This window comes from Pseudorca crassidens, chromosome 5 (assembly GCF_039906515.1).
Source record: "Pseudorca crassidens isolate mPseCra1 chromosome 5, mPseCra1.hap1, whole genome shotgun sequence".
In the NCBI taxonomy this organism is placed as follows: domain Eukaryota; kingdom Metazoa; phylum Chordata; class Mammalia; order Artiodactyla; family Delphinidae; genus Pseudorca; species Pseudorca crassidens.
In genome coordinates this window covers 131,607,415-131,679,503 of record NC_090300.1, presented here as the reverse complement: position 1 = coordinate 131,679,503, position 72,089 = coordinate 131,607,415, and the positions used below count along the sequence as shown (strand labels likewise).

At 39.2% G+C, this 72,089-nt stretch overlaps 1 protein-coding gene across 1 annotated transcript; it reads left to right on the top strand.

Annotated features, from left to right (window-relative positions):
- The first annotated feature begins 12,683 nt into the window (after positions 1-12,683).
- ADAMTS5 (ADAM metallopeptidase with thrombospondin type 1 motif 5) lies at positions 12,684-63,607 on the top strand. The gene is made up of 9 exons (XM_067739272.1): positions 12,684-13,042; positions 13,362-15,222; positions 26,460-26,592; positions 38,276-38,443; positions 46,840-47,123; positions 48,597-48,780; positions 49,154-49,329; positions 51,273-51,448; positions 56,916-63,607. Exons 2-9 carry the CDS (start codon positions 14,116-14,118, stop codon positions 57,481-57,483), a joined length of 2,796 nt encoding a protein of 931 aa, XP_067595373.1. The 5' UTR covers positions 12,684-13,042; positions 13,362-14,115; the 3' UTR covers positions 57,484-63,607.
- The last annotated feature ends 8,482 nt before the right edge of the window (positions 63,608-72,089 follow it).

The window sequence follows — 72,089 nt, the reverse complement described above, 5'->3', positions numbered from 1 at the left end:
TGAACAAAAGTCTGCTAAATATTTAGCTGGGTTTCCCCTCACTCTGGTAACCTTTACTATATAATCCTTTATGTTAGGAAGATTAAGAGTAATAAGTCAAATAGAAATTATTTTTATTAATTCATTTTGATACTCAGAGTAAACTCTTGATCTAATGAATTCTGGAAACATCAAATATTTTCCCTTTATATACGTCTTCTCAACCATCCTCTCTGTTCACTTAGTCTGTTGGATCCTTCCTGATTGATACCCACATCTTTTGCCTGCTCTTTTGTCTCTATATGATGTTACTATGGTCTGAATGAATGTGTCCCCCCAAAATTCACATATTGAAGTCTAATGCCCAATGTGATGGCATTAGGAGGTGGGGCCTTTGGGAGTGGTTTAGGTCATTAAGGTGAAACCCTAATGAATGGGTTTAGTGCTCTTATAAAAGACCCCACAGAGCTCCCTTGCACCTTGTGTGAATACAATAAGAAGTCTGTGGCCCATCTGACCACAGACTGAGCAGCAAAAAGAAAAAAAAGTCAATGAATATTTTCCAATATATCATTAAAATTTAACATTTAGAAAGGTATTTATTTAACAAGCTTCTATCTAGAGCTTAGGAAGGAACAGGATTTTTTTTAACCTTTTTTTAAAATAAGCCACTTCATATGGTAGAGTATAGCAAAGTGGTTAGAACTACAAAATTGGAATAAAATAAACTCAGTTCAAAAACCTCTGCCACTTCATTAGCTATGTGTGACCTTCAGAATGTTATTTAATGTGACTGAGTCTTTCTTGGGCTCACTTGACCATGCCGGACCCTGATTTTAAACAGCCTCCAGAATTGTGAGAAATGAATGTTTGTTGTTTATAAGCCACTCAGTTTTTGGTATTCTATAAAGCCACCTGAACAAACTAAGACAGATGCACCTTGATGAATTCAATACCTTCTTCCAAATTACTATCTTCAACTGTATGCCGAGTTTATGGATGTATTTTGTGTGTGTGTATATATATATATATATATATATATATATATATATTTTTTTTTTTCTGTATATTATGATGTCTTGACATCTTAAGAAAAACCTTTCTGGCTGGGGAGAGACTACACCTCCCAGGGCTAGCAGATTCTTAGAGGTAGAAGGTGATTCAGGGATTCAGCTGGGGAGCATACCGTTGATATGCAAACCAACCAACACAAAGCCACACCTCCTCTATCATGTGGCCCTCATACAACAGAAGATCCTCTATCTGGTCTTTGTACTACAGCTGACAATTCCCTCTGCCTTAATCATCCCAGGGAACTAAAGCCAGGCAACTGAAGCCCACACCTATAGCTCAAAGCCCACTGAAATTACGCAAACTAGATATTCCTAAACTGTTGACCCTGCATTGCCTTGCCTCCTTCCTGTGAAAATCCCGAGAAAGGTCATAACCTAGGCCCTCCAGGCCCTCCAGAAGCTCCTGCTTCTGCTTCCTGACTAAAACCTGGTGTTCCTCCAGTGGTCCTGTGATGCAAGTTGTGCCTGTCATTTCTAAGGAACTATGAGTAAATTAAACTTTTTTTTTCCAATGGCATTGCCCTTCTGTGTTGTCATTCAGTCACATGTATAAATGAAGACCTAGGCCCAGAACAATGAAAGTAATTAAAATAGTTTTATACTTTAAAAATACTTTTTTTTATTTTTAAGATTTCTAATTTCTAAAAAATATATTACGTATGTTAGCATGTAATAGGTTTATTATTATTACAAATGAATCAACAAATATTTTTTTCAATTCTATTTTCTATTATGGTAACTATCAGTAGATATAATCATATACTGAGAACCCCACATAAACCAAAGTTTGGGGAGTCATCAATCATTTTTAAAGGGACAAAGGGATCTCAAAATTTTTGAGATTCACTGCTTTCTAGAGGATGGAAATTTTTTTCCCTTGTTTCAACAAAAACATGAAGAAAAAGAAAGTATAGACAAAGTATTCTACTCTATAGATATGCCAAGAAAAACATTGAGAAGCCACACATTTTAAAATGCCATCTTAGCACAAAGTACTTGTGGACATTTTTGAAAGAAAAAAATAAAAGAATTTGACCATGCTTTATACTGTTTTTAATGGAACGTCAATAAACATTAAGGCAGTTCTTATTCAAGTCCCTTAATGTTGGGAAATGACAGAACAGGAAAACAAGTGAGTCTTAATCCCAAAATATGCTACTCTGCCACAAAAGTAAATGAGTCAGTTTATCCTTGGCCTCCTTAAATCCTTGTGTTTTCCTATCCATCTCATGGATGAATGAATATTTAGGAAGAAATTTTCTTTATTGAACATGCTATTTCTCCACTATGGGTTTCTCCACTTCAAGAGAACACTTCTGGGGCAATGAGTCAAATAATGCATTTGTTGATTTCACAAGTGTCAAAAACTAAAATGCTTCGGGAAGTTTCAAACCAACATTTACTCTAGGCATGCTGAGTCCAATTGCCACTGTCTTGCCTTCACCATTTGTAGCTCTGTTTGCGCTTTTGACTTTTTCTTCAACCTTATTTTAATGGAGACCCACAGTTGTGTGCTTTTTGTACCTAATACATTTTGCCATCTTGCAGCTTTTTCCAAATATTTATCTCACTGGTGAGTAAACTGCATTGCATAAATCACTTGGAGTCACTGTCCCAACTATTTCCTTTTCTTATACCTCTGGGCAACATAAGTGAAATTGTCTTCATGGTAGATCTGAGCCTTGACTGAATTCCCTTCTCAAATATGTCCATTTTATTTTCTGTCTTAAAGTACAACTGCTTTACACTTTGTGTTCTCTTCACTTCTACCACCAATAATACTAGTGACCTCCTTTGAAGAAACGTCTGTTTTAAATAACAGACAATAAATGCCTGTTTTCAGTTTTTTAATTATTTTTTATTTTGGGGTCAAAACATTTGGCTCAGAAATTAATTTTCTCACATCCTGAAGGATAGAAGTGCAAAATTAGTGTCAGCTGGGTCACATGCTCTCTAAAAGCACTAGGGAAGAGTCCTTTCTTGTCTCTTCCTAGCTTCTGGTAGTTGCCCACAATCCTTGGCTTTCCTTGGTTTATAGCTGCTGAATCAGTCCAGTCTCTGCTCAATCTCCTCCATCTTCACATGACCATCTTCCCCCTGTGTGTTTGTTCTTTTTGTATCTGTGTCTCATAAGGACACCAGTCACTGAATTTAGGACCCACCCTAACCCTGTATGACCTCATCTTAACTAAATCTGCAACAGCCCAAATTCCAAATAAGGTCACATTCTGTGGATTTGGATGGCTTCTTTTAAAGAAAAAAAAAGTTGTGGTTTTCATTTTTTGTTTAATCTCTTGACCTTAGCTTTTTGTTGTGTGATAAGGACTTTTCAAAACAAAGCAAACAAACAAAACCCAGAACCAGAAATACCAGGCAACTACCTAGGCTGACCACATTCCAAATTATGAATTGCTGTGTACTATGTAACTAAGTTCTTCCAGGAACCACCAAGAAACTGGAAATGTGAATATTATGTCCACCAACCCTAAGGGTCCCATATATTATATCATGTGATGGGAAAGATAAGTGTCATTGAGTCTTCCCTCAAGTACCAAAAACCTGTACCATTTTGTCACCATTTATATTCTCTTCTGGACATGGGGTTCTAGAAGTTTCTACTAGACTGAGTTATAGATGGTCATGATTGCTTTCATAAGTTACAATTCTTTTTCTCTTTTCCTTGAACTGAGATCAAGATTATAGAAAAGAAACAGAAACTAAATATTTTGTGCTTTATTTCTCCTCACTTAAACCCTGTGGGATTAAAGGAGATTAATTTAATTGAAATAAATTGAAGCAAATGTTTGTCGAGAGACTATAAGGTCTGATGTGCTAGGATCTGGTGGTATGTGTAGATGGGGGTGATGGTCCCTATATTCTATGATGGCAGTCTAGCACGTGGCAGAGGGACAAAAAAACAAGCACACAAATGGCTTCAACACCATCAGGGAATATAAACACAAGAAGACATGAATGGAAAAAATAAAGTTCTTTTTTTTTAATTCCTCTTTACCGTTCACTCAGACACCAGAGGTAATAATGACCATTAGAAGATACTTCTCTCTAAACCCTTTTGGAATTTCCACTTTGCATCAGGCTTTTCTCCAAATTTAGCACCTGGAATGTTTTAAATATCTTTATTCTTCACAGCCTTGTGATGTTCTTTCAAAACCTCCTTTCAGGACAGTCAGAGACACATTCTGAGCCAAAGTATAAATGGACATGAAAGAGTTAAAACTAAATCCGCAACTGCCACAGTGGGATAATAATAATAATAATAATAGTAATATATTATTTATTTACTGTGCACCAGGCACTTCATACATATTTAAACTTTTAATCTTTATAAGAATCCAGGAAGGTAAGTGTTACAATCTTCACTGTTTGGCACATGAAAAACAGGTGCAACAAAGGGTCTAAGTGACTTCTAAATTACAAAGGATCACAGACAGTGCCTGGGCTGAGATAGAAACTTGGGCATTTTGGCTTCTTGCTGTTGTTTTGGAGGGATGTGCTCAACCATACAGCAAGTAGGCACAAAGTAAATCTTCTGCTACTCTCGTGCCTCCTGGTTTGGTAGAAGAATTTTCTTATGATGTTTGGCTCTGGTGGTTTCCTCTAATTACCAAAGCCCCGCGATGACTATCTTTCCACACTGTGGGGTCAGCACAGAGAGGGGGCAGGGAGCCAAGCATCTCTTCAGAGCACACATCAGAGGGATGTTAGGTGTCCTTACGTTCCAGAATTTCACAGACATTTGCAGTGTTTAATAGGATTAAACAGATTTAGAATCAAAGAAGTACAACTGAAGTCTCAGTTTTAACTAATCATAAATGTGCAAATTTCTGCAATAAGTGAATCAACCCAGATAAAAAGTGTTGAAAATTTTGATACAGATCATCATGAGACACATCAGCGACATGAAACAGAATAACAGGAAATACAATGATAGACTGCGTGATGCATTTATTAGTATAAGTTTGACAGCTAACATCAGACAAATATATTAATATTGAGAGTTCATTCCTATAATCTGTGATTCAAAAAATATTTAGACTGTCTACCATATGCAAAGCATTGTGTTTAGGCCTACATATAGCGTAGCAAGCAAAACAGGGGTGTGTTCATCAGATTATTTCTATTTTAGGTGACAGAATTTCTAATTAAACTAGCATAAACAAAAATAAAGATTTTATTGACATTGTGAATTCAAGGTTTCTAATGTTACTGTCTTCTTTCTTTTTTCTCCCCTTTCTTATTTCCTCCCTCTTGCTCTCTTTCTCACCCCTGCTTGGCTTCATTCTTAATCTTTTTCCATTGGTGGCATCTCTAAGATAAATGGCAATTATCAGAGACTGACTAAATGTTGTTTTCACCCCCTTTCTTCTTGGGTTCACACCTGCCTCCCTCTGCCTTACATCTGGGTCACTCCCTATGGCTAGTTATGCCAATGGACTGTTAACAGAAATGAAGTATGCCACTGTTGGAAGAGGCAGGTAAGAGAGAATGCCTTATCTACCGTCTCTTTCTTCCCTTTCTAAGTCAGCCTCAGAGGCAACAGGTGAAGAATGGGGTGGGATCACAGGATGAAACAAGGTTGAATTCTTGATTGATTGCACAGAGCGGCCTCCCACCTGCCATCAACCCACAAAGAACTGTGATATCGAAGGAGAAAATACGATTACGTAAAAACACTGAGAATTTGAGGGTGTTTATTATACACTTAGAATAAACTTCAATTGTGTGAGAACATTGAGAATTTGTGGGTGTTTTACAGCAGTTAGATTTCTGTTTTTAGTACTGTGTCCTTATAGCTTTTGATCATGGAAAGAAAAGTATATTTGCCTAATGACCTGGGCAAATGTCCCAAGTGAGAATACAATGGGCAGAGCTCTTTCTGGGACCAATTTCTATGGCCAGGTCTATGGGGAGCTCTGAGCTGCCAGGTTTGGTATCAAGTGCCCAGACCTGTGGGAAGGGGACAGAAATGGGATCAGCTTTACTCAAACACGTGGATTAGGGCTCCCTGAAAAGGTGTGGTTTTATTATTAGAGAAAGAATGGTTAAGAAAGGTGACAGACAAATATCAAAAAACACACGCACAAATACTTTAAAAAAATAGTTAACATAGATGTTTTGCATAGTTACCATGTATCTATTCATGCCTCCCATTTGCAAGTTACCAAGCTAGAAACTGGAGTTACAAGGTGATAAAGATAAGCATAGGTCCTGTTTTCATGGTGCATGCATTCTAGTGGAAAAAACAGACATAAAGAACGGGAGAGGGAGGGAGGGAAAAAGAGAAAGAAGGAAGAGAAAGAGGCCAAGAATAATTCTGATACATGGAGTTATCTTTGGCATGCAAAAAGTTTACTTATGTAGGAGGAACCCAACCATTAAACTTGTCAATGATCAAAGGCAAACACAAGGTTTATGATAGAGCAGAGGGAGAGAAACAAAAACAAAAACACCTCATAGTCTCAAGACATTGTTTTGCATTTTTTGGAGAATAAATTATTTGGCTGATAGCTAGCAGAGAGTCCAGTTGGCATAGTTTACCCTTTAATCCTCTGACTACTAATTTTTTAAAAATTATTTTTAGATTTTCTGAAAATTCTGTAGAATTTAGCTGTGGAACATATGTGAGAGGCTTTCTTTATGTCATACTTGATAGTTTCCTGCTGTGAATGCCTCTGCCTTATGTAGTTTCAACCTGCATCATTTTCCTCAACCCACTTTTCTAAAATAAGTCTCACGAGGAAGTAGGTGAATAAAATACTGACCGATTTGATTACTGCTGTGGCAGAAATAAATGAAGATCTGAGATGCAGAAAAACAGGCTAGAGATGATATAGTTCATTGTAAATATGTGTTTAGTAATTCACAACCAACTACTGGTAATTAATTCTAAAGTCATGAGTCAAAAGAGCTCTTTCAGGTATAATTCAACAGTCACTTAAAACATTTGGGCCCAAACTGACATGGACCATCAAGGTCTGATAATGACTGTGGACAGATCTGGTGAGGACTCCTTTGAGAAGATGATTTTGAATGTAGGTCTGAGTTTCATGAGTGACAGCACCGCAACCTCATTCTTTCCTACCTAGCTCTGTTCTCAATAGAATGTGATGCCCCAAATGCCTGAAGGACAAGGGGAATCTTTCTTCATCACGTATATAGACTGGAAAGGGTGTAGATGGCTTGAAAGAGGATACCGAAATGAGAAAAATGAAGGAGCAAAAGTAAGAGTCTGGCTTTGGGGACAAATACAGAAAAATTTGGGCAAAAATTAGTTCCCTCAACTATAACACGATCAAATTCTATTTCCTCTTCTCTTCCTGCTGCCTCAAGCCCATCTACTCTTATTCTTAAAGATGAGAGATAACGACCTCATTGGGACCCTGGGTCACGTCAGTAGAGGTGAAAGGGGAGTTTCCAACAGGTTCAGAATGGACTAACTGGAAGAAGAAAAGAGGGAGAGTTGATGGTGATTGTCATGAATGGGCTCCTTCCTGGAACTGAGAATAAAATTTTTATTCAGTAAGTCAATAAGTAAGAGCAGCATTGTTACTTCCTGTTTCCGCCATGATTCGGGGCTTGGGAAGAGGGGTATAGGAAGAGGGACACCTGTGAAGTAAAATAAGGAAACACTGCAAGCTCTTTATCTGCACTCCCATCCTCATGTAGGATCATAACCAGGATAACTGCTCCTTCCACCTGCTAGTACCTGTCTAAGAAAAGTATGTGTTGGACAGGAATGTATTAGTCTATGGATAATCATGAGAAATGATACTCTGTATTTCTTTCTTAAACCGTCTAAGCAACCAGCAGCATGGGTGGAAGGTAAGCTTATTGATTAGGCAGCCACTGTCTTCATTTCCTTACTAGCCAGGGGCGAGTGAGGCAGGAACCAATTGATGTTTATCAGCTTTGTTTGGACTAACTTCCGCTTCTTACTTTACTGATTAGAATAAGGCAAATAGTTTTAATAAGGAGAGATTCACTGGTTTCCAAGGAGACTGTGATATTGCAGAGGTTGAACAAAGTGTTGCTACCATGTAAACTTTACTTAAAAAAACAACAAAAAAAACTAGTTGTAGGGCTATGGAACAACAATTCTTACCTGCTACAATTACGATGGCAACAACTACTCATTACGCAATTTGAAATCTTTGCTTAAATTTGTCATCATGAAGGAAAAAATAAAAACCTCAAATGTTTTAAATTACTCTAGGCTGGAAATTCCTGATTTTCCATGTGTTTCCAGTAACGTTTGATTTTGAGATGATTTTTGGAAAACAAAGAAAAAAAAAAAAAGGACTTGAGTAACTCATAAAAGAAAGTAATATGTGCATATTTGTGTGAGAAAAGCTAAAACAACATTTCACAGCTGGTCAGCATAAAAACACTTGTTGGTTTTACTTTACAGATAGCACCTGTATGTCTTAAATAATACCATGTATATTACTCACTTTAAGACTTTTATACTGTATAAAATTTCTGCATATAAAAACATGAAAATCTAGCTTTGTCCAAAATTTATTCTTTATAAAATTAAATAACACTGATTCTGAAGCATATGTTATCTGTCACAAGAGATAGACCATTCTGTAATATGTCCTAAGCAGAGACCAGAGAAAATGGTTTTGAGTTTTATCAGAAGTGTGGTATATTTCCCTAAAAAAATAAAATCTCTACAATGAAGGTCTCAAGAAAGTTTTCTCTGCAAGGGGAAAGGAAGAGCTGGCATAATACCCTCTCCTATTTTCTCAAGACATTCTATCCCCTTGTCACATCAGTACAGCCTAGATGGGAAACCGAGTTAGGGCGAAGCATGTGCACAGGTGCACACATGCTGCTGTGTGTTGTGTGTCTAATATGTGTGAGATCGTGCATGTACATTGATGTGTACACCATTGTAGATTATAGGAGGAGATGGAGAGGAAGGTAAAGGGTTAGGAAAAAAGAGAAGGATAGGGCTTCCCTGGTGGTGCAGTGGTGGAGAGTCCCCCTGCCGAAGCTAGGGGACACGGGTTCGTGCCCCGGTCCTGGAAGATCCCACATGCAGCAGAGCGGCTGGGCCCTTGAGCCATGGCCGCTGAGCCTGCGCATCTGGAGCCTGTGCTCTGCCACAGGAGAGGCCACAACAGTGAGAGGCCCGCATACCGCAAGAGAATCATAGTTTAGGTAGTAGTTTTACCCTCTAAAAATTTAGGATTCATATCAAAGATAGCATACACTCCTTTCCCTATTCCCCAAGTGTAACCTTTGGTTTTCATTTTGTTTTTGTGTTAAGAATATTTAACATGAAATCCACCCTCACTAAATTTTTAAGCATACAGTACAGTATTGTTAACTATAGGCACGATGTTTTACAGCAGATCTCTAGATTTCATTCATCTCGCATAACTGAAACTTTATACTTTTGAAGAGCAATGCTCCATTTCCCCCTCCCCCTAGACCCTGGAAGCTAGCATTCTACACTCTGCTTTTATGAGTTTGACTATTTTATGTGGACAGCATGGATGAACCGGAAGGACATTATGCGAAGTGAAATCGACCAGTCACAGAAGAACAAATCCTGCATGATTACACATTTATATGAGGTATCTAAAATAACCTTTGGTTTTGAAGCAAGTCCTCTGAGAACTGGAATTTGCAAAGTTGAGTGGCACTTGAGGAAAAGGCTGACCTAGAATCTTTAGAGCATTCATGTAGGGCCTGAAGCAGCAGTGGAGCTGCTTCACTCCCAGCATGCAGCATCCTGCCACTCAGGGACCTGATACTCAGGGACTTCAAAATACAGCAAGACCTAGGGTAGGGACCCTGATGTGGGAAAGGAAAACTATTACAGAGTTGGCAGGCTGTCATTCTCCTACTTGGGAGGTAAAGAACAGGTGTTTGACTAGAGGGGAATATTTTATTGTCAGTTATTTCCTCATTTTTAGCATTAAAATCATAGATGGGGGAGGGGAGGAAATGACACTTTAGCAAATGGAAATTTGAGAAAATACTACTTACAAGAATATACACATCCTATGAAATGAAGCTGTACTGGAAATACACAGCTCAAAGCACCTGCAGAAGTTGTTCTCTTGCTTTTTTCCCCTCTCTATTTGCATTTTCCAGTTTGCATTCCAAGTATCTCTTGGTACAGTTGGCTCCACCTCTGAACTGTCAGCATCTTGGAACATTAATCATGACTTATTCATTTTCATATGTCTCCAGAGAACCTCCAGAGCACTTTGCAGTGGGACCTCGACAGATATTTGTTACATTGGGTGGATTTTAAGAGAGGTTGTGGATTGCCCATCAAATCAGGAGGAAGGAATTTAGGTTGCAGGAGAGCTGGCCACTAGTGGACTTTTGACTCCCAGGCAACTCACTTTGGTCTCAACTCTTAGATAATAATCTCTAAAATAATTTCCAATTTGTAACATTCTGGAGTAGAAAGTCTCTCTTCCTTTGGGGAAATGTAAAATTACACATCAGGTGTGGTCATATACTCTAGAAATGCAGTGGAAACTTCTCATTAAATATGCACAAGTAACACTGTCACTTGGAATAATGAAATAACGAAGTAGCAAATTGTCTCCCTAAACATGATTCCTCATACATGTTCTTTTTCTTCTTTAAAAAGAAAATAAAAACACGGGCTACTTTTAGCCAGTGCAAAGTATATTATTGGACAGACAGACATTAATTTTTCTGGAACATTTGTGGAATATTCATCCTAATCCACAAGGGTAATATTTTTAAAGTGTTACCAAATGAACTTCCTAAAGTGCCCAAGTTACTTTCACAGAAAAAGAAAAAGGTTATATCCAATTAGAAATGTTCTGAATATGTAAGAATTTACTCATTAAATTTATAAGCTGTATTAGTTCCTGTCCTTGTGAATATGTGGTTATGTTTATATTTAGTACTTGATATTCATGTTTGGAGCTTTATCTGTATCTATCTTGTTCTTCAACATACTTCTAAAATTTTGAATAATCTACCTGAGTACAAATATCATTATGTAATTAAAATTGAAGGCATAAAATTCAGAGGCATGATTCATGTGAGAAATGCAGTGTTTCTGAGAGAGGAGAAAGATGTTCATTCACTAAGAAGAAAATTCATTTGGAATTTCTTTAAATGCTAACTATATGAAATCTATGAATTCAAATAATTATAATTAATTAATTTACACCACTGCCATCTGCTTCTCTATCAAAAGGATCCTTTGAGATTAACAATGATGAAAGGGTTAAAATTAATGAATCCAAGTTGTTTTAGAGATGGTATTTAGTGACGAATATTGGGCTACTTTTTACTGAAATTGGTAATAATAACAAATCCTATCTAAAGGCACAGGCAATGACCCCTGAAGAGAGAATGGCCAGTACAAACTTGAAGGCTACTGGGGGAACAGGAAGACTTCAGGAACTAGGTTCTCCTTTATTTCCTGTTTCTGAATGTCTCTGGTTCCTCAAAATATTCAACTGGTAGTATTGGTCTTGGACAGCTGACCACTGAGAGACTGAGGGGTCGTGGAATTAAAAGGCAATGGCCTTCAGCAATAGAACTTCCTCCCAGATCTTGAGGTATTTCAGAATCCACTAGAAGTTATTGGGTGGTCCAGAAACCCCAATGATCAGTTCATTTATAAGTGAGAACTAACTCTCAAAACACGCTTCACCCCTCCTTCCAGGTGACTCCAGAGGGTGCTCCAGGCACAGGGCAATGGGCATCACTGCTGGGCAGCTCTGGGATTCCCGGGTTCATCGCTGCTACTCGGAGGACCTCAAGCCAGTTCAGGACCCTCCCGATTCCCTGAAATAGTCATCAGATCTCTTAACAAAGATACAAAAACCACCAGCAGCTTGGAGTGCACAGAGGTGCCCCTGCTATCCTTGGCATGCATCTCTGTGAATTAAACAAAGGTAGAAAGACAGAAATGTGCTAACTATATAGCAGATTCATTTTTCAATGATGTATTCATTAATTCGTCTTGGAATAATGGGGAAGGAAGGTACTCTTGTCCCTACGGTAGACCTTCTAACCATTATCAGTAGTGGTTAGAAAGTAGGATTTTCCTTCTTTTCTACTAGAGTTGATAATTTGAGGAAAGAAAGAGGAGAGAGAAACCAAGTAGCAGTAACAATACCACTCAGATACTAATAAACACCAGCCTGCGCCCTTCCTCCCCCCAAAAGTCTTCTTTTTCACCGAAAAGGAATTTCTGAGAATGATAGTAGGTCAGGGCCAAGGGTGGTGGTGGTTGTTTTAGGAGAAATAAATACATATATGGGTATTTATCATTTAAATATCATTTTAGACGAAGGAATAAAAGAAAAGTGTGGGCACTTTTTGTTTTTTTTTCCTAATCTTATGGGGAGAAAAAAAAAAATAAGCGCAATTCCCTTCAAGAGTTAACTCTCCCCCCCTCCCGCCCTTGCCTTCTTAAAGCAAAGCAAAGGAAGTTCCAGTCATCCGGGATTAAGTGAAAGATCGTGGGCGAGGATGAAAGGCGCGCTTGAGGAAGCGGGGAGCCCGCGGCTCGCACACAAAGGCGCGGAGTTCCCAGGCCTCCCGCGGCCCTGTCCCGGGGACACGCAGCCCTCGGGGCGCAGAGACGCGCCAGGAAGCGCCCGCGGCTCTCCGCCTGCGCGGCCACTCTGCTGGTGGCTCGGAAAAGTTAGTCACCCGAAGACCGAACCTAGCGTGCATCCAAGAACGAGAGCGAAGAGTCCGAGGGATGCGGAGGGAGGAAACCGGTACCGGGAGAGCGGGGCGAGGGGGCGCACGGGAAGCTGAAAGCCCTTGGCTGAGGGATGCGGTTGCAAGGTCTACGAGGCCAGAGCGCACCGGCGTGCACAGGGCAAAAACGTGCTGCAGGAACTTCCTACCGAGGGAAAGAAAAGCAGGAGAAAAGGGGGCAGAGAGAGACTTGAAACGTCTCAGTAACTTTAAAAACATACCAAAACACCCCGTCAGGAGATGAGGTAAGCCGAGGTTAGCCAACCCCGATTGGTTGTGAAATATCAGACAAACCCCAGCCGCTGTGGCTTTAAATGAGGCCAAAGAAATCTTCTGTTTTTCTTACTCAAATACTTTTCTCCCCCTCGCCCTTGCTCCCTCCCCCACCCTCCTTCCACCTCACCGGGTCCCTTCCTCCTCCGCTGTCGCCCTTTCCTCGATCACCCCCCAGGCCCGCCCTCCCCCATCTGATTAGGCGCGGACCAGGAAGGGTGGGAGTGGTGGGGGAAGCTCTCCCTTTAAGAGGCAGCTTGCAGTGACGAATTGTTGAAATTGCCATTGCAGGATGGCATGCCGCTATAAATTCATTGTTCCACCTCCTCGCATCTTCACAGCGCTCGCGCTGCTCTCCGCGCTCGCAGCGGCCGACTGGGGATGACGGCGGGCAGGAAGACACTGCATCAGAAGGGACACGGACGCGCAGCTTCGCTGGCTCGCCGCAGGCCGCCCCTTGCATTTCTGTTTTTCTGTTAATTTTCTGTTAATTTTTATGGCTTTTTTTCTTCTCTTTCTTCCCTTCCTCCCGGTTCCAGTAGAGTCAAGGAAACCCACAAAATAAGAAAGGAAGCGGGCTCCGGAGCTTGGAACCCCTGCTGCCGGCGGGTCCCGAGCAGCAAGGGGGCTGGAGGCAGCACGCACCAGTTGCCCGCCTGGTGCGCGGCACCTTCCTTACTTTTCTCGGTGCCCCAATCCTGGCTGGGGTTGGATTGGGTTTTTTCCCCTTTTCTCCACAACCCGGCTTCTTTTTCTTTTCTCTTCTTTTTTCTTTTCTTTTTTTTTTTCTTTTATTCTTTTTTTTAATCCTCTTTCGGGAGCACGAATCCAAACATTTTCCAAACCAACAAAGAAAAGTTCGCACGCTGGCATCGCGGCCGGGACAGGCTGGCGCTGCTGCCGGGTCCCCCTCCCTCCGACACTTGACTCAACCTTGCAAGCAAGTGTATGTGTGTCCCCACCTCCCGCCCCGGTAACTTCCAGAGCGAATAACAAACCCCCATAAAGTCCCCGTCGCGCAGCCCCTCCCCGCGGGCAGCGCACTATGCTGCTCGGGTGGGCGTCCCTGCTGCTGTGCGCGCTCCGCCTGCCCCCGGTCGCGGCCGGCCCCGCCGCGGCACCTGCCCAGGATAAAGCCGGGCAGCCTCGGGTTGCTGCTGCGGCCGCCCAGCCCAGCCGGCGGCAGGGGGAGGAGACGCAGGAGCCGGCCGAGCCTCCCGGGCACCCTCACCCCCTGGCGCCGCAGCGCAGGAGCCACGGGCTCGTGCAGAACATCGACCAGCTCTACTCGGGCGGCGGCAAGGTGGGCTACCTGATCTACGCGGGCGGCCGGAGGTTCCTCCTGGACCTAGAGCGGGATGGTTCGGTGGGCGCCGCTGGCTTTGTGCCCGCAGGAGGCGGGCCGAACGCGACCCGGCGCCACCGGGGCCACTGCTTCTACCGGGGTACGGTGGACGGCAGCCCCCGCTCTCTGGCTGTCTTTGACCTCTGCGGTGGTCTCGACGGCTTCTTCGCGGTCAAGCACGCGCGCTACACCCTGAAGCCGCTGCTGCGCGCGCCCTGGGCGGAGGCGGAGGCCGGGCGCGTGTACGGGGACGGGTCCGCGCGGATCCTGCACGTCTACACCCGCGAGGGCTTCAGCTTTGAGGCCCTGCCGCCTCGCACCAGCTGCGAGACCCCCACGTCCCCGCCAGGGCCCCGTGAGCGCCCCCCGGCGCACAGCAGCCCGGACCGACGCTGGGCGCTGGCCCTGCAGCTCCCGGACCAGTCAGCTCCCTCGTCCGATGGGAGTCAGAGACCACAGACGTGGTGGAGGCGGCGGCGGCGCCGCTCCGTCTCCCGGGCCCGCCAGGTGGAGCTGCTCCTGGTGGCCGACGCGTCCATGGCGCGGATGTACGGCCAGGGCCTGCAGCATTACCTCCTGACCCTGGCCTCCATCGCCAACAAGCTGTACAGTCACGCCAGCATCGAGAACCACATCCGCCTGGTCGTGGTGAAGGTGGTGGTGCTGGGCGACAAAGACAAGAGCCTGGAAGTGAGCAAGAACGCGGCCGCCACGCTCAAGAACTTTTGCAAATGGCAGCACCAGCACAACCAGCTGGGGGCTGACCACGAGGAACACTACGACGCGGCCATCCTGTTTACTCGGGAGGTAGGTCCCGCCTGGGGGAGTGGTTCAAGCCCCGGAGTACGGAGGTAGGTCAACGGGACAGCCTTGTTGACAGCCTTGTTTCTCCCACAAACCGCCTGCCCCCATGGGTTTTCTTCCCTGCTTCTTGCAGGAAACCCAGCCAGCCTCCAGATCTGCTCCCGTATTCGGGATAGAGCCGGAGCAATTCAAGCCTTAAATGACCAAGACCTGCTCACACAATCAATCCAACAGGCAGGATGTCTCCAGTCTGAGATACGCAGTCATAGATGCGTAAATGTGGTAAAATGGAGCTAGAATGCTTGGGGAAATGTGCGTCGTTAAATGAGAAAAGGGGGAAAGCAAGTTTGTCTTTGGAATCAGGGATCATCTACTTTCCAATGAACCCAAAGATATAACTTTGTCTAACCTAATGGCAAGGGCTGATGATTCATTCACTGTAGTCACTTTTACCCACCATCTTCCTTTGTAAACGTCCATACCTTCTTACTTGAACCCCTTTCAAGACATTAGTCAAGGGAAGGCTTTCCAAAGGAAGGACTTGTTTTCCAGTCTGGCTTCCTAATGGAGTTCTTACATACCCAGCTTGGTGGAATCTTGCTTCCTTGGATGGAAGGGATTGGGGATGGCCAGGAGGATATAGAAACCCAATCTTCTGAGGTTCCTTGGCAACTCCTTTGCCTAGTCCTCCAATGCATGGCAAGAACTGCTCCGTCCTCCACAGCTGCCAGTCAAGGGTCACATCCAGCTTGCATGTTTGGGTTTTGGATGAATGTTTCTGAAGCCCCAGTGCGGAAAGATCTGGGCAAAGAGTCAAGACATGAAGGAATGTTTTCCCAGGATTTCCCTCTTTTAAGGAAGGGGGTTACAGGAAGGGAAAAAATACTGATCTTTATAGGCCCAGAGGTTCTGGGAGGAACACAATATCTATGTAGACCGTCACAAAAGTGTGACATTCAGATACAGAGTCTGGACTGGTTTTGAGCTTGTTTTGCTCAGAGCTTTGAGCCTCAGTTTTCATAGCTGTACTCTGATTGGCGGGTTTGAGTCATGCTTTCACATGCCTGGTAAGAATGGACTTTGAAAGCTCATTCTTTAAGTGTTTGAGATCCATCCAGGATAGAGAGAAGGATTAGAAGCTTTGAAATATTATGCAAAATCATGGTGCAAAGGGAGCAACCAGAACTAGGACAGGAAATTCAATGATGGCTTGCAGGAGGTTTCAGAATCACATAGCTCCACCACCTAATTCTCCTATTTTTACTAAGGCACCTCTGGTATGAAGGAAAAGTGTTGATAAATTTGGAGTGGAGAAACACTTGTGGTTCACAGGGTGGACACAGATGTAAACCACATGTAAATAAAGATGCCGGAGGGCAGCAGTTTAGGGAGAAGTGGGCAACGCACAGTGCTTTGTACAATGGAAAACCTTTCTCTTCATGAAGTGATCTCCTGGAAACCATCCTTTAATTTTTCTGCACAACATTAATCTTTAAAACGGAAGAACATTCATTTTTGTAGCCTTCCATATGAAGTGAAGTTCTCCTGTAAAACTATCCCTTTTTTATTTGGTTTCCAAGTCTTTTTTTTTTCTTTCTTTCTTTTTTTGGTTCACAACTTTCCATGTCTGGATTTCTTGCTTTGCTACATCACTAGGGGCTGCCAAGAAGGAGGCTTCAGAGAGTTTATGGAAGGAAGTTCTCTAAAGACTGAAGAAAAAATACTTTTGTAGGCATACTACTGCAAAGTGTTCACTTTGAACATTTTCATGGTTCACTTTCATTTTGGAATAAAAATGCACATTCCATACACATTAATAGAAGACCCCAATACTCCCTATTTCCTGCCCCATAATTTTCCTAATTGCTTCTTAGAAAAAAAAGGAAAACTAGTCAGTGATTCAAAATGATCTGTCTGTTGCTTTTTCTGGATTTGTTTTTTGTTTGGGTAGTTAACGATTCCTATTTTCCAAGCTTTGAAATATATCAGTTCCTTTAAATAGATAAAGCAAGGGGGAAATAAGTTAACATCTATCTTAATTTTAATAAGTATTATAAGAACATTCATTTTTCAAACTAGTCTACACATGGAAAATATTTTACATGGGCCCTCCCTGGCCTCCTTGCCAAGCAGAAGCATACTTTTAGTAAAGTAAATCTCATTTAGTTTGTGGTTGGCCCTCTGGCATATACATCTAACTTGATGAGAACCAAATATTTGAAGAGCATATGATTATGAATGTATGCACCTAATTTTAAAAACGCAATTAATTAGGGGGCTGAGGAAAATATTACAAGACTCATGTAGCATTCATTTGAGAGTACTTTAAAATATAATGTTAATCTCTGCCTAATACTTCAGAATGTGGAAACCAAGAGAGCTAGAGGAGAAATGATCTGAGATCTTCAGTTTCATGGAAATCAGATATCTGGGACCTAAAGAAAAACTTTCATGGCTATTTTTTTTTTCAATGAGAAATACCCGGAGTTGGCAGCAGGATCTACTTTTACATCTCTGTTTTGAATGTAAGAGGTACGTTGCTTAGCAGCCAGACGCCAAGCCATGAAATCCATGTTTTGATGGGCTCTGAGCACTGTTCAAATTCTGTATCCAGATGTCTTCTCCTAAATTACTTGTTTTTCAGGCATGAAGCAAATGTGTGAGGATATGTTTTCCACCCATGTTGTCTAGCCGAGGGCACCTTGAGCATTATGTCTAGGAATCAGCAGAATAGTGCTAGTAATTCATTTATCAAACTAACAGGCTTCACTGTCAGGACTGTACCCCAGCACAAGGCGCTGTCCTAATTAGGGAAATATAGCACCAGTCACTTTTTTGCAAGAGGAGCCATTTTCATTCCAGAGTGGCACTTAACGCTGGAATTCATACCACTGCTACCATCAAACAGTAGAAATCTGATCTCCCCAGGATTTATGTTTGCTTTCCAGAATCCTTTTCTGGTTCCTGGCTTCCTCTTTTCTTTTAAGATAGTTTCCTTAAAGGCACACTCCTAAATCCATTTTGGAGATGATGCACTCTCCTTTAGAAACAAAACACCTACCTGCTTGAGAAAAAAAGTGGGAAATTGTTTAACATTTTCTGTCTGTGACCATACCACCCTGAACTTGCCCGACCTCGTCTGTTTAACATTCCCTCACCCCTGCACAACAAAGCTTAATGAAAGCTTTACTTTTTCATTGCTTGAAAGCATTGGATTGAAACTGAACCAGCTACGAGACTACATAATAGAAAAGGTTCATTCATTTTCATTAATCATCAGTGTGCCAGTTAACAGGCAATTGTGTGTCAGCTAACACCTCACTTCTATATTCTGCCTTTTTTTTTTTATTTTATATTGGAGTATAGTTGATTAACAATGTTGTGTTAGTTTCAGGTGTATAGCAAAGTGATTCAGTTATACATATACATGTATCTATTGTTTTCAAATTCTTTTCCCATTTAGGCCATTACAGAGTACTGAACAGAGTTCCCTGTGCTATACAGTAGGTCCCTATTGGTTATGTATTTTAAATATAGCAGTGTGTACATGTCAATCCCAAACTCCTAATCTGCATTCTGCCTTATAATGCTGTGGTGGGGACTCCACCCAGAATTAACAGCTGGCTCCTTGCAAGGTTATGACAATAGGGGGCCCTAGAGGAAGACTGGAAGCTTGGAAGAAGGAAACGGATGTGCTTTTTCTTATTTGCTTGTAGACTGAATCGACTATTTCAATCACATATTTGAGTTCAAATCCCATTTAAATTCAAAAGCAAGCCCTTATCAAGGGATCATAGCTGATAGGTCAATTCTAACCAATAGAAGGCTAAATGTCTAAGAAATGGGAAGACTGGGAGCAGATTCAGCAGCTCAAGTTGACATTTTAAAAATAAATTGTGGGGCTTCCCTGGTGGCACAGTGGTTGAGGGTCCACCTGCCGATGCAGGGGACACAGGATCGTGCCCCAGTCCGGGAAGATCCCACATGCCGCGGAGAGGCTGAGCCCGTGAGCCATGGCCGCTGGGCCTGCGCGTCCGGAGCCTGTGCTCCGCAACGGGAGAGGCCACAGCAGTGAGAGGCCCGCGTACCGCAAAAAATAAATAAATAAATAACAAAAATAATAAATTGTGAATTGAAAATTTCTGAGAGTAGGTCTTAAAAGTTTGCATCACCAGAAAAAAAATTGTAACTATGTGTGTGATGGATGTTAACTAGACTTACTGTGGTGATCAGGTTGCGATATATACATATATTGAATCATTATGTTTTACACCTGAAACTAATATAATGTTGTAAGTAAATTATATCTAAATTAATTGTGAAGAATATTACCTAAAATCTGAAGTCTATTATATGAGAGACAGTAAACCACAGCACACAGGACATACTGTCTTCCTCACTTTCAGCACCTGCCTCTGGGCATCTCCTAAGTGTGAGACACTCATTTAGGGAGCTGAAAGCAGCGAGATGGAAAATACCTGGTCCCTGCCCAGCCCAGCTTATCACAAGGGGAGAGGAAGCAGATATATGCATAAATCAGCTAATGTTAGGAAAACGCTAATAAATGCTGTAACTAAGCTATAAACAAAGGCTTAGAAAGGAAAAAGGAAGGAAGAATCAATTCTGCCTGTGTATCTTTATACAGGCTTCATTGTAAATGTAGAATTGAATTGGTCCTCGAAGGATGGGCAGATTTGATTTGGATTCAACCACCTTTTATTGAACATTTCATAAGATGCTATCCATAGTCATAAACCATTTTATAATTAATCCTTTCAGCGGTCTACAACCATAGTGACATTATCATAAGTTGACAGATAAGGACATTCATACAAAGAGAAACAGAGATAAACTTCTCAGAGTAACAGCTGACAGGTGGCTGAGAGGGAAGTTCGTCCTGTCTAGTGGTCTCTAAAATAAAAATATTACAGCAAATTTATTCAAACATTCAATATGCTTCTAATAGGCAAAGAGGGATGAAGAGGTTTGAAAAGTAGCCCCTTTCCAAAGAACCTATTCTAGGAAACAGACAAGGAAATGAATAATTGTTATACAGTGTGATGACTTTTGTAATAAATGTGGTCATTAAATGTCATGGAAGTACATTGGAAGGTAGCCTAACCCATCTGAGTTCAATTTGGAAGAAAGAGGAGAATTAACCAGATCTATAAGGAGGAAATAGGCATTGCAGACACACCAAACTAATAGTGCAGTGGCCCAGAGGCAGCATGGTAATTCTGGGAAATATAGGGGTTTAGGTATGATAGGACAGATGGTATGAGAGTGGAAAGGTGATAGGTTAGTCTAGAGAAGATGATAACAACCAGCTTATAGAAGAAATTCTATTCCATGTGTATTAGTCTTCTTGGGCTACCATCGCAAAACTCCATAGACAACAGAAACTTACTTTCTCAATTCTGGAGGCTGGGAAGTTCAAGATCTAGGTTTCAGCCTATTTGCTTTCTGGTGAGAACTCTCTTCCTGGCTTGTAGACTGTTACCTTCTCACTTTGTGCTTACATGGTGTGTTTGAGGGGGCAGGGGTAAGAGAGAGTTTTCTGGCATCTCTTCTTAAAAGGACACTGATCCTATTAGATCAGGGCCCCATCCTTATGATTTAATTTTACCTTAATTACCTCCTGATAGACGCAATCGCCAAATATAGTCACGTTGGGGATTAAGGCTTCAATACATGAATTTAGACAGTGGCAGGGAACACGATTCAGTCGGTAGCATAAAGAGTTTAAATTGTAAATTAAATTCAGTGGGAGTCTATGGAAAGAGCATCAGAAGGAAAGCAGCAGTGATCAGAGGGGTGTTCTTGAATGAGCCTTCTGGCCTAAGTAGTTGGGTTAGAGCCTGCGGGAGCCTTTACAGACTATTTCGATAATCTTCAAGGAGAGACTCAAGATGGTCTAAACTAAAGCAGTGGCATTAGAAGTAGAGAGGCAGGGGTCGAGTCAATAAGTGTTAAAAAGAAGTGGATTTGAGTAAATTAATCCCTTCTAACAGGAGGAATATTGGGGCTAAAGTTTGGGCCAAAGAAGTTGGGGAGATATGCAGGAAATAGTGGACAAAATGGATCATAAAGGTGCAGTTAAAGCTGGCAAGGAAGCCTGGGTTGCATTGTGCAAGGTTTTAAATGCCAGGCTGAGGTTGGCATGCCTTTTAAGTTTTGCAGGAATGGAGGAATCCTATAAGATCTGGGTTCTAAAATGTAACTGACTGCAGCATATAGGTAGGGAAGTCACAGGAGACGAAAGGACCATTTAGAAACCTTAGGTGATAGTCCAGGCAGGAGGGAACAGTGGAAGGAACAAGAAAGAGAGGACATCTACATGAGGCATTTGGTAGATGGAGTCAGTGACTTACAGTGACTGATCTGATGCGGCAGGTGAGAGACAGGCAAGTTAATGATGTCACCAGGTTTCTTATCCATCACTTCCAGTTTCTTGCTTTCTGGAATTTCTTTCTCAGTGCATTTTGTATTTTTCTGTGCCTCTAGATTATTGAGTTTCACCAGATATACCACAGAGAGAAAGACTGTGTTATTTGTTACAACCAAGGAATTTGCTTGACCAAGTAGAGATTATGAATGTAAAAGATAAGAGTAATGTCGGGGGAAACACAGGTGATGATTTAACTGCACCTTGGTGAAGTAAGTTCAGGAATTGGAGTGTTTAGATATAGGTTTGAATTGCAGCTCCACCAGTCTCAAGCTTCTGATTTTGGACACTAATGACCCCTGAGCTTTAATTTCGCCATCTGTTAATTGAAGTGTTTTCCCTTAATCTCAACATGTGTGTAGCTGGAACAAACCCATAAACCACCTGGTCCAAGTTCCTAATGCTATTGATGAAGGAAAGTAGTCTCAAAGCATATAAATAATTCACACAATGAATCTAATTAATAGAGTTGAATTTAAAGCATCACTATCTCTTCTCAGCTTCCATCTCCATTCTCCAGAACGACGACTCTTCTGAGCATCTATTCCCCTCAATCTCCAATGTGCTCCATCTTTCCTTTCTCTTCTTCTTATCTCATATTTACCAGGATAAGTTCCCTATCTTGGAACTCCGGGCCCAGGCTACCTTTCCAGCTTCCCCTGTTCATCCTCCACCAGGTCTATCCTGTACTCCAGCCACAAGAAACATGTTGTCATTTCCAAAACAGACCCTGCCTTTTCCCACCCCTGATATATTCACGAGTCTTTCCTTTTTTGAATACCCTTCCTCTAACACTGTCAGACTCCCTTTCATCCCTCAAGATCCAGTGAGCTCCTTTGAAACACCTTTATTGATTCCCCCAAGGAGAGCTTGGCAATTCCTCTTCTGAACTCCCTCAGCAACCTGTTCAATCTGCTTCCTTCTTGACATGTCTTGTTTTGCTCACTAGATCATGATGTTTCTTAAGGGTCAGGATCAGATCTTATTGTATTTATTCACCACACTGTCAGCACTTCACACAGTGTCTGGCAGGTTGTGGACACACAATAATTGTTTTAGGAATAAGTGTACCTGGATCCCTTGGTCCCTAATCCAGCAGAGCTCCATGTTTTTTGTGTTACCTAGTTGTATCCAGAAGCATGGACAGAGACTGCAGAACATGGGTCATTGTCATGGTTGGCCTAACAGACCCTATTAATGTAGTTTCTGCTGAGGTCCAAATCAAGATCTCTGCTATTGGGGGCTGCTGTTTAGGTAACCCTAAATCCCTCTTCACTAGGAATCTGGTAGACAGATAGGTAGATACCTGAGGCTAGTTAAACCCTCTTCTCTGCCCTTCCCTTGAGCTCTGAGCTTGTCCTTACCAGGGGGTAATATCTGCAGAAATAGAAGATGCTGCTATTTAACTCCAGATTCCCCCATACAAGGTACCCTGCCTTCATTTTGGCTGCCGTTACCACAGCTGTGATGATATCTGCTCTTATCAGCCTTGACGTTTCCTTCCTTCCCTCAGCGCATTTATGCTGCCTGAGAGACCAATCTCCCATCAAGACTAGAAATCCTGCGTCTCCTGTTATGCCTTCCACTTTGCACACTCATATCGGCTTAGTTCATTTTCCCCACCCAGTACCGACCACTGGGATTTTCCAAGTTGTATTAGCTTCTGGGCACCTGCTTCTCAAGGTAGCAGACTTTGCTGGCTCCCTCCCCGACCCCACTCCATCCACAAGAATAGATCTGATGTACTGTGAGTCCTCCTAAACTTCACGATAAGTCACAGATACGGCCATATTCATGATCCTCTAAATGACCACCCTTAGTCACCATGTCAGTGACCGCCCTGTCAAGTCTTCGTTGGGCTTGCTGACTATCTCGGCTCTATTTTAGGTACAATGTCCCAGTCCTGGCTTCTGGCCAGGACCACACCACAAAGCTACCAGTTAAATCTCTGCAACCCTTACATTTTATTAAATCCTCCATTGCATTGTTGTCTACACGATATCAATATCATGATAAGATATCAATCCTGCATAAAAAGAACCATCTTTAACATAGCAGAGATATAACTTCTCTTCAGATTTACACTGACTAAGCAGAAGAATTCTTGAGAGCACTTTTATTTTGTTTGCCTCTTATGTGGCTACTGTATGTGATTTATATTTCTTTAGTATCCCCTGTTTCCAGATTTGGAAGATAGATGGATGGGTGGACAGACGGAGAGACAGACAGACAGATAGATAAATGCTATTGCCCCAATGGTGTCTTTACTCTTTCTCTGAATTAAAAAAAAAAAAATTTCTATAAATTTCAAATAAGGTTTGCACCTGTAAATGTTGTTATAAATCACCATCAGAAAATAGACATGAATGTGATGTGCTGTATTCTTAATAATTTGATGCACAAGTTGAGTTTTAATGCAATGGAGTGAACAGTGCCTCCCAAAGAAATACAGGCATTCGTTGTATAACTTGAGGAAGAAACCATAACTGAGCTGCCACGGTTTGAAATTGCATGAGTGAAGTGGAAATGTTGCCAGTTTACATAATTACAGTTACAGAAATATAGTCTGTGGCTATGCAGTCAAGGGTTTAATCAGTGTGATTAAAAAAATAAATGCTTCTGTTCATTATTTTGTCACATGTACAAATTTCTGTGGCAAAGGGCCAAATGCATTTAATGCAATTCAAGGATGACAAGGAGGTTTGATGGGCTCTAATGAGCAATTGATTAGCAGTAAACAGAGAGAGATTAAGAATCCACATTAAACTCTATTCAGAACAAGAGGACCATTTCCATTAGCTGTGGCTGTTCATCCGAGCTTATTAATGAAGTAAGGAGTAAGAAGGGGAAACAATTCTTCGGTTTTGTTATTTGAACCCCAAATTGTGAAGATAAACATAAAACACGGTTTAAAAAAATATGCATGTGCAGAAATAACCCACAGTGTCCAGTAGTTCACTTAAACCATGACCTGGGCCTTTGGTCTTAACGCTACTAAAATGACTGGGGGAAAAATGGATTAAAACATGTATTGTACTATATAATTATCTCAAAGACTGATTGTTATGCAAAAGTGTGTTCCAATTTCAATTTTAAAAACTACTAATTTGTTCTCAACAGCTGTAATTTGAGATCCCATGGATGACATATGAGGATACCCAGGAGACATTGGGAGGCTGTTGTTGGTTTGGTGACTAGATTCACCAAGGCTACTTGGCTGAGATTTCTACTGTCTGCAGCTATAATAATATGGCGGCCGCAGTGCAATTCATCACAGCTGGGATCTCATAATATACGGAACACAATAAGGACCTGAAAATGTACTAGGGAGATCGTAGGGTATACCTTTTAAATATTATTCACCTTAACTGGACTTTTATGCAGCTTTTTATGCAGAGAAAAGTTAGAAGAGTGTGTTGACATTGACTAGGCGGCATTAGTTATGTAGTAGTAATATCTCGTGCTGGCTTCCTGCAGTCTGTTGAGGTCTTGCTAGCATACAGCATATTAAAGGTATGTGACAATGTTCAGTAAGGCAAAAATCTGTATAGGATAACCATCTTTTCTCTTTGTCCTGGGAGAATAAAAATACTAGCTCCATGTCATCAAAAAAAAAAAGTAAAAAATAAAATTATGTGAGGTCTACATTGCATCTGACTATATGTCAGAATTCACCTCAATTAAGCAAATATTTGTTGAGTTCCTATTATAAGTCAGGCATTGTGATAGTTGGAGATACAAAGATAATAACTGCAACAGAGAGAACACTTATTTCAACAAGTAAATAGTCATTTTTCACAGTAATTAATATTTTTTAAAAATTCTTCTGCAGTTATTCACTTATGGCTTTTGCTTTGGATAGAAATATATATACTGTCAATTAATTTTCATTGAAAACAGGAGTCAAATACAAGAAAGTCTAATGTCCATTAATACTCAAATAGCACTTAATGGAAAGCTTATCATTACAAATCTATCATGTCAAAAAATTTGGCTTATATTTTCTCTATATGCTTCGTAATTTCAAATTGTCTTGTTGATGTCTCTTTCATCTAATTTGATCATATTAACCATTAGCGAGGTGTGATCATGTTCCCCTTTGAGAATCTCTTAAAAGCTATGCAATTTCTCTCCAGGAGAACATGTATGCTCATTTATATAAATACAGTATATTACATATATTTTCTGAGAATTGATCAGGTTGAAAAACACTACATTAAACACTGTGGGAAAGAGTGTATAGACACAACCTATGAAATTACAACCAATTTGGCAATTAAGAGATGATCTTTTGAGGAATTACCCTTATAGATTAAAATTTAGTTTCTTACCCAAATTACTGGGAAATTTATATTCTGCCATAAATAGGTGATTGCAATTTGCCCCTGTGATGGAAAACAAATTATTAGACTTGGCTTCTAATAAATTTAGCAGGAATTTAGGTCAGAATATTAAGGCTTTCCTAAGTGTGACTGTATGTGAAAGTGATCCATGGCATATGTGCCTGCATATACACAGTACAGCTTTGTTAAGGCTGCGACTGCTATTGTAATGGACAAGCCGCAATCTTATGACATCTTTTAAAATGTAATTGAGTCCCTTCTGTGCTTCTGGGACCCAGAGAAGCTTAGAAGAGTCAATGCTATTAGTTTGTCTTTGGAAGGTTTCCAGAGCTGAGCAGGTGATACCATAAACATATCCCAGTGTTGACATTTGGAGTGAGCAAGTGGCTCTACAAGGTGGCTCCTTCTGGATGTAAATTGATTTTAATGATTTCTTTCTTTCTCCTGGGCAGGATTTATGTGGGCATCACTCATGTGACACCCTGGGAATGGCAGACGTTGGGACCATATGTTCTCCCGAACGCAGCTGTGCTGTGATTGAAGATGATGGTCTCCATGCAGCCTTCACCGTGGCTCATGAAATTGGTATGCAGTGTCTTTTCTCTTCCCTGGCCAAATCAAACACTTGTAACAGCTGCAACAGGAACCAAAATACTTGGCAATTAATTCCAGATTTCTCCTGGTTCAGATGCAGCATTGGGGATTACATTTGTTTACATTTGTACTTTTAGGGTTAACTAATAAGAGGGAAGGAAAACAAAGTCAGGCATACACAAAAGTTATTTCCTTTCTGTCAGTGCCATTTAAAAGTTTAAGAGAAATTCGCTAGTGCTACCGTCTTTTGAAGCATCCATAAAGGACTCAGACAAAATTTGTCACAGTTGACAATGGAATGCAGAGATGTTTGCCTTAGAAATTACTCTATTGATTCATCCAGGGCTAATCAGTTTACACAGAAATTCATCAGGTTTTATTCCACTGTGAGTGATAACAGTCAGCTCCTGGAGAAGGTAATCAATAGATTATGGACAACATTCCTGTCTTGTTTTTAATAGCAAAGCAAATGAAACAAAACCTAACAGTTACCAGGGTTGATTTTAAAGTGTCACTTACCTGGTGACATTAAGAAACTCATCTAAATCCTAAAACTAGAAATTTAGGACTGAGTTAAATATGAAAAATATCCCAGCAATTAGGAATATGTGTTTCCTAATAATTGACCTACTAGGTATATAAGAAGTTAATTTAGTACTTAGGATTAAATGTTAGAATTATACCCATCTGGGCTCAGTTCTTGCTAAAGTACTTTCTACCTGTGTCATGCTGGTCTGATTATTTAAACTCTCTAAGCTTCAGTTTTCATATCTGAAATATAGGCATAATAATGCCTATTTCATTGAATTATTTCAGGGACCAAGTTGGGTAAGTTACAGATACCAGCTGTTATTTATATCCATATACACTTCTGTTTATCTTTTTAATTAACTAGTTCATTTACTTTTTAAAAAATTTTTTTTGCGGTACGTGGACCTCTCACTGCTGTGGCCTCTCCCGTTGCAGAGCACAGGCTCCGGACGCACAGGCTCAGCGGCCGTGGCTCACGGGCCTAGCCGCTCTGTGGTAGTTCATTTACTTTTTAATGTGTCACATTTTAGCATTATCTTTTTGGAGGCAAAGTATGGCTTGATAGTTATTGTACTTTTTTGCTGTATTTTATTAAGAAGATTGTTTTCTTAAGCTAAAACCATAATTTTAAAATAGAAATTAAACTTTTTTCCCATAATTTTAGTAGGCAAAGAACATTTCACAATGTGTTGATTTTTGGCTGCTATGTTTTCTTTTGGACTTAAAATAACTTCACATCAAAAGTGTAACTGTATAAGTCAGTATATTGGAGCAGTAAAATAGAAATCAGCACTTAAATGCCAGTTCACATGTTTTAATCATGATCTTAATGCTCTTAACTGACACTCTTCTTACCATCTAAGCAAAAAAACACAAACATAACATCTTAATGTAAATAACTGTCCAATAGCATCACTGACAACAATTCAATTTAATACTTTATTAATTGAGCATCTTTAGCTTCAAGATGGAATCCCAGCTCTGTCTCCACGGTCTCTTTTATCTCAGGAAAGAGATTCAGACAATGAGTCTCCATTTCTTCCCTAGAAAGTGAACTAATAATGAATGAGGCATGGCTCGCTGGTGGCTGCACTAGAAGACCTGGTATGTCTGCAAGTGTTTTAAAAACACAAATGCCATTTGAGCTTTGGGGCTGGGATTATGTCTTCACCTCTCTCTTATTCATGCCTATTAAACTCACTGATAAAAAATACAGCCTAACATTGATCCTTCATTGATATTTATTACATATCTCTGTATGTGCACGAATAAGTGGGAGAAACACAAGAGCCACCCAAGGCAATATTCTGATTTTGCAGCAAAGCTAAGAAGAATTAGTTCAAATACTCAAGAGCATTGTAGTGACACAGAGACGATTTAAAAAGTGCACCAGTAATTAATCACCATTATTCAGAGTGAGAGAAGTTCCATAAGAAAAGTTCTAAGCCCTGGGTAGGTAGAGGTTGGTTCATCTCACACTGAGTAGAGGAATGATGAGAAATAAGCAACAGTGCTGCATTGAATATTGGGGTACATGTGTCCTTTTGAATTATGGTTTTCTCAGGGTATATGCCCTGTAGTGGGATTGCTGGGTCGTATGGTAGTTCTATTTTTAGTTTTTTAAGGAACCTCCATACTGTTCTCCATAGTGGCTGTATCAATTTACATTCCCACCAACGGTACAAAAGGGTTTCCTTTTCTCCACACTCTCTCCAGCATTTGCGGTTTGTAGATTTTCTGGAGATGACCATTCTGACCGGTGTGAGGTGATACCTCATTGTAGTTTTGATTTGCATTTCTCTAATGATTTGTGATGTTGAGCATCTTCTCATGTGCCTCTTGGCCATCTGTATGTCTTCTTTGGGGAAATGTCTACTTAGGTCTTCCACTCATTTTTTAATTGAGTTGTTTGTTTTTTTGATATTGAGCTCCATGAGCTGTTTGTATATTTTGGAGATTAATCCTTTGTCTGTTGATTCATTTGCAAATATTTTCTCCCATTCTGAGGGTTGTCTTTTTGTCTTGTTTATGGTTTCCTTTGCTGTGCAAAAGCTTTTAAGTTTAATTAAGTCCCATTTGTTTATTTTTGTTTTTATTTTCATTACTCTGGGAGGTAGGTCAAAAAGGACACATGTACCCCAATGTTCATTGCAGCATTATTTATAATACCAGGACATGGAAACAACCTAAGTGTCCAATGATAGATGAATGCATAAAGAATATGTGGTACATATATACAATGGAATATTACTCAGCCATAAAAAGGAACAAAATTGGGTCATTTGTAGCGTTGTGGATGGACCTAGAGTCTGTCATATAGAGTGAAGTAAGCCAGAAAGAGAAAAACAAATATCATATATTAACGCATATATGTGGAATCTAGAAAAATGGTACAGATGAACATATTTGCAGGGCAGGAATAGAGACGTAGACCTAGAGAACAGACTTGTGGACACAGGTGGGGAAGCGGAAGGTTGGATGAATTGGGAGATTAGGTTTGACATAAATACACTACCACATGTAAAATAGCTAGCTCGTGGGAACCTGCTATATGGCACAGGGAGTTCAGCTCGGTGCCCTGTGGTGACCTACATGTGGGGGGTGGGTGGGGTGGGGAATCTGGGAGGAGGGAGGTCCAAGAGGGAGGGGATATAGGTATACATAGAGCTGATTCGTTTCATTGTACGGCAGAAACTTAACACAACATTGTAAAGCAATTTTACTCCAATAAAAAAAAAAAGAAGAAAGAAAGAAGCAACAGAGTGGAATTGTGGCATCGACCGCCCATGAGATCATGAGCCCTAAATCCTGACCTTGTGAAAAAGAGATTACAGATTCCATGAAGGAAGGGCTGTTCCTTCAATCCTCTAGTGATCCATTTTTACACATTGACAGCCTCTGGTTTCTTTGTAAAGAAACCACTGTGGCAGTAAATGCAGCTTCTTTGAGGCTGCATTGATCCCCAAGGCAACTGGACTGGAATGAAGAACTTTCCAGCATCATCTTTCCCAGCCCTCCTGAGTTCCTAAACCAAGAGGTTATGCAGGCAGGCAGCAGTCAGAGAGGTAGGAAGCCAGTTGCTAATGAGAACATTTTATTAAAACTGTATATGTACAATAAGAACATTTCTTAATAATACAAGAATAGTGGACATAGTTTTATAAGAGAACAACGTGGGAGAAATGTGGGTTTCTTTGCAAAAAAAAATCATACCTAACTCTTTGATGTCTGACTATGCTCTGTGTTCCCTTTAATTTCTTGTTTGGATCATTTCTATTTACTTCTTTAGAATTCTCTGTAATTCATTCTCCAATCAAACAGTGCCTACTTAATTTCCCTTTTTGTATTACATGTGCCCTAATCTGAGAAATTTAAGGTCTGGGAATAGGGGGATATGGATTTAATTTCCCTTTTATAAAGGGATCTGGCTTTCATTCACTTTGTTTTCTAATTGCTTTATTTTTCTTTAATTTCACTTTTCGCCTAAATATTGTGAACATGTGTCATAAAGTATAAGCCTTAAAAATTGTAAAGATAACCTTACAAAATATTTCCTAATCATCTGTATACAATTACAGAGCTTTGCTTCTGCAGCCAGTGTGATCTCGGGTAGTGCAGCTTGCTATTCTGTTTCTAGCGCTTTATTTTTAGATTGTTGCTTGAAGCCATCAGCTTGAATTAACTATGCTCTGGATTCTAATTCTACTCTGTTCTTCTTATGTAATTTCCTCCCTTCCCTTTTATTAGACATTTACTACTTTCCAAATTTGGAGGTTACATATCCAGGCTACATATGGTGATAAAATGACGTTGTGAAACCTCGGTTTTGCCAGAGTGTTTTGAATTCGCTTCAGTCCATTCCAAAATGAGCAGTTTGCTTCATGCATACAGTGTAAATACATTCCTGTGCTCAAAACATAAGCTGTGGAGAAAATTTCCAGGCTGTTCCCATGATCTTTCTACTTTATTTCTTCTATAAGAAGTGGAATGATATATTTGATTAATACTTTTATTAACAGATTTAAATTCCATTTCACATGGAATGTCCCACTCACTGCTTCCTCTTTCTGTACATAGTGGTTTAAAATACAAAGTCATTATAGTTGAATAAAAAGGTTTTTTTGTTCTTTTACTCCCTTCATCAAAAAATGCCCCTACAGGGCTTCCCTGGTGGCGCAGTGGTTGAGAGTCCGCCTGCCGATGCAGGGGACGCAGGTTCGTGCCCCGGTCCGGGAAGATCCCACATGCCGCAGAGCGGCTGGGCCCGTGAGCCATGGCCGATGAGCCTGCGCGTCCGGAGCCTGTGCTTGGCAACGGGAGAGGCCACAACAGTGAGAGGCCCGCGTACCGCAAAAAAAAAAAAAAAAAAAAAATGCCCCTACATTGAGAATTATGTAAAATGTCAATAAACAGAGGCAAGCCTGAAGTCCTTATCTTGTACGTTTTCTATCCATGATGTTAAAGTCATAATGAAGTGACTTAAATGAACAGTTCTGAAAAGTGACTCTTCACGTGCCACGTGTAAACGGGAGCACTTCTCTTTTCCTGCTAGTTCTTTCCAAAAAAAGAGCTAGATTCTGGAGATGCATAGTCAACTGATGTCAATACAGGCTTCTGGAAAATAGAGTTTGATGCGTCTAGACTCTGCCTAGACAGTAACAAATTGCCTGCCATCTTGCTATGTTAGGGGCACGTCAACACTGAGTAAATTGTTAGGACGTTTAAGAAAGTTGTTTGAAACTATCAAGAACGCAGTCTCCCATCCCTGGACCTTGTGTGGAGGTAAGAATTTTTACAATCCAAATGTGAACTGTAGCAAGTTTCAAGTGAATGTAAGTTTACATTTGGAGTTTATATTTTTAACTTGTCAAACTTTTATTATCAGCTTTCAATAATAAAAATTTCACCTGCTGTACACATGGCTCTCCCAACATAATAATTTTACTGATGTTAGGCCAGCTTCTAATGTGCTAGGGGGAGCAATCTGATTTTATTTAGACTAATGAAATCCATAATTTGCAAACAGGTCGAAGCTTAACCTTAGAGTAGTTAATTATAAAATGTGCTAAGTGAATCTCTCCACCATGAAAGTCTCCAAAATGCTTCCTAAGCTAAAATCAGGCAAAGTGTCAGGGCCAAATATTCAGCTGGAGGCTTAGGAAGTGGTCGAGACACAACAGTATGGCTGCACATGTTTTGCTGCAGTTGGAGTGATTCTCTGCGGTTCTCTGGTTATGTTGATCTGCACGTGACTCTGCTCCCACCGATGATTAGATTAAACGAGCCCATGTTTTGAAAAGCTGCAGAGGCCCTGGAAACACCATACACCAAAGCCAAGTGCACAGAATCAGATGTCAGGACTGACTGTGAGATGTGAGGTAAAAGGAAGCTAGGTTTAAATTTGGTATTTACCCTCAAACCCATAGCTTTAATCAACATGAACTGAGCGTTTTTTTCTGTCCAGTTTGGAGCAATGCCACACTGTGTCTTTCTTGGCCCCCAGATGAAAGGTGAGAATAGGTCTTTGCTCCATGTCCGGAGGCAGCATTGAAAGATTTAGCGTTTAGTATCAGTTGGTTTGTTTTTAAATCAAATCCCAATTCGTATTTCTCTAGGGGAGGCCTGTAGATTGTCTGTCATGTGTGTGGAAAGCCAATAAGTTGAAGGTGGCATAAAATAAATATATCACACACTTAATGAGTGATTTTTCCTTTATGAATAGAAAATTTTGCCTTCTCTCACAAATCAAGAGTGTCTAGTAATATCAAAATTTATCAAAGACTAGAATACCCATAAGTAAAGTTATAACAAAACCAAGATATTAGTGAGAACAATGAAGTTAACTAACTATCACTGGGTATTTATGTTTGTCAAGCACGTATTCTAAGCACTTTGCATCTTTTATATCCTTTAAGCCTCACAAAATCCCATGAGGTACGTACTATTAATGAGTCACCCAAGAGGGGACACTGATACACAGAGAAGTTTCAAAACCTGTCTAAGGTCAACAACCAGTATACTGCTCGGGGAAAATTTGAACCCAGTTCATCTGGCTATAGAGCCCAAGATTTGGACACTATCCTATAATGGTTTACTAGTGTTCCTTTTGAAGGAGATAATCCTGAATTTGATTCAAAAGGTTATTGACACAGCTATTTATAAGGTGAAAAAATTTGTTTTCTTCCTTCTAAATTACATCATTGATATAACGTTTAGCGTTTATGTTTAATGTTTTGAAATGGAAGTTTTAAAAGTTTTATCACTGCTACATAAGGATTTGCGTTTGAATAGACACGTAGGATCCAATTATTGGAGCTCCTGGTTTCCTTCACCAAGGAGTCTAGATTCTGATCCCATGTGAGCTTTTGACTCTCTTTTCAACCTCTGGCAAGACCTTCCTGCATCTCAATAATCTTAACTGGAAAATTAAGTAAAAATAAAAACATCACGTCATTAAGAGACAGATGCTTCATCTGAGCAGTGCTTTCTTAAGTAAACACATGACAGAGCTTCTTGTGACATTTTTTAAAGATGTGGTGCTGTGTCTCCTTGTCTATTGGTCAGTTTGGGGTCAGGAGACAAGAGCTTGAAATTCTGTTTAATTTACAGACCAAAGTTTAGAAAAACAACCCAATTTCCCTCCTGAGGTTAATGTTATAAGTCATCCCTAGTTGTACGGTAATAACTGAGTTGGATAAGAAGCTGAACCAACATTTTCCTTTAAAGTAATGTGTCTTTACCCGGGTGTCCATTATCTCAGATTTTAGAACACCAGATTCACTTGTGAATTTAAGGAGACAAGATGCTTTTTAAATCTACATTGTGAATGTCCAAGATGAAATTTATTTAATGAAATGTCACCCATTTACCAATTTTAAAAGACGATTACTGTCCTAGAAAAATTATCAGGAGACTAATTGTTTGCTATTTCTGAGCTAACACTAAACTCAGACTCCTACCCTACAGACTTTGCTTTAATGTAATTTACCATGAAACCCATTTCCTTAGCATAATTCAAATAAACTCCTTCCTGAGGTTATTTTGTGTGACGGGCACTCAACAGGACTGTTGTATTTATGACATGATTTAATATCTATTAATATATGTGTATATGTATAGCTGATTCACTTTGTTATAAAGCAGAAACTAACACACCATTGTAAAGCAATTATGCTCCAATAAAGATGTTAAAAAAATTTTTTAAAAAAATAATAGGTCAGTATTTTATACAGAAGCCCGTTTAATTTACACCTTGAGTTTTACTAATGATTTCGAACAGCAACACACAATTCTGGAGGCTGCATCACTTGGGAAAATACTGAATTGGACCCCTGCATTACTCTCTAAATTTTACTGTGACTTCTGTAATACTTAAAAAAAAAAAATTTAGTGTGTGAATATACAAATGCCATTAACAAACTCACCCACTACATAACTGTGTTTAGTCCTTAATTCTGTCGGGATTTTAGGCGAGAAATGGCTTCCAATAACAGGAGTCAAGAATTAAAGATTCACTAAGAAAGATATTATTGTAAATAAGATTGCCTAACTTCATTAAGGCCAACAAACCGCTCTTCAATCTTTTGCACGTCTACTGTTTACAAATGGTTCCAAATACAAATGCTAATGCTTCCTTGCAGTGAGTCTTTGGGACCTCTGCTTTCAACCCAGACCTTGAATTGTGGTCCTTAATCCATATCAGCCCTGTCCTCTCACTAGGATTTTTCACATCCTATTTTACTAAGGTAGCTTGGTTGAACTTCCTCAGATCTCTTGCTTTACCTTTTCCAAATTGACTTGAATCTTCCTCTTTTCCTATACCTGGACTAGAGAAAGAAGTATCTCCTCTGTCTTTCAAGGGAAAGAATCGCCTTTCTCTGTGGCTTTCTGGAACCCCTTGCCCTGACTCCTCCAAGACCGCACCCCTCAACTAACTCTGGTCTGCATTGCTCTAAAAACTCATCATAAAATACATTTTGATTAAAAAACAATACATTATTTTAGGAGTTGTCAATATTTTCTCCAACATTGTTTTATTCTCTGTGGCACAGGTGTTTAAATCTCAGCTGCACTAATCCTGCCCAAGGCTGCTTGTGGGAGAAATCCTTAATCTCTAATCTTTAAACATTTCTGTGGATGATTTAGGAACAGTCTATCACTGGAAAAGTCACTCCTAGGCAATCAGTGACATCGTGATCAATTCTGATTAAGCTCTTCACAGCATTTCCTTAAAACGTGTTGTTGTCAGCCATGACATTACATTTGAAATTTCCTAGGTTCCAGAATTTTCTCTGTTAAGCTTTGAATATCATAATGTGTGATCTCTAATGTAAGTGTCCCTTGAAAATAGCATATGCTTTTATATGTAACTTGTCATTTCAGGGTTCAAAGATATTGGCAGATTTCAGACTGACATTAGGTGTCCTAGCTTAATGATTGGGGGAATCGCATTTGAAAATGCCATTTCTTTGGCCACTCACAGCCTTTAGTATGCCTGTCACGTCTCTCCAGAAGAGCTTCCAGACATCACTCACATTGTTCTTCCATTTCAATTCCTCTTCAGCTCCTGAAGGGAAATCACATGGGTCTCTCTTGCTGTGCCCTGGTTCCAGCTCCTGTGGCACTGGCTGCCTGTTTCTTTGGGTGCCTAAACGTTCTTCACATTGCCCATGACTCTCTTTGTCCTTGGGAGAGCATACCTCTCCCAGCCAGCTGACAAGCTTTCTTCATGGAAAACAGAACTTTCATCCTCCCTCCAAGGAGTCTGTCTCTCTCAACTGACCCTCAGGCAGTCCCTTTCTGACTGACTCTTGGAGATCTTACAAAATTCACATCTCGTCTCAGCTCTTGCTAAAGTGGAACTGAGATGTGTTCATGCCCAGAATGGCAATCTTTTCTGATGGCCGTCTAAGCATTTCTTGTATGTATCTTCAGCAACAAGTAAATTACATTGATAAATTAGCAATTTAGGGGCCAGAGAGCATGCCAAAATATTCATTAAAAGAGACCAAAATATCTTAAAATAAATTGCTTTGCTTAGATGATTGATATTTAACATTATAGGCTTCACCATTCTGTATAAAAGAAAAAATGGAGGTACTCTCCCAGGTCCCTCAAAGCGAATTTGGTGTTTACCACCTGGCTTGTATTTAAATAGGAAATCTAAAATTTAGCCTCCAAATGAAGGGAATATCTCTTGACGCAGTAATACAAAGGCATATAAAAAGTGCTATTTATTTAGATACATTTGGAGGAAAAGACTATTACTCCATTAAATAAATATAAATATCTTATGAAATCGAGTGCAAAGATCACATTTTTTAAAGTAGAAAACCTGGATTCATATTATAGAGGTCCCCTTAGGCCACTTTCCCTTCCTCTTCTATGCCAGGGGGGAAAAAACTCAAGTATGAAGCTTCCACACTAATGTCACAGTGTTAGCTGATAAACATTCTACATTCTCAACAGTGTTTGATGTACTAAGTAACTTCTAGCAGTTTTGAATAGGACATGAATGAAAGGTTCTATTCTTCTGTGAGTGCGGTGAAAAACTCAACATACCACCCCAAAATTGGACGAGCTGCTTCCAGTCTTCTTTTGCATGTTACTTGGAAGATATTTTACATACTATGATGGGCATTTATGCTCCTGACCAAAGAGAAAGTGAGTGGTGGTGAGAGGGTTTCCCACAGAGAACTGACTAGCCTAGTAAATGCTACTGAAGTACATAACTGCATAAATAGCATCAAAATGTGGAGCCTTAGAAGGTCACCGAGTCCTGGCCACTTAACTTCAACCACAACATCAACCAGCTGCTCAGTGGACAATTTTGTTATGAGGTGTTAGTGATTTAACAAGTTGGCCAGCAGTAGTTTGGCATAAAAAATTTCATCTCTGTTGGGTTTTACTGTTGCTCACTGGACTTTTTCTTGGCAGAATGGACAAAGTTCCTGCCATTGGCATTTAGGAACCCAAGGAGAATGCAGTAATCACTTTTCTGTGGTATTTTCCACATTCTTTTTTGGTGGTTTGTGTATGATTCTATAAAGCTTTGCAGAAAACACTACTAGGATGACTTGTCTACCTTTTTAGAGTCTCTCCAAACTGTTGTCCTGGATTTTTTTCAACAATATTTTAAATTTATTGGAGAATGCATTATACCTTTAGACTATGTGAAAATTAATCTTATGTAATCAAAAAAATTTAGTCAGATTATAAGAATGGGGTATGTACTCTGTGAAATAATACCTAGCTTGATAGAATGGGAAAGGCAGTGTGGGATTGCACAGAGCGTGTTTGGTAGACTTAAGCACAAGCACCACCTGAGTAGTTGTGGACAATCACTTACCTTCTCAGTATTTTCTTTCTCTCCAAGTGCTAACACTCTGTAATGGGCATCTTGGTGCTTTAGACATTTCTTAAGTGTAAGTGAGTATATCTTCAAAATATACCATTTACTTGTGGGACTAGTATACCTTCACAACTCACTAAATAACTAAAAGAAATGGGAGTGAAGCAAGCTTACATATGCATGGAAACAGAAATTTACTTGAAATCTTTTTTTTTTTTTTCTCCTCTAGTCATCTCTTTTATGGCTACCTATTTACTTGGCCAAGAAAATAGAAGTCACTGACATTCAAATACCATCTATTAAGTGTTTGTAACTTGCAGAACATTGAGTTAAATACAGATTTTTTTCAACAGTGGATGGCGGGGGTAGGCTGGGGGATGCTCTCTGATCTCCTGCGGCTTATAGTTTGTCAGAGAAGATGGAAAATTAGACAAGCATTCAAAATAATATGTAGTGAGGGCTATGACATAATCCCACAGTTGCCTTGCAAATTCTAGATTCTAAATAAGGCCTGTTTCTACATATCCTTGAGCATGTGTGATCCAGATGGATTATAGGAGCATCTACTCTAGTGTAATTTTTCAGTTTTCCTCTAAATATTCACCAGAAGTGACCACTCTGACTACATGCAGCTTTAATTTACCTGGGGGTCCAGTCTCTGTGTGAAAAGGCAGTTAAAATAAACTCATATACAATTGGGAGGAAAAAAGTCAAGTGCTAGTATAATTGCCACAGAAAAGTAGAAATACAAAAATCACTCATTATTTGCACTTCATTTGTTCTGTCCCTTAGGACATCTACTTGGCCTCTCTCATGACGATTCCAAATTCTGTGAAGAAAATTTCGGTTCCACAGAAGATAAGCGCTTAATGTCTTCCATCCTAACCAGCATTGATGCATCCAAGCCCTGGTCCAAATGCACCTCAGCCACCATCACAGAATTCCTGGATGATGGCCATGGTATGTATAGTTCCATAGGCTCAGAAACAAAACTTGGAATTATTGCAAGTTGTACTTCATTATGTCCTTGTGATGTTCACCTTACCTTCTAAGACAGTGGTTGCTTAGAAAGTGTCAGAAAAAGGAACAAGGGGACTGTCTGTTTGTGTGTAATGCCAACGTCCTCAGTGGCATTATGGCAATGGTATTTTTGCTTTTGAATTACAAAGTTCAAAGAGAAGCAATGTGGGAGACCACACAGAATGCCTAGCCAGTGCCCTGAAAGCCTGGCTTTTATTCCCTCTTTCACCACTAGCTTACTGTGAGAACATTGGCAGATAATCTTGCTTCCCTGCTATTAATATGACTCTCAGAATTATTTGTTACATCCTTATTATAGGGGCGTGGTTAAAATGTAGGTGACAGTTCTGTCAGATTCTCTTTATGGCGACATAAAACCAAAAATGGAAGCTCTTTAGATTTGCATTCACTAAAAAGTTTGGTTTCATCCTGACAGCCTGTTTTCCTGAAAGTGGAGTGAAAACTGCAGAACAGGAATAGAAAAATCAATCTGAATGGTGAGAAAACAGTTTAAGAATTTCAAAAGAAAATCCTTGGCTTTATCCCCTAAGTACAGTTCAAGAGCACAGCACATTTTATTAAGTTCTGCAAATCTAGGATTAGTGCTGTAAATTATATAAAAATACTAAGGAAGTCACAGTTTTAGAAATAATAAATTCTGACCCTTAAGTAATCTTTGAAACAAGCTGTTGCTAATTTCCTAGCATTCCTTGTTACCTTAAAATATTAGAAACACAGGAGAAGAGATGAGGTAGAGTTGGAAGAGATCTTCAGAGACCACAGAGTTCAAGTTTCTCATATTACAGAAATGGACATCTTCTCATTCCTTTTTTTTTTTTCTCTTAAAACATGTCTCTTTCTAAAACTGGTGGTTGAAGTGAATGTGACAGAAATTCTTGATCATGATAATTGTTCACAAATTTATCTCATGATGTATGGTTCAAAGTTAGATAAACAGAATCTGCAATAGCTGTTTTTCCTTGTTCCACAAAGTTTATGGCTTGAAATTTTTGTAACTTCATAGTGAGTTGGCCATCTTGAGCTTTGGCTACATAATTACACAACAATTAATAAATTCAGTTTTTTTCAGACAAAAAAATTCCACTACACAGTTCTTTGCTATCTTGTAGCCAAAATGTTCATAAACTCATTTTTGCTATGTTAATGGTGAACTGGTAATGCTTTAGTTACTCTCAGCTACTTACATTTACTATTCCTGAAAACAATCCACACCCATCTTGCTTTAAAATTTCCCTTAATACAAAATAAATGTTCTTTGTTAGTTGAAATGATGGCCTAATATCTTGATGATTCAGAAACAATATCAAGAATCAATGTATTAGGTTTTTCCTAGACTAATATAAAGTGGTAATTTTCTGTTTAGTTAGCCCAGTTTAAAATGCTGATTAAATGCTGATAGAGTCCTGGAGTGAATGCTTACCTAATTACCTGCCTACCTACATTGATCAAGTCCATATCTAATAACGTTCCTCTTGGGTGGAATCTTAGTTTCCACTCTTAGTATTACTTTTACTGTTTTTCTTCAAGTTTCCTAAAAATGGAATAACATTAATATTTCATTTCAAAATCACACATTACTCATTCCAAAAGGTTGAGCTAAACTTTGAATCACTAAATGAACAGATTTAGTTGCTAAGGCAGCAAATACTTATGGCTAAAATTGAACCAACTTTTTTTCCTTGTGTAAGTATTAGGTCAGCTAATTACAATGCTGTGCAGAATTTTGTTCCTATTGCCATATTTCTGGAATGATTCATTTATTTCATGTTTGTGGAATTCATGATTTTACTTTCCATGCAGTAAAGACGCTCCCAGTATTGTTTTCATTTTTTAAACATTATTTCTGTATTTAAAAGAATCTACACTCAGATTTTTTTAAATTTTACAACAAATTTTATACATCTTTCTGTGTCTACTCCAAAGGATCTCATGGTAGATAACAGCCAAAACCATACTTTTGCTAGAAATAGGTCTTATTCATTTGCACTGAGGAAATCACATCTGAATTCCCCATTTATATGTTAAATAAATAAATAAATTCAGTTACCAACATTTGTCGGACAGGAAATTCTCATAATATATTCATTCATTCATTCCTTTCATCATGCCTAGGCTCTCTCACTTTTGAATGTGTTGGTTAGGCAGTCTTGTGTTTTAACTGCCCCATCCCACCAAAAACTTCAATTTTATCAGTAGCATATAGTGAGTAAAGAAATTTCAGAATGATGAGAATCTAAGAAAGGCACTGCAGCTGTGACACAGTGGCAAAGTTCAATTACATTCATTTCAAAACAGACGCAGAACTGAAGCTACAATACACTCTGTAGCACTGTCATTTACACTTGAATTTAAATAGTTTAATAACGTTTAGATTGCAACCAAAAGCTGACTTAAGTCAGTTAAAGCCAAAGTATGACAATAGGAACTAATCAACAGGATTTTCAGATGGTGGCAGTTCTGACATTTCAACTCCAGATCTTAGGAGAGAACCAAGGGGACAGTCAAAGCCCAAGATGATGGAAAAACAAACAAAAACGCAAACAGAATACATCTTTGTTCGAAGACTAAGCTGATATCATATCATCAAACCTTTTCAATTTACTCGTAGGGAGCTACTCACATTTGCAAGCAGAGCCCATTCATTCATATGTAGTAGAAATAGTTCTACTATTTTTCTGTTCTAATTTTCTAGGCCACTAACTATTTAGAGCAAAAAAAAAAAAAAAAAATTAGTCACTTGGGTGCATAGGGGATGCCAGACAGGTAAGCTGAGAGAAAGAAGTAAAATCATTTGACAATAAGAGAGAAACCAGAAGAGCTGTAAAAAGTAGCCCTGAAACAGTAAAAGCACTGTGGTCTGGCACCATGTTCCAGAAGGTCAGAAACCCTCTTACCCCATTATTGTATCCTGCTGAAATCCCTCAAGATTTCAGCAGGATACAATAATTGATACTCAGAAAAGAAGTGATTTTCTGTTATTTAGGAAGGTTAAATTAGGACACTCATATAAAAGGCAGCAAAGCTATTGATGTTTTTAGGTAGATAGTCTCACAAAATGGATACAATTTTTAGGTGGTGTCTAAAGACTACATTACCTAGAGAATCCATTTATGTAATAGCTTATCTGTCTTGTTCCCACCTCCAGCAATGCTGGAGAAATGATGTCTTAGAGTACAATTAAATTTGAATCATTTCATTTGTTTTTAAAATTATTAGCCATAAGTAGCCAGACATGTGTAGCACTCTACCACTGCCAAATTTAAATTTCCTAATATTGAGTGTTTCCCGTTTTAGTTCCAACAAGAAATATGCAGCAATTAGGTTATGGTTGAAAAGTCAGTGTGCAATTCTAAAATAACTGGGCCTGCAGATTTGTGATTCAGAAAGGAAGAAGCCATGTCTTATGGAGACTACCTCCTCCAACTCAGCCTGGCCAAGATACTTGCAGACTTCCTGCAGTGTTTATACAAGTTAGCTCTAGGCAAGCTGGCTAGGAGTATGATCCTCAAAAATAAAGGTAAGCACTGGCAGAGAAACTGTTCAGCAAAAACAGTTATTAAATTTCTTTTCTCAAATGTTTAGTAACCATGAAGCCAAAAACAATAGCCCTGTCTGCTGGATCCCTCAGTTCACAGTGCCAGGTGATAAGAAGGACCACTGCCTAAGCAGACACAGCTCAAGAACACCCAAGACACAGGCTGCTAAGGAAAATCTAAAGACAGCTTTGAAAAATTCATATTTAAAGAGCTAAGTTTACAGCCACTTACTGAACACAGAACTTTGGAGAGAAAGTGGTATTAGAAAACCAATTCTCTGAATCCTTTGTTAAGTGTAGACAGTGAAGCTAGTAATAAGATCTTAACATTCAGTTTTTAAGGCCCTACTCATAAAATTCAAGGCCCATGATGGTATTCTCTTTATTTTCACAGTAAATATGTTCTTTAACATGGTCTGTGAGTAAAACATGTTCTTTAAGTCCACAGTGACCCATATATTTAAAAAGCTATGCTTCATCCTTTAACACAGAGAATTTTTAATCGAATTTCCTTGGCATCACATCTGCTAAACAGTGTACTACAAACAGATCCCTTGAATTACTTTGGTCAGCAACCACTGTCTGTGCCTTTGTCATTGCCCAAGTTAGTTTATTCGTCACTGAGCCCATAATGCATCAGTGACTCTTTTAAACATGCAAATAAAGACCTTAGAAAAGAGTTGCAAGACCAGGGAGATGATGCTAAAAGAAGAAACTTTGCAATGTTGTGAGCCTTCTTTGAATGAGTTTCATTAGGTATATTCATTGATTTTTCCTAGGCCAAGGATATTTGGACCAATTCGTTTTCTGTTTTTTTTGCCACACCATGCAGCTTGCGGGATCTTAGTTCCCTGACCAGGGATCGAACCCGGCCCCCGGCAGTGGAATCGCAGAATCCTAACAACTGGACCACCAGGGGATTCCCTGTTTGGGCCAATTCTTATTTTCAGTGTGCGTGTATTAAAAAGGAAGAGAAGACAGAAATAACTACAGTGCTAGAAACGGGGCGGGGCGGGGGAATGAGAAGAATAAAGAACAACCAACCTTCATCTGATGTTTCATTTATCATTAATATGAAAGACAAACAGTGCTAGAAGTCAGATATAAAAAAACAAAGATTTTTCTGCTCCATTTCCTGGAGGCATGGCATACCTTCCATCACCCCAAGTGTACTTTGTGGCCATAGAGAGACTACCACTTTCTTTCCTTTATTTATCCATCTCAGATCACTGGCTCTTACTTTTTAAATTTTCTACTTTACTTATAACCTAACAGTTAACTTAGCATTTAACTTAACATGGATGGTGAAACCAAATATGTGATGTGCACACATTTTCATTGTCTTTCTTTTAGAAACAATCCATCTATATACGCAGAATGTTAAAACAAAAGGAAGGAAGGAAGGAAAGGAGGGAGGGAGAGAAAAAGGAGGAGAGAAAAGGAAAAAGAACTTGGCAATTTTGTGGAACAGAATAAACAGACAAAATGTCAGCAGCAAAGCCCAGACAGGATTTCAGGCTAAGATAAATTTTAAAATATGTGAAGATATGGTTGAGAATAAAAGTAAAACAGATTAAGAGAAGTCATCAATAGATTGGACACTTTTAGAGGTCAATATAAAAGATTCTAAAAGACTGATCAATTTCCTCTCTCAGCCCTCCCCCAAACTGTACATATTTCTTAGATGAAAAGTGTATATCCAACCCACTATTACTTAAATCTTAAATGTTTCATATCGTGAGATTTGAAATCAGGCTTTATATTGATTTTTTTATGGTTGTCCTTTGGCCCAAGTCTTCCCTTTGGTAGCACTGTCTGTACCTATTTTATTGCCAAAGGACATAATTCAACACATAGATGGAATGGATAGACTGTAGATTTCACTGTTAACAGAAACTAATGCAGCAACAAATCCTAATGTTGAGAGCATTAAAGTAATAAATGAATAGCAAATCTGAATAAATCATTTTATTTTAAGCAAGAAAAGTTCATCTCCAAATGACCTCTAAGGGAAAACCATAGAGCTAAGATATCTCTCTTTTTTAATAGCCAAGTAAATATGTTATACATTTTTAAAACTTATACTTTGGTATTGAGCTTCATAAAGAGAGGCCACATCTTGGAGCCTCCTTTGTCATAAGCCGATTCCAAATTGCATTGTATGTTTCTTTTCACACATCATACATCATCAGGGAGGTAGAGGAGGTATCAGTGACCGCATATCCATGGAGAGGTGCTGAGTTATTTCAGCTTGGGAGAAACGAGGTCGACCCATGCCACATGCACCCACACATGTTAAAGACTTCCCAGCTAATATTTAGTTACCCAGTCTTACAGTCTGTGCTTTTCAGTAAAATTTTAAAAAAAGAGAAAAGTTTCTTCAAACAGCACTTTTGGAGAACTGGAAAGCATTCTTGCTGCCTCAGAGATCTGTTGACAGTCTTCTACCATCAGCAATCCGCTATGCATTCCCTGGTTTACACAGGCTCTTTTTTATGTAGCAAGGAAGATAATGCTTTTCCCGGAGTTCCAAAGGGCCTCATCCCACTTTATCTTCTAAACAAAGCTTAGTGAGGTTTTACTATCATTCCTTCCTATTGACTTGCTGTTGATGTTTTTCTTTTAACTTAATGTTTTTCTCCTCGAGTTCTCTTTGGCTGGATACTGATTTTTAATGCTTTTTCTGGCTTGCCTTAAGAAGCTTTACCTCTTCAAACGTTCTGGCTCAGAAGTTAAGTAGGAACTTTGCTCTTTATTCATTTTCATATAATGCCTCCAACACAGATTGACAAATTTCAAGGTATTCGCTTTGAAGAAACTTGAGTGTAGTTGTAAAAACATTTGCAGTATACTTAAAATGTGCTGAATATTCCATTTCTCAGTGGAAAGTAGGATTTAAACATGGTTTTCTTTTGTTGACTAAAAAGAATGACTTGAATACATCTGAAATGTTGTTAAATATGTTGGGCATAGTACCAATAGGATTGTTTTCTATTTTTCTGGTCCCCCCTTATAGCTCTGTGAGCTAATTTTACCCTTCCAGTGTCACAGTGAGGAGAGAAACATTCCACAGATCTTAAAAATAAATTAGGGAGCAGTTAACTAATTTGGCCAAGAACACTCAGCCATTTAGTGTTTTGCCAGAATTAAACTTTAGACCAACTGTTTCTTCCTTTAGCTACCATTTAAAGGATCCCTACACATGCCTGCCCTTTAGCAATAAAATAAGCAATCTATCCACATGCTCAGCAGAGGCAGGATGGGCCTCTGAGCATAAAACCCTAACAGCTATGGGACCTTGGGTAACTGATCCATCTTTATACTCCTCAGTTTCCTTATCTGCAAAATAAAACAATGAAAGAATCTGCTTCATAGTGTTCTCGTAAAGATTGAATAAGCTAATACATTTAAAGAACCCGTGTCCCCTGCATCGGCAGGCAGACTCTCAACCACTGCGCCACCAGGGAAGCCCCAATTATTTTTAGTATTGTTAATAATCAGTGTGTAAATCTTAAAATCAAGTAGACAGAAAAACACCAGAACTGATGGGCAATATGTAAGCTCCTGTATGAAGAGAAGAAGTTGAAGGAGTTAACTCACTGGGAAGGGATTTCTTAGGGAAGCTTTTTGGGGAAGGTGAGGCACATTTCAGCTTCTGAATTTGCACTGTCTATGTCAGCTTCTACTGACCTCCCCTGCCATCCCTTTATAATCCCCACATCACTATGTACTGAGAGCACCAACTTGTTTGTGACAGACACACTCCAAAGACCCAACAAATACCAACTGCATTCAATAACTGATACAAAGGGGAGAAAAAGGATGCAAAGAGTAAAAAAATGGGCCTAGTCCCAAGTTATCAAAGATGTTTTCTTTTCTCCTCCCACTGCTCCTGATATGTGATGCTTGAAAGCTCTTTATTAAAATTCTTTCAGTCTAAGAGAAAGACTTTATTTCCTTCAGTTTATTGGGAGACCTTTAGGGGCAGATCTGGGTCATTTTTCTGTATCCCTAATATCTAGTATGTTTGCTAGAACATTGTAGGTGCTAAGCAAATGCTGGTTGAGTGCAGGGATGAATGAGGCATCCACTTGTTTATTACTTATGGAATTAATGGAAAGGCGACATGGATGGGGGATGAGTCCCCCCCCGATGCAGGGGACACAGGTTCGTGCCCCAGGCCGGGAGGATCCCACATGCCGCGGAGTGGCTGGGCCCGTGAGCCATGGCCGCTGAGCCTGTGCGTCCGGAGCCTGTGCTCCACAGCAGGAGAGGCCACAACAGTGAGAGGCCCACGTACCGCAAAAAGAAAAAAAAAAGAATGGGGTAGTTGGAAGTGGAGAAAGGGATATAGAAAGGGTGCAAGGACAAACTCTGTTTCTCAAAGTTGTAAACACCTATTTATTATTGTTGTTGTTGTTATTGTTATTATACCCACTATCTTATTTCCTCTAGGGCCAACCCAGTTTCTGTTAGTCCCTCAGCACAATGACTATTTTCACAGCTAATTATTATGAAATAATTTTATTTAATCAAACCACTGCGCATCATTACGTATACCCCAGAGCACATCATCCATGGGAAATCCTAGTGGGTGCTGGTGAGCTCACAGAGGCACTCAGCCTCATCCACAGGGAGTCCCCTCCCCAGGGCCTCACACTGCAGATCTGTAGATGCATCATGTTTCAGCACCAGCTGGAGTCTTGCATTTTCAGATCCATAATTTTCAAGGTTTGAAACAGAGACACAGAACAGTGGTCAATCTTGGTTATTCTTTTAGGTAACTGTTTGCTAGACCTGCCACGCAAGCAGATCCTGGGCCCCGAGGAACTGCCGGGACAGACCTATGATGCCAGCCAGCAGTGCAACCTGACCTTCGGACCCGAGTACTCGGTGTGTCCCGGGATGGACGTGTGCGCCCGCCTCTGGTGCGCCGTGGTGCGCCAGGGCCAGATGGTGTGTCTGACCAAGAAGCTGCCAGCCGTGGAAGGGACACCATGTGGAAAAGGGAGGATCTGCCTGCAGGGCAAGTGTGTGGACAAGACCAAGAAAAAATATTATTCAGTAAGTGATTTTCTTGTCACGCAGGGCCTGGAGACCTAAGGTCTGATGTACCTTCCTGTGACACCTGTGGGGACTGGCCACAGAAGGCTCTATTTCCTAGTTAAAATATTTTTCCTTGAGGGATCTATTTACAGCTCCCTCCTTTACCTGCAAGAGCCATCCCCAGCTGTCAATTACTGGAGAAAATGCAGATCTCAGGTTATATCCTGTAGCAAATAAGTAGACAGCCCAGATTCTGTCTAATTGAGACCCCACATAGGGCCCCAAATTACCGCTTGGGAGTTTACTTTCAAACTGCTCGTAAAGTTATTGGAATACCTTTATTTAAATTCGGTAAGGAAATAACAGCAAAGCTGATACATTGTCCTCATGCATACTTGGTGAAATGGTCACGCTTTGGTCCAAAATGGTCACGCTTTCCCCCTCATGGCAAGTTAATCTAACTTCAGGAACTATAATAGCCACACCTGCTCCAGGGAGACACCTCCTCCCTCCCTATGCACCCGGTCCACCAGCTTCATGTCAGCAACTGACACCTTCACTGTCAAGGTCCAAGCAAAGCATTTGTTCCCTCTCACTCATAACATTTTCAAAGTCCCTAGAAGAGTGTTGCCATAGGCGTGTTGCCTGTGCCTTTCAAGACTAACACACAAGCAAGCATCCTCAGATACCCTGACGCAGATACCCTGACACATACAACCAGAGGAAGTTCTTCAGGAATTCCCTCGGCAAAGGCGTTTCTAGTATCTTCCTTTTGGAGTCTCTCAGCTTCCTGCTGCCTGCCGTGTTTCTATAGCAATAAACCTGGGATGTCATAACAGGACTCTTCATTCCCTGTGATGTGGGTGCATGTGATTGGGTGCTCTTCAGTATCTGTCCCATTTCTTCTTTACAGGGTGTAATGAAGCCAAGCCCAGGTCAGATACATTTATGCATGTGGCAGAGGATCTGTCACAGGTGGGATGTGTGATGTCAACAAAGGGACTGCAGAACTTCACTGCTAAAGAGGGAGAAAAGATGGAAGCATAATCAACCTGGAATCATACAGAATCTTTAGCATCACACAGTTCTTTAAAGATGCAATATCAGGGTGGACACAAAGTGAACCGTGGTTCGGTGGTTATTAACAGAAATGTGCGGTATCAGAAGGTCCAAAGAAGCCACGAGCAACCCTTGCAGTGTGCTCAGTACTTAGGGTGAAGTGTTCAGACACTCTAGTGCTGGGGGGTAGGGGACAGAAAAGGTGGATTGCCAAGATTTGGAATCACATTGTAATTCCAGAGTGTTCAATACCTGTGACCATGTTAAATTCAGTGAAAATTTAACTGTGATGAAGTGTCCACCGAGCAACTGAATTCAAATGATTTCCAAATGTACATTCCACTGAGTCATTGAATGCATGTGATTTCCAAATGTACATTTTGAATGTTTTCCTCCCTTCTCAGTCAAAATATCTTCTATTTTCTGTTTTAGACATCGAGCCATGGCAGCTGGGGATCCTGGGGTTCCTGGGGCCAGTGTTCTCGCTCATGTGGGGGAGGAGTACAGTTTGCCTATCGCCACTGCAATAACCCCGCGCCCAGAAACAATGGCCGTTACTGCACAGGGAAGAGGGCCATCTACCGCTCCTGCAGTGTCTTACCCTGCCCAGCCAATGGTACGCTGCTCCCAAGTGTCAGCAACCATCATGTGTCGGGTGTAATTTGTGTTCTAGCAGTATTAAATAGCGGAGGCTGGAGAAATAGCCTATTAATCTTGTACTGCACAGTTCCACCAGTATGCAAATCAATAACAAATACATGAGTGATTTTAAAATTATTATTATAAACAACTGAGTGTTCAGGGAGTAGGAAGAAAATAATTGCTGTTTTCAACTCTGTGTTGAAGATAAAAATCCTTCAACACTGGTGTAGAGAGACTCTGGAAAAAAAATATATCATCTATCATCTCCTTAAATGTATTTAAATGAACAAGAATATATCTAAGTTTCAGAACAGAGAGAGTAATAATGTGACATGCTTGATTTTTAGGTAAATCTTTTCGTCATGAGCAGTGTGAGGCCAAAAATGGATATCAGTCTGATGCAAAAGGAGTCAAAACATTTGTGGAATGGGTTCCCAAATATGCAGGCATCCTGCCAGGAGATGTGTGCAAACTGACCTGCAGAGCTAAGGGCACTGGCTACTACGTAGTGTTTTCTCCAAAGGTAACTGCATGCAGACGGTCCAGAAACAGTAGGCGTCCATGGTGGAAATTATTTGGTAGAATGGAGCCTGCACATACCAAATGTAAACAGTCATTATTTGGGGGGGTGGCTAGGTTTTGGAAGGTTTCATTTTCACCTCTGTAATTTCTATATTTTCAAACTTGCTACAATAAATCAAAAGGATTTTGTAAACAGAACAAGTAAATGTTTTAAAAGCTATTTTTGAAAAAGTGTAACTCTCTGTCAAGAAGGTGAATTGCAAACTTAACTTCAAAATAGTATTCCCTAGGTACATTTGTAAAGGGGACTATAAAACAAGAAAGTTTTCTATTTTTCTGTCATCTTTTACTGAAGAATTTCTTTGGTGATTCATGAAGATAGATTCAAGATCATCATCCCTGACCTAGACTTTAAAATGTCTTGCACCTTTAAAATGAATCAATGTCCTTTTAGTTATACACATTTATAATATATGCATGTGAAATTATCCCTTGTTTTCCACAGAAGAGCATTTTCTAACTTATTGAAGTTTCATTTCTCACAAGCAACATTATGCGGCAGTTTAAAACAGTTTATCTAATTTGCAAATAGGTGCTATATTTAAAACCATCTCTGTAACTGGTCTTCAGATATTTATGACATATTATTGAAAAATAAGTTAATGTCCAAGTTATGTAACATTTAAAATGTTTTATCTTTTTATTGAAAAATAATACATTTTCATTTAAAAATATTGTAGAGAGATAAAAGCAAAAATATTACCTGGAAATATAATCATTTAGAGAGCTGTTAACCTGTTGAAGAATACCCTACCTCACTTTATACACATATGCACCCTCATATACACACACTTATATGAAAGAGTTTTGTATATACACAAATACAAAATATGTATGTTTACACATATGACTATATATGTTACTTATACATACTTATATGCACAAACCACTGAGTCCATATACATAGTATTTTGTAACTAGCTTATTAAATATATGCTAATTCTTTTTTTTCAAAAATATTCAGTCTCTTCCAGTAAGTACTTTTCTCTGACCTTCCCAGACTTCTTTTTTACACAAAATTGTCTCTACTTCAGTGTCTCACAGTTCAACACAATAGGGAATGCTTTCCAACCGTTACAAGGTTGTGACTGTCCAGTGTAGATTTTCAATTTTGTTATAGTAATAACAATTATGCACAAGACAGAAATAGAGTCACAGATATAGAAAACAAACTACCAAGAGGGGAGGGAGGAAGGGATAAATTGGGATTGGGATTGACACATACACACTACTATATATAAAACAGATAACTAACAAGAATTTACAGTATAGCACAGGGAACTATACTCAATATTCTGTAATGACCTATATAGGAAAAGAATCTAAAAAAGAGTGGATATAATGCATATGTATAACTGATTCACTTAACTGCACAGCAGAAACTAGCACAACATTGTAAATCAACTATAAAATTAATTAACAAAAAACAATTGTGTAAACAAAAAGGATGTCTGCATTCGTGAGCCTGCTCGTATTCTGCTCTCCACACAAGTGACAGACAGTCCCACACTAAGTGAAAGATTGTTTTTAGCAATAAAAAGGCAAGACTATACCATGGGAACGTGTTACCCACACAGAAATGGAGACTAGGACCTCGGGTCTCCTAACACATTCGGAATTAAGCTCAAGAGATAAAGAAGAGAGAAAGGGCATAACCCCAATCTATCCCAGTTCTTCTTTCTGCCAATATGTCAAGAATTTTTCAGTTGGATACTCCTGGAAACTATGGGTTTTTTTTTTTTTTTGATTGGTTGTTTAGTTTCCAAAGTACTAGCCATTCCAATCAAACTTAAAACTCCCAAATTAGAACTTGCAATTTTATCAAAGAACCCACCTACGCAGGCCCAAGTATTTCCCACTGCTAACGTGTTTCTCATTATTCAGGTGACCGATGGAACGGAATGCAGGCCATACAGCAATTCCGTCTGCGTCCGGGGAAAGTGCGTGAGGACGGGCTGTGACGGCATCATTGGCTCGAAGCTGCAGTATGACAAGTGCGGAGTGTGTGGAGGAGACAACTCCAGCTGCACAAAGGTGATTGGAACCTTCAATAAAAAAAGGTAACGTGAGAGAACGATTGCCCTTATCTGATCTGAACGAAGCTTTAGACTCTTGCAAAATTGATAAAGGAGAACTCGTGTTACATCATAAGCTATCTGTGGGAGGACATCTAGCCAGGACCTAGTTACACATTATGAATATGAGAAGTGAAGGGAAGGAGAGGACATGAAATGAGCTCTGCATGCCGACTGGAAACCCATGGCACCTCTGCGAGCAGATTAACTGCAGTAGCCGTGGGTCCAGGTTTTACAGAGTGTGAAAAAGGCAAAGAAAAAGTCTGTGACATTCCACTTTAGCCATATCTTGCAGATCTGTTATTTCTGAAACACCATTTAGGAAGAGATGGCTGGTTTCCAACGTAACTACTGTTTTGTTTTGTTTTTTTACAAATACATTCTCATTAGGCTGTAGTTTTATTGAGAAAACATTTCTCAATGCAAAATGTAAGTTATCTGCAGTAGTGTAGATGGCAAGCCTGTTTTTGAGACAGCTATCCTGGTTTATATCTACTCTGTAAAGAATAATGTCAGTTTTCTGCTTCCTCTTATGGTCCTGATTACACTCTTGCTTTACCACTTTCTGGCGTGAAATATTATACTATCAGCTAGGATGGCTGAGTCAGCTAAAGAGTCTGCTGGAATGCAGGATTGTTTTTCCTCTTCACCAGACCACTCTTATGCTGAGTGGTCTTGGTCAGGTTCACCTGTATTCCTGATATATGTGCTGTGTTGTCTTTAACTGGAGAGGAATATACAAACCAAGTCAACAATAAGAATTTCTTAAAACAATCGCATGCCATGGTAATGTAAAAAACTAGAAATGACCTTTGATAAAAAAAAAATATGGCTGGAGAATTTATTCTGTATTAAAATATGCATTACTAATCCTATTTGCTAGTGATATAATAATTATTCATCTAATTGTGTTGGGCCATCTAGGTCAAAACCCCTGCAAGTCCAATTATATCCTGCGTTTTAATATATTTCAAAGGTTCAAGGCTCCTTAGAAATGATCCAGTCTAACGTTTTGCTTTACAAATGAGGGAATTGGGACTCTGAAAGTTTAAGACTTACCCAGTTTTACTTGGCTGATAAATGCCAAAGTAGAGGCTATAGCTTAGGTCATAAAAATAGGATGCACAGGCCATTTGTAAAAAAAGAAAAAAAGAAACCAAAAAAGAAAGAAGGGTAAAAATTCAGGAGCCAAATGAGAAATAAAATTATTTTTTTTAAAAATAATACCCTACCTTATGTACTGTATGCTGTGTATCCTTCCTACATCAACTTATAAACCTCTTTTTATAATGCTAAATTTAGCATTAAGCTTTTTTATTTACAACAAATACCCGCATATTTGATGTCACCTGAAAAGGGGAAGGAAGACATTCATGATAGCAACAAGCAGGATCCCACATAACTGCTTGCAAATTGATTTGACCAAGATTATAGTATGTGGTACAAATGACCTGTTTGAGTATCCTATATAAATTATCTTGGCCTAGTGTGATCAATAAAAGAGAACATTGATCTTGGAGCTGGAATATTTGCAATCACGCTCTGGCTCAGTAATTCACTAGCTATGTGATCTTTGAAGAGTCACTCAACTTCTTTACAATTAGCATCCTTGAGAGTAGAATGGAAATAATAGTAATTATCTTGCAAATGAATGTTGCTGTGAGGACCAAATGAGATAAAGCATATTAAACTACTGCACTAAGTTCAAACCTCTTCACAAATATGATCCTAATTTTAATTCACTCCTCCCTGAATTTTCTTCGTGTCAGTAAAGGGCAACTCAATCCTTCTACTGCCTAGTACCAAAACTTTGGCGTCATCTTTCACACCTCATTTTCGCTCACACCCCACATCCATCCATCTGCACATCCTCTCAGTCCTACTTCCAACATATGTCCAGAATCTGGTTGCCCCTTACCGCACATGCAGAAGCACTGCCATTTGGTAGTCATTGTCTCTTGCCTGGACAAATCCAGCGGTCTTCCCACGGGTCTCCTGGCCCCTGGCCCCTCACAGACTCTTTTTCACAAAGCAGAGAGAGCCATCACTTTATCACCTACGTCAGATGGTGGCATTCCTGGGCTCAACCCTCCAATGGCTACCTTCTCACTTAGAGTCAGTGTCCGAGATCTCTTCATAACCTGTGAGATGCTAAAACATTTGGTCCCTGCCCTGCTCTGAGTCCCTTCTACACTGGCCACTTCCCTTGCTCTGCACTAACATACTGGACTTCCCAACACTCCTCAAACATGGCAAGTGGCAGCATGTGCACTATTTCCTCTGCCTGGAAAGCAGAGGCACTGCCAGTGCTTCCTCTAGAATTCCTTTAGATGTCTGTTAAATGTCACCATTACCCATCCCCCAAAAAGGTGGTGGCTTCCATAAGTGAATAGGAGCATCTCTCCCCCATCCTCGTCGTTCCTCTATCTTCTTACTCTGTTTCTTCACAGCTCTTAATCAACAGATATTGTCACATATTTTGTTTGGGGGTCTAAGCCCCACCCCACTAGAATATCCCTTCCATGGCAGCATGCTTAGTATGTAAGAATGCATGTATTCCTTCATGGCAGGTACTGTTCTTGTACTGGGGAGATAGCCCTGAAGAAAAGAAGATTCCCCTGCTTTGCCAGCCACACTTCATACTTCATAGTTATATGAAAACATCTGCATTCATTCATGGTAGCCAAGGAAGCTGGTTAATGTCTAAAGTGTAAATAATACCAAGAAGGGTGCAAAGAAAATGAAAAGAGTACAAAGGGAAACCTATTTTACTAAAACATCAAGAAATCAGAGCATGACTATTTACAATAGCCAGGACATGGAAGCAACCTAAGTGTCCATCAACACATGAATGGATAAAGAAGATGTGACTCGTATGTACAACAGAATATTACTCAGCCATAAAAAGAAACAATAACTTGAGTTATTTGTAGTGAGGTGGATGGACCTAGAATCTGTCATACAGAGTGAAGTAAGTCAGAAAGAGAAAAACAAATACCTTATGCTAACACATATATGTGGAATCTAAGAAAAAAAAATGGTTCTGATGAACCTAGGGGCAAAACAGGAATGAAGACACAGATGCAGACGTAAAGAATGGACTTGAGGACATGGGGAGGGGGAAGGGTAAGCTGGGACGAAGTTTAGAGAGTGGACATATACACACTACCAAATGTAAAATAGATAGCTAGTGGGAAGCAGCCGCATAGCACAGGGAGAGAAGCTCGGTGCTTTGTGACCACCTAGAGGGGTGGGATAGGGAGGGTGGGAGGGAGACGCAAGAGGGAGGAGATATGGGGATATATGAATATGTATAGCCTATTCACTTTGTTATACAGCAGAAAATAACAGAACATTGTAAAGCAATTTTACTCCAATAAAGATATTTTAAAAAAAGAAAAGAAAAGAAATCAGGGCATGAATCCTCATACTTCCCAGTGGCTCTGGAAGCTCAGTTTGAGGCCTGCGCAGTGCTGAGACTTCCCAGCGATTCTCGTGAACATGAGTCAGACTCTAAGAACAGGATTAAAAAAAGGGCTCTCCCGTCTAATTCCCTTACCCTATATTCTTCGCTTTCTTGACACTCTGTTTGGTATCATTTAAACTCTGAACGTCACCAGAACTTATTTTAACTGTTATGAAGTACAGTTGTTGGAGGGAAGGGATTCATGCAATGGGGACGTGGTAAAAGGAGCATAAAGTGTGAGTCGAGAGGCCTAGAACTGCCACTCATTAGCTCTGGAGTGAACTTGTGCAAATACTTTAATACATCTCCACGTTACAGACTTTTTAGGTAAGATGGAATGTTTTCTCCTGGCTTTGTTTGAAGCCATCGTAGAAACATCTCATCTCTTAATATTAGATACTTCAAAAAAAAAAAAATCCTGTGACAGAATCTAGTCCAAATGTATTAGAAAATTTAAGATAATGAATCAAATTAGGGAATTCCCTGGCAGTCCAGTGGTTAGGACTCCGGGCTTTCACTGCTGAGGGCCCCTGTTCAATCCCTGGTTGGCAAACTAAGATCCTGCAAGCTAAGTGGTGCGACCAAAAAAAAAAAAGCTAATGAATCAAATTGAATAGATAAGCAACATCATCAGCATTGCATCTTCTCTCTTCAACACAGTAGGAAGCTCTGACACCTGTCTGGCCATCATGGTAGGTCAGATGCCCAATAGAAAGGGGCCTTCCCTGGGGATAAGCCTCCTCTCCAATTCAGAGGAAATGTTTGAGTGGGTAACACATTTGGATTTTACATATATGAATCCATTATCCCGTATCCTCTAAACTTTAGTAAGAATTTAGAAGTGAATAATTAAATTTCACACACATCCGTCAAACTGCACAAGTAAAGTATTTGTTTCCATTTAAATAACTAGAAAAGTAAAACATATGAGGACCTTAATGTGAAATTACTTAGGCAAAGATTTGGGCAAAAGATGACTCCTCCCCACTGGTCTAGTCCCCTGGTGCTTAATTAACCTTTCTGTCCTTGTGTTTTCTGCAACCTTATGGGTATCAGAGATATTTATGCCTTTGCCCATTTTCCTGAGCAGATGATGGGTCATTAGAGATCTATCTCATATGTCACTCACCACAAAGCATCGCTCAATTGACCATAACACTTTGCAGACCCTAAGCTTTCAGGGAAATTTGCTAAGGCATTAAGGATTCTTTTGTCCTTTGATGATTCTGGTAAGCTACGGTTACGCAGTTAAAGAATTTTATGTTCTATTTTCTGTCTTACCCCAGGAAATCCAGAGTTTTAGTAGAAATGGAGTCAGAGCCTCTAACCTGTCTATAGCCCAACAAATAATTAAATCCGTGGTTTCCCAACTAGTCTGCACCTTGGAACAGTGTGGGGAACTCTAAAAGTACTGCTGCCTATGACCCATCCTGAAAGATGGGGATTTAACTGTTCTGGCGTCTGGGGATTTAAATTTGTAGGCTTTGGAATTTTTAAAAGATCCTCACATGATCTTAATGTGCAAACAAGCTTGAGGAACGTTCATTGAAAGACTTCTATGAGATTAATTGAGGGTAGATTTTTGCTGGTTTGTGTTTACGGGCGTTTTGTGCCAGAAAAAACCTAAAGTAGCTTTGTAAAGATGATAAGATTTGATAAGGATGTGTGATTTTTGTGTAAATCTTTAACTAAAGGTAGTATAATTTTTAAAACCAAGGCAGGTTGCTAACATCATCCTAATTTTGAACATCATAATACAAATGTATACAATGTGGTAGTCTGACTGCAATTTTATTTTGTTCTAAGAAAATTAATTTTTGAAGGCAATTTAAAATGAAGCTTTTTAATACATTAAAACTTTATATTAAGTTAAGGTGAGACTTTTAGAGAATTTCTATTTGTTTATCCATTTGTTAAGCATTTACTTACTTTTCTTTCCTCCCCTTTCTTTTTTTCTCTCTCCCCTGTGGACATTCCTGCTTCCAGCAAGGGTTACACTGATGTTGTGAGGATCCCGGAAGGCGCGACTCACATAAAAGTCCGACAGTTCAAAGCCAAAGACCAGACTAGATTCACTGCCTACTTAGCCCTGAAGAAGAAAAACGGTGAGTACCTTATCAATGGAAAGTACATGATCTCCACTTCGGAAACCATCATTGACATCAATGGAACAGTCATGAACTATAGTGGTTGGAGCCACAGGGATGACTTCTTACATGGGATGGGCTACTCAGCCACGAAGGAAATTCTAATTGTACAGATTCTTGCAACAGACCCAACTAAAGCCTTAGATGTCCGTTACAGTTTTTTTGTTCCCAAGAAGTCCACTCCAAAAGTAAACTCTGTCACTAGCGACAGCAGCAATAAAGTGGGATCGCCTACTCCACAGCTGCAGTGGGTGACGGGCCCTTGGCTCGCCTGTTCTAGAACCTGTGACACGGGCTGGCACACCAGGACGGTGCAGTGCCAGGATGGAAATCGGAAGTTAGCAAAGGGATGTCTTCTCTCTCAGAGGCCTTCTGCATTTAAGCAATGTTTGCTAAAGAAATGTTAGCCTGTGGTTATGATCTTCTGCAAAGACAACTGGATGATTCATCACTGACACAGTCGTGGTGAACACGAGGTCAACCGAAAGCACGGAAAGTCACACTTCAGGGTCATTGTCAACAGGAGTCCGATTATGGGCAGAATCTGCTCTCAGCGACCAAATAAAGATGTGCACTGCTTCATGGGACAGTGGTGACCTTGGAATATAGAAAAACTTGGGAGTTATTGGACATCCCCTGGGCCTACAAGAATACAAAAACACTGATGAATGTAGGATCAGGGGACATTTGAAGATGGCAGAGCAGTCTCCCCCTTGTCACCTACCTCTTACAGAATGTCTACAAAGGCATCGTAATCATTTTCGTGCATATTATTTACACAGTAGCTTATTTTTACTGTTTGTAAATACATTCTTCCTTGGTATGTCACTTTATATCACTTGGTTCTATTAATATATATATATATATATATATATATATATATATATATTTCTATAAAAAAGTGTTTGACCAAAGTAGGTCTGCAGCTGTTTCCACTCCGTCCAGTTTCTAGAAAGAGCTGTGGATGTTTTACTGGAAATTAAGAACTTGCTGCTGTTTTAAGAAAGATTTAGTATATGTTTAGACTACAGGAGATAAAATTTTCGTCAAAAACCGTTTTGACAGCAAGAATCTTCTGAGAAATTCTGAAAAGAAAAAAGAAGCTCAATATATCTAGTCATTTAAATACATACAGGGGTCCATTTATTTAAGCCTTTGACTGCCTGTATTTTTTCAGGCAGCCAGCCAAACTAATGCATAATTAGGAGGTAGAAGAAATGTTTGTGTGTGTGTGTATGTTATCGAGTCTGAAAATTAGTTTCCTCCTGTTAGAATTTAAAAAGAAAACAAATACATGCTTCACCATATTTTCAAGTTATATTTTCACAACTGCTTTCTCTTTCTATGGTTCCCATCTGATATCTCACAATGTGTAATATACATTCAGAACACACAGCAAAGAGTTTTCTATCACCTTCAACACTGGTATACCTCTTACCAGCGAGCCTTTAAAATGCATTTTGTTTTTGCTTGTTTGTTTTGTTCAAGGGTTCTGTAGGACCTACGATGTTTTGTACTTCTTGTTGACTTGGTAGTTAGCCATATCTAGAAGTGGTTATCATTAATGTGGCTAGTGAAAAAAAATGGTTAATATTAATAATACTGTTTCCACACCATAGGCAATAATTCCTTGCATTGTCTTTTTTTCTTAATCCAAGTATACTTATACTGTACTTAAGATTTTTCCCAATTAGAAAGCATTTGGTTGTACCAGTAAGTGTTTGAGTGATGAAATGTGATGGTCTTTGCAAAGTCTGCTCTTATTTCCATAGCCTGTCTAGGTAGGTTGTGAGTTAGAATAGTTAGACATGGAAAACTTTTACAGTCATCTGCATAAAAATCTCATAGACAGTAAACTGCATCCCTCTACCCCATAGCTCAGAAAACCTAAGATATTTCATTTCATTTGGTTTTTCTTTTTCTTTGTGAAATATCACAAAGCTACTTGTTTTTATAAAATTTTATAATAATCATACCAAATGTGCCTATTTGTAAAGATTTGCATATAAGGATATTAGGGAACTATTGTTTGAGTTTCCTTACGCTCATGAGAGTTTATTTTTATTATAAGATATTTTTAATATAAGAGGATTATGTAATTGATTTTGCTATATAGCACATTCATTTCAATAGACCAGGGGAATGGATGTCTCACTGTTTTAAGTATTTTCATAAGAAATCATTAAGAAATCAAAACTGTTAATCATCCTTTGGATTTTCATAGACTGACTTTGCTTTAGATGTGGTCCTTTTTTCTTAATAAATTACCAGTTAGAAAAAGGAGGCCTATACAAGACTGGTAACCTCCATTTGATAAAGGTACCAGATATCAGGGACAGGGAGCAAAGCTATTCATATCAGTCAGAAAAAAAAATTAAAAATAAAAATCATACCGACCATTGACTATGCAGAGAGAATTAAGAGAAGGACCAACTTTACTTTTTTCCAGTATTCAGAATAACTTGAATCAAGTACTTAAACTATGACAATTTTTTTTTTATCTTTTGTGGTTATATTGACAGCAACATTAAAAAATAATTGAAGAGCAAACATGATTTTGTCCTACTCTGCTTCTCCATACTGTATTCATAGATTTTTAAATATGATTTACCAATGATTCATTTTTTCCCCAAATATTAAAGTTTTACACTTCTCATGGGAGCAACCCTAGAGAGCTTAGAACAAATAAACCACTATTCCATGCTTTTAAGGAGTTTCCTTTAGGGTTTTTTGTTTGGTTTGGTTTGGTTTGGTATGGGTATCAACAGACTAACTAAGGAATGTATGTCTAAACTCCTGAGAAAATTTATAGACTGGAAACTGAAATTCAGAGAAATGGAGTGTTTGGTAGACATAGAGAATGATGAGCAAAGGGAAAATCCTCTATAATGAAGATAATTCAGTTCAGTTTCACATTGGGTTATGCCTTTTACCTTTCCATAGTTACATCTTGAATAGAGCGTAGGATTCAGGATGCTAGGGGCTACTTCCTAAAAAGAAAAAAAAAAACAAACTTGTCTAAAAATGCTCAGGTTGGTAAGAATCTAATCTCACTCACAAAACTAAATACTCCAGGTTGTTTCATTAAATACTAAGGGAGCCCAGAAGAAAATAGCATTTATTTATTCGGGAACAGAAAAAAGTCAAATGAAGCCCTCCCTTATTGTTTAGAGCTTTAAGGACATTGTTTTAATTTATTCAGCAAATTCAACTTCCTCTGCCTTCCTGTGGAAACAGTTTTAGCACATTAAGAATGAAGGGATTAATCACAAACAAAAAAAGTTGCAGCACTGAAAAAAAAAGTAATTTATTGTTTTTGCAACTGGTATGTGAATTTGTGTGATAAAATTATTTATTCTTATTTAACAAAAATATGTGCAAATTCTTCTATATTTAAGATGTTTTGCTGTTGTCCTACTTTTTAATTTATGCTTCATGTTTGTGTATAAAGTACACTTTGTGAGTTTACATAATATACGGCACTGGTTGCTTTTGTATTTTTTTTTTACAGAAAGCTTTCTGTGTGAAACAGGTGTATATGTATATATTCCTCATGTATTCTTATTCTGATACTATCCCTTTTCTTTCTAAGTAAGTTTTAAATTTAATCTTCCATGGCTAGTAGTGTTCATCACTTGTAGTTATTTTAATAGGTCTTTTGGATTCCATTTAATACTAATTTTTCCAAGCTTCAGATAAGAAAAGCATTTATTCAAGCAACTAAGGTCTAAGTTTTAAACTAGGATATATAGGTAGCCTGGAAGCTTCCCATAGAAGCTAAGACACAATTCAAAATCAGGTCCATGAGCTTCACTGATGAACTTTGGACAAGGAGCTGTTGATACATCACAGCCTCCAAGTGATATCAATGATAATAAAACCAAATAATGTCTTTTGCTGCTCTAGAAACCCTCCTTAAAATTAGTATCATTCAGTCTCTAGTATCTTTAAGATTCTATAGATGAGAGTAAACAAAGTGGATTTAAATGATTCAAATGTTTGTAGTCATAACTGTTTCACCAAGTTTGGGATCTCCATTGATACAATATGACTTTTTACTACTACAAATTAATCTCTTGGAGGGATAATAGGACTTGGGACAAGCAGGGACACCTCTGAGCACACCAGCTTGCTCCTGACTATGATTTCACAGTTTGGTCATAGCAACAAGGCAAAGCACCTTTGGATACACAATTGACTAGATCAATCTCTGGTTCTGATGTTTCTCCCCTTTACTCCTTCCTCATTGGACAAGGTCATTGTAATGGTTTAGGTGAGGACAACAGCCAGAGTCAAAGAAGTTCAGGACTTGTGCTATAACTTAGAGTTCACTGTTTGTGAAATAAGATTGAATTTAATAACGGCTGGATTTTGCTAATAGTTTATGGCTGAGTATGAAATCTCATTGGTATGATTGGTGACTATTAGTAATCTATTAGTAGTTAAACTTGAAGTCATAAAAACACCTTACTTTTTTTTAACATTTCAAAGGTACAAAGTAAATGAATGACCTTGAAGACAGAAATGGCCATCCAAAGCTATAATAGAACCAAGTACAGGGTCAAGGTGATCTATCATATAGACACACAGAAAAGGAATTTACATGTTTTCTCTATTACTTTTCTCATTTGTCAACAACATGTAGTTTTAGGTTGTCAAACAGGTAGATCAACTTAGCTCAATAGCCCACTGAAAAATACAATCTTTCTAATAGCTCCCTGTTATCATGAACTACAGAAATGACTGCTCAAGTTATAACACATGAAACACATCAGTCTATACTACATAATTTTGTGTTCTATTCAATTAATGTATGAGAACATATTGAAACACCAACCCATGCATTAGTGAGCCAGAAAATGAGAATATACGTAGTGTTTAGATCAGAAAACTTTCAACCTGGCAAATATTTTTCCGGTGCCATTATATCATAATTTTTAATGCAGATTTTGTAGAAAAGACAAAGGAATCTGTTGTTAGAAAACGCTGGTTTTAAAATGGAGTAGGACTGAAACATACACATTCATTAACCCTGTTAGTTGCACCCTCTTAATATTCTAGCACTAAGAGTAAGTTTGCTGTCTGTGGTCCTTATCTCATAGCTCCACTGGCTGATCCATGTGTACTGCCATAGGTCAAATGAAAAAAAATAAATAATGGCCCATCATCCTATAAGGCACTGCCACATCAGAGTGACCCAAGTCTAACACTGTGAGGAAAACTGTGATTTATAAATAAAACAGGGCATTTTTTTCTTTTACTTTTCCTTTGGCACATCCAATGAACAATTGTAATCTTTATCAAGGTGCTAACATTTTCAGTGACCAACTGCCAAGTGTGGTATTTCTGAGTTACTATTTTATTCTACATGATTTTTCAATTTGCAAGAAAGAACTCTAAGCAGTTTGTCAAGCTTGGGCACAACTTGACACTCAAAGTTTGGGAAATTGTATTTAATGGTGATTCAGATTGGCAGTGTTTAGTGACATAAGCTATATGTACATTGAGGATGCTTAATGTGACGTCCAAACTTGAAGAGCATCAGGTTGGTGTAGCCCACTTTTAGATGTCATGTTCCATCACACACTAAGCCATCAGCGTTCCTTTCAAAGAAACTTGTCTGTTTCTTATACACAAAGGAACTTCTGTGTATATTTAGCTGGACTTTAAGCTTTGCAATATTTTATGTTCACACATACACTTGGCTACTATATCTCCATGTTTTCTGTAACAATTCACAACATATGAAAAACACTCACCCCATGCTGAGTATATCTAGGATAGAATATAATACTCTGTGTGACTTTGTGAAACTAGACTTTGGATTAAGAAAGTCTCCGGATGGTATTTTTGCATCACACACTCCGGCATGACATAAATGTAGGAGTCAACAAATACTGCTTACATTTTAGTGTGACACACTGATCAGAGCAAATCATGCACTTGCTTGTAAATAGACTGCAGATAACTAAACAGATTGCGGGAATATGTTCGATTTGATGTAGGCACTGGCACGAATATTTGGTTTCTATATTAGAGTCTGTGAATCAAGTCAGGTAATAAAAATAGATAGAACTGAGATTCTTAAATCTTGAAAGATGCTTTCAAGGTAGAGTAAAATATTGAAGATTTACGTGCTGTATACAAGCAGTAAAATGTAAGCTGCTTTTTACACTCAAATTTCCAGAAGTGTTGGCATTTTTCAGTAAATATAATGCTGTTGGAAAACCAAAAACAATCTTGGAAAACTAAGACGGGTCTTGTTTCAAATGTCTCTTCAGCTTTGGCAAATTTCAAATCTGAAACGACTATTGAAAGCATTACTGTGTCTTGTAGCCTGCATTCCACAACAACTCTGTTATTCACGTAAACCACTTGAACTGAGACTTTTGGGACCTATACTGTAATATTTTTCATTAAGGAACAATATCTTATTTTGTAAAGCATTTCCCCTATGTGTGACTTTAAACTGTAAAATTAAACATTGGCTTTGTGGTTTCACTGGGCATAATAAATGTAAATTGTAAACTAGGTTAAAGTATGTACTGCATATAATATGTTTTAGAGGTGGAAACTATTGTCCATTTATTTTTAATTTTCTCATAACAGCAATTGGACCAAGCCAGGTCTTAATGAAGCCCTAGGTTCTCTATAATTTCTCCCATTCCTCATTCACATTGGCACAGACAATTAATACTTTCTCTCTCTTAAAATACAATGAACTATATTGCTTCAAGTTCTTCTTACCAACTACCACCTGCTAAGTCTGTCTAGTGTCAAACTTCTGGTGTTAAATTAGAAGCAGCAAGCAATATAATCTACCTGCTTCATCCTTTCTTTTTTAAAAATGAACATATTCTAGATATAAAACTAAAGAGCCAAAATAATAATGCATGCATGGAAATTCAAAAAGAATTGATATCCTCTAGCAAAAGCCTATTTATTAATATTTGGTATCAAATTTATAGTATTAGGATTCCGAAGGACAAGAATTCCTTCTAAACCTGCAATCATTACTATTAGTATATATTGCAAACACTGAATTTCTCTCTCTTATCAAATAGTATTTCAGAATTGTACATTAAATTTTATTCTTGGTAGGATGTATACTTTTGAAAGAAATAATTTAAAATGCTTAAACATTTAAAAGCATGGTATATAATAATTTGGTTAAGATTGGTTGAACATCTCTTTGGGTCAGGCCCTGGGTGAACACGTCACAAACTTTCTCCCAGGTGTTTCTCTCCATGACCCCTATGGCATTGGTCTTAAGATCCCAATATTGCAGGTGGCTCTCACATCATCGTAACTGTCAATGGTCATCTAGGTGTCACCAAGTGCCAGGCACTGTTATAATCACTTTAGATATTTATTATCAATTATTGGCTTTACAAAGCACTAGGAGTCTTAAATCCATATGGACCAAGAGTCTGAGGGAGGGATTGCAGGGTGGATGGAAGAATGTGTGAGATTGGGGAGATGAGGGGAAGTATTTAGATGTCCTAATGTGTGGACCCTTGAGTAAAAGCAAGAGTGGTCCTAAAATTCCTATTAAAATGGCATAGAAACTGGAAAATCGGGCAAGCAGTGAGAGTAGAGACAAGAGCTTAGAGTGTACAAAGAACTATTGTTTAAGGAGAGAGAATTTGATGTAGAAAACTAGTAAAATGGCTGGAAGAGGGAAAAAAAAACTTTGGTATTTAATCTTACAAACTCCTTCACACTAATAATGAGCTGGTTCAGGCAAGGTCGAAGGTGTAAAAATGGTCCTGGGGGTAGTTTTTAGATTAGGAGTAAAATGAACAAAGAAGATGGTTCAAAATGGAGCAATAGACATTTGAAAAGTCCAAACCATCTTTAATTCCTAGATTCTGTAGGGTTTTTCTTGATATATTATTGTTGTATCCGTTCAATTAAACTTATGTTTTCCCACGGAATGAAAGATATATATGTCTTAATGTAGACACAAGCAAAGGAGCATAGCTCTGTTTTTCCCAATTTTCCTCCATATCCATCTCATAGGTAAAGAGATTCGAATTCCAGAACGATTCACCAACTGGGGCAGTTCCCAGGGATGGAGAAAGATAGTAAGCAGTCCCAGAACCTCACTCTGACTTGAATTTCATTAACTTTGCCATAATATTGATTTCTGTTTTTATTTCTATATGCCCATAGCACTTTGCCTCCCTATTTCTGCTTTCATTGGAGTTTGCTTTGGAGTTTCAGACCTTTTGTTGTTGTTATTTATTATTAAAAGCATCTAGATCTTGGAAAGCAGGAAAGTATATTCTTAATCATTTGTAGTAGACTCACCCCCAAAACAGTAACTGAACTAGTTTTAGGTGTAAAGAATTTTTCATCTACAAAAGTGTTGGGGACCACTAACCTATTCATCTTCCAAATAAGTCTGGTACCTACTAGACATTGTAAAGAATTTATCCAGAGTGTCCCTTTAGTCTTGAGCCTTTTTACTCTCTCTTTCCTATTCAAAGATGTTTTTTCTTGTTCCTTGGATTTTTTTTTTTTTTGGTACACCTATGTTCATAGCAGCATTATTCATAAGAGCCAAAAGGTGGAAGCAACCCGAAAGTCCATTGACAGGTAAATGGATAAACAAAATATGATAATACATACAATGGAGTATTATTCAGCCTTTTAAAAAAAGGGAAATTCTGACACGTGCTACAACGTAGATGAACATTGAGGACATGTTAAGCAAAATAAGCCAATCACAGAAGAACAAATACTGTATCATTCCACTTATGTGAGATAGTAATTGAATTAATGGTGGTTACCAGGGGCTGGTGGGAGGAAGGAATGGGGAGTTGTTGAATGGATACAGTTTCGGTTTTGCAATGAAGATAATGGTGGTGGTGATTATGCAACAATGAAACTACTTAATGCTATTGAACTGCACACTTAAAAATCGTTAAGATAGGGTCTCCCTAGTGGCGCAGTGGTTGAGAGTCTGCCTGCTGATGCAGGGGACACGGGTTCGCGCACCGGTCTGGGAAGATCCCACATGCTGCGGAGCAGTGAGGCCCGTGAGCCATGGCCGCTGAGCCTGCGCGTCCGAAAAAAAAAACAAGGTTAAGATGGTAATTTTATGTTTACTTTTACCAAAGTTTTTATAAAAAAAACCTCACAGCCTAGTCTGGGGTGGGCACACATGAAGGAGCCCACATTTTCACCAAAAGTGGTTTATCAGAGTAATGGCCTGCAAGAGCCCTGAAAGGACGAGGGAGGCCCTGAGGAACTTACATGTATTTTGCACCTATATTTGGGGGGAGGGGACTGACTGGAAATGGCACAAGGGGCTTCATCCATTCCTTGATTTTCTTCCCGATTCAGATAGAAAATGTCTCAAAGACTCCCTGGGGTACCTGTGGGAACACTGGTAGTGTATTTGATGAGAACCTAGAAAGGGGAGATTTTTTAAAAATTTAACTGTTATAAGTCAGCAAGTAGATAGGATGTTGACACATGAAGGGGCAGGGCAGGGAGGACATCTAGGAGCAGTGGCTGGTACAGCACCTCGGGATTTGCAAGAACACACAGCTTCCATGAGGTTTGGGAATTCCGCCAATCACAATCCACTCTACTTTGATTAAAAGACGATCATGCCGCTTGATGTAGCCTCTCCATCAGATTTGACTTGGACTGACTTGTGGCTCTTTCCAAAAATCAACTTTGCCCTCAGATAAGAACTTATACAATACTGAGAATATTCCAAAGAATAACGGCACCACCCCTGGAAGCTTTAAAACAGAGAGCCACTGAAGTGTAATCCCATAGGGGAGCAAGGGGAGATCCCTGGTCCACCAAGACGTGCAAGCCTGGAATGTCAGGGGTATCCCAGAAAGAAACACGCATAAAATGGAGCTTCACGGGAGGGGCGCAACTCTTTGTGCCCGTCCTGGGCTCCTTGGATCTTAGTTGTGTTGTTTTAGGCAGTTTGAATATGGGAGCTCACTTAGAGCTGGATGTTATCAGACAGAAGATACAAAAGACACAAGAGCCTATTAGGTGGAACCCTGAAGAAGTGGCCAGAGCTGTGACCACTGTGGGTATGTCAGACAGAATATTAGTCCACAGGAACAAGCAATAGATATCCCTTCCCTCGAGATGATGCTAATAGTCGCTTTTGAGCTCCTCCACTGCGATCACCTAAGTCCAAACCACCAGCATTTTCCTCCCTGAATGATAACAAATGCTTCCTGATGGTGTTTCCTGCTTCCTTCAGCAGCCAGACTGATCATGCAAAACCGTAAGTCAGATCATTTAACTCCTTGGATGAATATTCACCAATACCTTCCTACCTTACTCAAAGTAAAAACCAGTGTCCTTTTCATGGCTTTTAAAGCCCCCAAAAATCTGGTTCCTGCCTCCCCTCTGACTTCCTTTCCTGTTTTCCTCACCCTGGTCCAGCTGCTTTACCTCCCATCTGATTCACTAAGTACTGAGCAGAACTCTTTGCATAGAACATTTTTGCCCTTATAAACACTTACTTCTAATCTTCCCTCAAGTCTCTACTTAAATGTTGTCTCTCAGAGAAGCCATCCCTGACTACCCTAAATCAAAGAGAACCATCCTTCCTTCATTTTTCCTCATGGCACTTATAATCACTTGAAATTTTATTACATACTCATTTGTATATGTCTGATGATCTATCTCTCTATCTATACAAATGCACATACTTTAAGGGCATAGTCTTTGTTTTTTCCACTACCATATCACCAGCTTCTCAGAAGGTACCTGGCATATAATAAGTACTCAATAAGTACTTGTCGAATGAAGGAAGGAAGGAAGGGATGGATAGCAATCCAGGAAGATAATCATCATTAAGGGGATTCAGAAAATGGTCAAAGTTATCTTAGCAAGTGGGGAAAAAACATGGTAATGAAAATATTTTAAACAGGTAACACTGACATTTTAGACAAAAGGCAAGCCAGGGTTAGGCCAGGGAAGTAGGGGAGCCAGGGTAGATGGGTGGTAGCAAGAACTCAGCTCCTTGGTTCCAAGACAGATCTTTAGTTCCTAGGATGGAATATTGAAAAGACAGAATTCTAAAGATACCCCTCCATAATTCCCATCCCTTGATTATTCAGTCAAACACTAATCCAGGTACTGCTCTAAAACTATTTTGCAGATGGAATTAATGTTACTAACTCCCCTAACTTAAAATATAGGAAGATTATCCTGGGTTAACTGGGGGTCTTCAAGTAATCACATAAACTCTTAAAAGGAGAAAAGAAAGGCAGAAGAGGAAGCCAGCGAAATTCCAAGCAAAAGAAGGATTCCATGCACCATGGCTGACTCTGAAGATGGAGAAAGGGAGCCAGAAGCCAAGGAATGTAGACAGTGTCTAGAAGCTGAGAATGACCCCTGGCTGACAGCCAGCAAGGAAACAGGGACCTCAGTTCTACAACGACAAGACACTGGATTCTGGCTACAATATGAAGGAGCCTGGAATTAGAGTCATCCTCAGAGCCTCCAGAAAGGGATGCAGCTCTGTTGACACCTTGATTCCAATCTGGTTATACCCAAAGCAGAGACCCAACAGAGCCATGCTGAACCTAGACATCTAGAGAACTGTAAGATAATAAATTAGTGTTATTTTAAGCTGCCAAATGTCTGGCAATTTGATATGGCACTTACAGAAAATGAAAACAAGGAAAGATCCCAATCTAGAGTGGAGTATTAGAAAGTCTACCAGTTTAGACCCTTAATCAGAATGAACAAGGTTAAGAACCAGTTCTTGGGACTACATTATGAGAAAGGGGAACACAAGAAAAACACAGAGTCCAACCTGCTAGAACGGGCACAAAGGCTTGAGGTCAGACCCTCATCTAAACTAACTTTGATATGGAGTCACTTGGGCTGCTGGACAGTGATCCATATATACACCCTGACTCAAGGACAGGATTTGCTAAAAGCTTGCTGGGAAATGAGAACCTGTAGCCACAGTGATAAGAACAAGCAAAAACAGGTTAAAAACAGGGGCAAAAGGGATAGGAGTTCATGGAATAAAGAAATCTATTGCCTGGAAAAATGTTTTCCAAAATGCAGCTAAGAAATCTTTTGTTGGCAATAAATAAATAAAGGTTTTGATCAAATAAGTTAAAATTTTAATAAGGATGTTCTGATTTTGTATTACTATTAACAAACCATCCCCAAATTTTGTGGTTTAAGACAACAGTTTTTTGAACCTCATGATCTTGTGACTCAGGACTCAGTTGGGAGATACACCTCAACTGGTGTCATGTGATGAGATTCATCTGGTAGCTGGACTGGACTGGAGGGTCCAAGATAGGTTCATTCACATGCCTGGTATCTTGGCAAGGACAATGAGAATGTCAGGCTCAGCTGGGACCCTCCTTTTTTTGTAGTCTCAGGCCTTTCCCCATGGTCTTTTCAGCAGGTTGTGGTCAGTCTTCTTACGAGGTGGCTCAGGGGTCCAAGAGTAGGTGTTTACAGAGAACCAGGTGGAATCTACAAGGTTTCTTAAGGCAAAGACTTTGAAGTCCCAGAACATTCTTTTTTAACACAACTAATTAAAATTTTCACAATGTGTGATTCAGCAACATTCATAGATCCTTCCTTGATTCATCCAAAGTTGAAAGATTATACAATATGCTGTTCTTTGTACTTATCAACCTTTTAAAGTTAATTCTTCTGTGCAACCATGTCATTTATACATACAAATATATGGAAGTTTTCATTTCAGAAACAACAATGTTTAGAATTACAAAGGCATAATAGTTAACAATTAAGTGGAAATCATTACCCTTTATATTCATTTGAGTATAAAATCAGTGACTTACAGACAATAAGTCACACAGTCTTGTAATTAACTTGGTGTACCAGCCCTAACTCTGGGGAATCTTTCTGGTTGGTTGGGGAAGAGGAATTGATTTTTATTGTTTTGTTTTGTTTTGTTCTGCTTTGTTTTTGTTATTGCTGTTTTCCCACTCTGCTTGCTTTTCCCTGAAAAAACATTTCAATGTGTCTAAAAAGTTGTCATTCTGTGGACCACGAGTGTCTGACTTAAGGAGGTCTCAAATTTAATATTTCAAAGAAAGTTTTGAATATCAGCTGTACATGTGGAATTGAATAAATAAATATTTAGTTTCTAAAATATATTAAGCCAGATGTATACAATAGAATAATAAATTGTTCAGTCATCTGCAGGTCATTTCATAAGGAAGTAAAGTCCTTCTAATTAGGAGGATGAAGACTTAGGAAATGTGCTGTTTAGGAAATGTGTATAACACCTTAATTTGGCTCTATTTAATGCAGCCACCATCAAGTTCTAGCTCCTTTAAAGTGATAGACCTCACTCCTAATCCTATCAGTTCCTCTGCCATTGGTCCTACAGAAGGCTAGTCAGAGACTATGGATGAATCAATATGAACCCATCAACACAGACTTTAAAAGGCATCTACTGCTGAAAAGGGGTCAGGAGTTTATAGAAAGCACAGCTTGTATGTTGCATCTTTCTCCTAATGAAAGAACAAAACTGTTTCAATATTGGTGGAATATTTCTGTAGCCCACTATTTTTATTCTTATAATCCAGAAGAGATAGAGTCCTAAACCTTCTTTGGATTTTGACATAGACAAGACTCCAGTATGTGAGTCCGGAGACAGAGTTTGACATGAAATCTATGACTACCATTGCAGATGCAATTTTTTTTTTTTTTTTTTTTTACTTTGGGGTCATAGGAAGACAGAGATCTCTCCAAAATAGGCCCTTTCTGGTTGTTCTATTTTCCTGAAAATAATTTTTCTCTCAGAGTAATTTTCTTTTGATCTTCCATTTATCTTTTTTTTAACCTATATTGTATAAGAAGTTTAAATTTCTTGAGACAAATACCACTTTAAGACCCTGATTAAAATTATGGTTTGTGCACACAAAATATTATGTACAATTTCTAGAGAATTCATGGACCTTTGAAGCTAAACAAGAAATCCAATGCAACAGAAAGAAAAATAAATATGTCATAAATAGAAATGTTCTAATAAACAACTTTTTGCGAGTGAAAATTTTGCTGTTAAGATTAGAATATATTTGGTATACACTGATAAGTTTTAAAAAATATTTACTGATCACTTAAATAATATAGCTTGTAATGATATCAGGGTGCAATAGTAAATAATTCACAATTCCTCAAGGACCTAAAGCCAAGGTGCATATAGGTGACAAAGAAATTGTATTGCAGTGTCACAGTTTCTCTGATACAGTTAAATACAGTGTCAATCGTGTAATATAGCTGCGGAAGAGCAATTAAGACTCTTGAAGTGTGTTAATACAGTTACATACAATGATTGTCCTCCTATTCTGCATGTTGCAGACACTGTTAATGTTAACATATGCCACCCTCCCTCCTTGCTCTATGTTAACAATTGTAGGGCAGACAAGACTAGGTCATTGAGAAGCTGAACCAAAGCCAACAATCAACCATCTTTGGAATACTTGTTTTGTGAGAACATTTTTTTGAATGTTTAAATCCTTACTGAATTTTCTGTTTGTTGAGACAAAAGCATTTCTCATTGACTAAAGTTCCCATTTCAATCCTGGGAATACTAATTTAAAAATAATATAAACAGACTGAAGCTCCTTTAGGAGAAAGAAGTTGGAAAACTGAAGGAACTTAAAACTATGTCCTAGAGCTTCCCTGGTGGCGCAGTGGTTGAGAATCTGCCTGCCAATGCAGGGGACACAGGTTCGAGCCCTGGTCTGGGAAGATCCCACATGCCGCGGAGCAACTGGGCCTGTGAGCCACAACGACTGAGCCTGCGCATCTGGAGCCTGTGCTCCACAACAAGAGAGGCCGCCATAGTGAGAGGCCCACACACCGCAATGAAGAGTGGCCCCCGCTCGCCGCAACTAGAGAAAGCCCTCTCACAGAAATGAAGACCCAACACAGCCAAAAAATAAATAAATAAATTTATTTTAAAAAAACCCCAAAAAACTATGTCTTATTTTGTATAGTTAGAAAAAAAGTTGGAAAG

Bases quoted from the DNA above. Each gene is read 5' to 3' on its own strand.
- ADAMTS5 (XM_067739272.1), top strand. From the start codon at position 14,116: ATGCTGCTCGGGTGGGCGTCCCTGCTGCTGTGCGCGCTCCGCCTGCCC. The intron at 38,444-46,839 runs GTATGTATAGTT...TTATTCTTTTAG, and splicing joins ATTCCTGGATGATGGCCATG to GTAACTGTTTGCTAGACCTG. The intron at 51,449-56,915 runs GTAACGTGAGAG...TCCTGCTTCCAG, and splicing joins GGAACCTTCAATAAAAAAAG to CAAGGGTTACACTGATGTTG.